The following is a 72,089-nucleotide window of genomic DNA, read 5'->3' as shown; positions in this document are numbered from 1 at the left end:
TTTTGCCCTCTCTGAAAAAAAATACAAGATCTACCTGTGAAGTTGTGGGGTGGTAGAGACTAGGATTGTACTTGGAGACACTCGCCCAACAAGCCAAGCCTCCAGTAGTAGTACTATCAGCATTTCAGGGATTTCCTTTGATCTCACTACTAGCTATGTAGATCTGTAAGGCAATAGAGGGCATAAGCTCTGGCTACTGCCTTCTCCCACTCCACTGCAGTGCTGCCCATGCCTTGGTTGCTTGGGTAGAGATCTAGTCCTGGGCACCAAGGTCTGGGGTGGCGCTATCAGTATGTATGCCAAGGTTCTGTGTGAAGCGCCATCAAGTTGCAGCCTACTTAAGGCAATCCCATAAAGTTTTTCAAGGCAAAACATGAGCAGAGGTGATTTGGCATTACTTGCCTCTGCATAGCAACCCTGGACTTCCTTGGTGGTCTCCCATCCAAGTACTAACCAGGGTAGAAGATCTGATGAGGTCAGGGCATGCCAAGATTATGAGCAGGGGTCATTTCGTAGAAAAAAAGCTAGAGGGACTCATTAGTATAATCAATTAACATAACTCATTAGCATATGCCACTCCTCTTGACATCACCAGAAGCGTGTCATTAGTATAGCTGATTTGCATATGTCACACCCCCTGACATCACCTATCCTGGCTGTTTTGGACCCAATCCTTGCCATTCAGGGCCAAAATTGGGCCCAAAATGGCAAAAAGGGGCTGAAAATGGCCGAAAAGGGGCCCAAAATGGTCAGGATTGGACCGCTACTGAGTGGGAGAGTGATCCACCACCCGTCAGAGGCCTGATCTGGGCTGTTTCAGCCCCAATCCAGGCTGAAACGGGCCCAAAATGGCCGAGAGTCAGGTGGGCGGGGCCACCTGACATGTGACCTCTAAGGAACTGCCAGAACTGCATTCCTGCATGTTCCCCCTCGAAATGAGCCCCGGTTACGAGGTTACCAAAGCCCGATATTTAGCAAAATTATATGGGACTGTGAGGTTATTATGCTTTCTTACAATCTATTCATGTGTTTATGTAAATTATACAGTGTTAATTGCTTGCAAGTTGCAACCCATCGACTATGAAATGCAAAATCCTATTAATAGTCTGGTAGCTTCAGGATTGTTTCCATTTATAACATAATAGAGATTGTTGATGTTGAAACTAATTGTCTTACCGTCTTGTTTAGTACCATCTGTGGAATATTTTTGCTATTGAACTATGCATAAAGGACTGATATTTAATTAGAGGCAGTGGGAGGAGAGAGAACAATTTTGACTATGACAGCAAGTCTAATTTCATGTTTACACCAAAGTTCTCTGAATGTGCAATTGATGAATCTCCGTGGAATGAAACAAGAGCTCGAAACACAAGTCTTTTATGGACTTAGAAGATCTCCTAATGGTGAAAAGAACTGTTAACTGGAAAAGGTTACATTGCCTTCATTTAAAATGAGATCTATTTTTAAAAGCTTAATTAATTTTCAAGTAGGGCTTATTGCTGTTGAAGTGAGCTACCCAGAAATTAAAATTAAACCAAATATAAATTGGGGCAGGGGGAGACTTGGACACCAACACAATACTGGCACACAATATAATAATAAAGATAATTTGTGACATAAATCCAGCATATGCAGTGTATTCTCATTCTATACTACCGAAGATTTCCAGAATATGCTGGAGCAGATGAAGAATATTTCCATCTCACAGAAAAGGAGTTTGCAATTTGTATTCCCCTTCCATGTTCATTTCCTGATTTTCACCAAGCATAACGTGCTGTCCAAAGTGGTAAATGGATGTCAGTGTCTTGCTTCCAAACTACAGTTTGAATGAATGATTTGAAATAGGTTTGAAAACCACAGTTTGGAAGGAAGCACTGACGTACGGTTTGCATTTTGGATATCACAGTAAGGTCAGCAGAACCCAGGAAGCAGAGGACAGAACCCTCACACAAGGGGAGAAAGGAGAGTATGCAAATCCACAGAAGCATTCCAAATCAATGTGAAAGACTTCTACATGAGACCCTAGAGAGCCACTGCCAGTCACATTAGACAATATTGATCTTGATAGACTAAGAGCCAAGCTACAAGAGACGCCTGACACAGGTTGGACACTTATCAGCTTCCCTCAAGTTTTGATGGGAAATGTAGGCATCCTGGTCTTGCAGCTGTAATGGAGAGCCAAGCTGCAAAACCAGGATGCCTACATTTCCCATCAAAACTTGAGGGAAGCTGACAAGTGTCCAACCTGTGTCAGGCGTCACTTGTAGCTTGGCTCTAAGGCCCTGACTAAGTAGAAGGCAGCTTCATCTATTGGAAGACACATCTATGAATGGCCACTAACCAAGAGAATCATGTCTAGAGGTAGTAAAAACCTCATATTACCAGTAATAAGAGGGCAACAGCAAGGGAAGGCTTTGGCCTCTATGTTCCATTTGATGGTCCTTCAGGGCAAATGAATGCTGGACTTATGTTCTTATCCCCCGTGTGATAGCAATTTCCTTTGTATTCCTCTTCATGGGACGGAAGGCTCTGAGGTAAATTAACTTTTTAAAAATCCTTTGCGTCCATTTAATTCCTCAACATGTTTATGAATACAGCAATCATTCTTACTTGAGCATGTTTTCTTATCCGCATTCAGCGTGTATCCTTCATAGCAGGCACAATAATGGGAGCTGCCACTAGGTACACAGATTTGCTGGCAGTCGTGGGTTCCAGATGCACAGACATCCTCAGATGAAGACCGGACTGTAAAAGGGAATCACATTACACACAGAAAACAAGTGGGAACATGGACATATTCACAAGGAAGAGATCTCATTTGTTGCCCCTACTGGACCTCCACTCCTCTGCTGTTTGCACTTTTTCCTGCTGTCCCTCTACTGCTGCTGGCTCCATGTCCCCCTTCAGTTCCCCTCTTGCTCTGTCCAAGTACCGCACCATAGCTATTCCTGCCCTTCCCATCATTTCCTCTTCCTCATGGTATTGGTGACTGGCACAATGTCGTGTGCTTCCTGAATTTCTTCCCCCCCCCCCCCGCCAACATTTGTACACATGGCTCATAACACTTTTTAAAAAAAAAAAACCTTCCCCCTCCCTTTAAACAAACCTAGAGGTTCTTCTGGGCCCATTGTGTGATTTTATTTTTCAATCCACTCGGCAGCCAGCCTTTGGCTACGAAATGCAAGGGTAAGCTTTTCTTTTCATGCCCCAAATAGTACTGAATTAGCTGCCACATTTTTAAGCCAAAGTAGCACTGAATTAACTGATAAGGCCGAAGGAAGAAGTTATTCGTGGAGAAAGTTTTAATTTATGAAGGGTTTTTAACTGGCATTAGAATTTCATCTGTGTTAAACAGAATTGCATTGAATTTGTATTGTATTGTATTGTATTGTATTGTATTGTATTGTATTGTATTGTATTGTGGAAGAGCTGAGTAGAAATAGTTAAAACAAAACAAAAATTAAATTTACTGGAACAGGTCTTCTTATCTGGATTTAAGGTGTATCCTTCGTAGCAATCACAGCTCCAAGAGCCATCACCGGCCACGCAGATCTGCTCGCAGTCGTGGCTTCCATCTGTACAGATGTCCCTAACTAGGAGAAGCGTTTTAAGCAATAATACTGTTATACGAATGTTTTAATCTTCCTGATGACATTTATTGAGGTAATACATGAATCTATCAGCTACTGAGGCATTACTTAGCAAGGGCTTGTGTGGGATAAGGATTCAGCTGTGACGTGACAAGTCCCTGCTGATCCAAAACACACTTCAGCCAGCAATTCACCGAGCAGTCAGAGAAAACAACTACCACAGCCCCTTATCTTCAATATGGGGATAATGATACCAACATTTACAATATTTTCTTAAGGATTTCAAGTGCATGAAGCTTTGAAATGTCCTATATAAATGCTAAGGAATTGTATTATTTTGTAGCTACCAGCTTCTTACTTGAACAGGTCTTCTTATCTGGATTCAGGGTGTACCCTTCATAGCAGTCACAGCGCCAGGAGTCATCGGTACTCACACAAATGTGCTCACAATCGTGAGTTCCAGAGGCACAGGTCTCCCTAACTAAGAGAGAAGTTGAGGAATTATACTAACACCACCATTCCCCCCTTAAAAACGTTATCCTCACAAAATGGGTTGAGTGGCCCACATTCTTACTTGAGCAAGTCCTCATATCTGGATTCAGAGTGTATCCTTCATGGCAGTCACAGTGCCAGGAACTATCACTGCTCACACAGATGTGCTCACAGTTGTGTGTGCCAAGGGCACAGGCGTCCACAGCTAGAGGATAAGCAAACAGAATCCTGTTTAATGGTCCCATAAAAGAACTTTTTATTTTTCCATGCTCTTAAGATGGAACATTTATTTGATTAGCTGGGTGGTACAATCCTCTTATAGAATTATACCGCTCAGTTTCCACATAATTAGTTGCTTGTTTGAAAGTACTTCCATAAGGAAATCGTGCCTCACACCAAGACTTGCCACTTCAGAGAGGAGGCTGGTTTTCAAGATCTCTGCCACAGATGGTAAGTTTTGGTGGAAGTCTCCATTTTAATACAAGGCCCTTGTGAAAAAGTGAATTCAAATAGTACAGTGATACAAACAAATTCATTTTAACCAGTGAATATTTGAATAATTGCTAAGGCTAGCAATGACATTTAGCTGAGCTCACATATGGTATGGCTTGTGCTGTGAATAACACTGACAGAAAACAATGTAGGATTTAATGGAGGCCCATATCTCTGTAAAATTTGAATTTAAGATCCCAAATTATATAACTTACAAAATCCTGTAACTAGGAAGAAAAGCAGGGCTTGCTGTACTTTCTATAAAAGGTACTAGTCACACATCACAAACACACCTTTATGATTTCTGAGATCTCCCCCCACATGGGTTACCAGTGCTTTTTTTCTGGGGGAACGCAGGGGACGCATACCCGTAAACATTTTGTGAATCTAATGGGAGAAAGTAAAAAAAATTAACTGTTGGAATTCCCGCTAAACCAACTCCAACTGAGAGTGCCCCTAAACATTTTTTTAGAAAAAAAGCACTGGGTTAATCTACCACAAATCTACCACAATAGTGTGACATATAGTTACCATGCAGTCCTAAGCAGACTTCAGCAGGCTTAGAAAGGTGTAACGCTGCTTAGGATGGCACTGTTAGTAAACCAGACATTGTTTCTCACAGCAGCACAAAGAAAGATAAAATGATGACCTTACCACAAAAAGTCTCTCTAAATTTTGAAGCCAACTTTTCAATCACACCGTAAGTCTCCACATAAGAAACATGGTCATCCACTGGCTCGCTAGCCATTAGCCGTAAAGACTGTATGTCTGCTCGGTCAACCCCAACAGCATAGATCTCAATCCCAGAAGCCCGAGCTCTGGATGCCACCTCCTGCGCCTGATCCTGAGGCCGCCCGTCGGTCACTATTATTGCCACCTTGGGAATATTGAGGGAAGACGGCCTAGCTCCTGATTCTTCTGTAAAAGCCTCATCCACGGCTGTCTGAATAGCCAGACCAGTCATGGTACCTGCAGTTAAGGGACTGATACGGGATACTGCTTGCTTCATGGAAGCTTTGTCGAAATACGTTCGAAGATTAAACTCAACCTTTACTGTGCTGGCATAGTTCACTACTGCCACACGAGTGGCTGCCTCTCCCACATCTAAGGAGTCAATCATTTTGTCCAAGAAGGTTTTCACTTTTTCAAATTCCTCAAGTCGGACACTGCGGGAGCTGTCTATGATAAACACAAGATCCAGGGGCCTGCTCCGGCAAACTTCATCTGCAAGAAAAACAAGCACAGAATTCCATATTTATTGAAGTTGGGCTTGGAAAAACTGATCCTGAAAATTAAAATTCCTGGAGTTTCCTGGGCTATGTAATGGGATCTAGGCGCTTGTTTTGCTGAGATAGTAAAGTATAATGCAAGAGTTCGCTTTCTAGAACAGAACTTGATGATGGGATTGCTATGAGTGTTGAGAATTTCAGAGAGAGCTCTCGATCAAAAGACTTGAAACCATTTTAGCAGTTTTTAGTAACAGGCTCCAAAATATCAAATCAGGTGGGGGGGGGGGAAGGGAGGGAGGTGAAATAGAATAGCAATGCTTTATCAGAGAGCAGGAGAATATATCTACCTTTTATCAGAGGTCAGCATACTAGAGGTTAAGGTACCAACAAAGAGTCAGTGTAGGAAAGCCGTTTGTATAACTGAAAATATACAACTTGACATGTTGATCTGCAAAGTTTCTGCAACCCAAACACTGGTTGTTGGGAGCCCTTTATTAGGAAGTGACACACATGAGTTCTCACTATAAATCCTAAATATACACAGCCCCCCCCCCCCATGTGACTGTTTAGGACACTGAGATTAAGCTGCGCATGGTTCACATTTGACTACTGGAAACTGCTCACCTTTTTCATTCCCCTTTCTATGAGCCAAACTACAAGTTATGCCTAACACAGGTTGGACACTTGTCAGCTTCCCTCAAGTTTTGATGGGAAATGTAGGCAGCTTGGCAGAATGTTGGACAAGTGACAGTTGAAAAGTCCATTGGACAGCAGTCGGAGAGCCAAGCTGCAAGACCAGGACGCCTACATTTCCCATCAAACTTGAGGGAAGGTGACAAGTGTCCAACCTGTGTCAAGCATCACTTGTAGCTTGGCTCTGTTAAGTGCTCTAAGAAGCCCTTTAGTTCCATAAAAATCCTTGCCAGTCATTCTCTTCCCATACTGGTGATTCTAGCATCCTACCCACTCCTCCATTATACCTTAATTTAAAGATTTTTTTCAACATCCATACTTGGGTTCCCTACTGATTGGGCAACATTTCTCTCTAGAACACAGGTTGCTTACCCCCTACCTTATATATTCATTTCTTTCCTCTCTATTTGAAGCCCCCATTTCATTTCTGTATTTCATTATTTATGAATGCCACACATTTCTATTGTGTTTTAAACAGACTTATCTTTACCTATCTACCATTACTAATGCTGTATTTAAAAAAAGAAGAAAGCACAATCACCAAATTGAGGAAGACTGTAAGGAGAGGTGCCCATTAAGCACAAAATACACCTTAGATTGGCAACAGCTGTGTTGAACTGTTATCATTTAGTCCCAAGGGTAAGGATGCCCTGTGCATATCGCGACAGTAGACATTTGTTCAAATTTGTGCTTGAGGTATCAAAGAGACAAGCAAAAGATGAGCCATAGGGTCAAGCTACAAGTGACGCCTGACACAGGTTGGACACTTGTCAGCTTCCCTCAAGTTTTGATGGGAAATGTAGGCATCCTGGTCTTGCAGCTTGGCTCTCCGACTGCTGTCCAATGGACTTTTCAACTCTCATGTCCAACATTCCTCCAAGCTGCCTACATTTCCCATGTTTCTATGTTTCTAAATGCAACCTAAGATTTTTAGATCACTTTTGCATGCCTCTTGGATTTAAAGTATGGTGAGGGGAAACATTTTCAAATTTAAAACAGTCTTTAGTTTTTAAAAATATTTGAATTCAGACTCCATCACTCTACTGTGATTGATAATCTGTGGCTACTCAGAAAGCGACATGGTTTTTCTGGTTCAGTAACTGACAGGATTGCAAGATAAATTCTTAAAGAGATGGCCACGATCCTTTGTCGCTCTGGAGTCCTTGCTGCTTGTTAACTCACAACTGGACATCTGAAGGGTCTTTTTTAAAATACCACAATTTTGGATGTATGTTCTGCAATAGATACTGTGTCACAAATCCAAGACTGCTGCAGACTTCAAGATGTAAGGATTTACAAAGTATACCTGAACTTGCTTTTACTTATGTACACATTTATTTGGTAGCACCAGCTCCCATAGGTACTAGGAAGGTACATGTTAACTGGTATGTATATTTGGAGCATGCCTCTGTCTTTCTTGCCAAATAATCTAGTTTAGGAGCTTAACTGATTGTGTGTGTGAGAGAGAGAGAGAGAAAGAGAGAGGGGGGGAGTGAGAGGGGGAGAGGGGGAGAGAGTTATGTGCTGTCAAGTCGCCACCAACCTATGGTGACCCTATGAAAGAAAGACCTCCAAAATGTCCTATCATTAACAGACTTGCTCAGATCCTGCAAACTGGAGGATGTGGGTTCTTTTACTGAGGAAAGCCATCTCATTTTAGGTCTCCCTCTTTTCCTACTGCCTTCCACTTTTCTTAGCATTATTGATTTTCAAGAGAATCTTGTCTTCTCATGATGTGACCAAAGTACGATAGCCTTAGTTTTGTCATTTTAGCTTCTAGGGAGAATTCAGGCTTGATTTGATCTCGCGCCCACTTATTTGTCTTTTCGGCTGACTCTCCTCCAGCACCGCATTTCAAATGCATCAATTTTTTTTCCTGTCAGCTTTCTTCACTGTCCAACTTTCACATCCATACACAGTAATGGGGAATATCATAGTTTGGATTATCTTGATCTTGGTCCCCAGAGAGAAATCTTTATCTTTAAGGATCTTATCTAGTTGATTTACTTGGGTTATTTTTTTTAAAAAAATTAAAAACACTTTCATGCTGAAAAGCATAAAAAGAATGCTACAGGCACAGGTGTCTAGGGATCCTTGCAGACCTTTATTTACGCACTACAGCCACCAGCGATCTCTTTTATGAGATCTTTGGTTGCCTCTGGTTTAAGGACATGGGTTTTTCCACACACAAACAGGTTTGTAACCAGTACTCATCTCTAACTAGGTTATGCAGCAGACTGTTGGCAAGAGTGTTACTTCCTATACCTCTCCCACTGACTTTCTGAGCTTATGAATACTTCTTTAAAAAGGCTCAGCAATTGGAACTGTTCTGCTCAGTAATTCTCACAACAACTGTATTAGATATCTGCTGTCACATCTACAAGAAGAGAAAAAATGCACCAGCTGAAATTGTGCATCTTCCAGAATAAAAACTATACTATTGTCATGCAACGAGTGACCTGTCAGGCTAAGGCAGGGGATACCTTGGTTGCAATTCCCACGAAGCTATGAAGCAAAAGGGGGTCTCTTTGAGTTAGGTGCTCTTTCTCAGCCAAACCTGCCTCATAGGGGTGTTGTGAGAGAAAAACAAGAGAAATATGTAAGCTGTTTTGAGTCCCCTTGGAGTGAAAGGCAGGGTGTAGATAAAGTAAATAATTTACTTTATCTACTAGTTTGGTGTAGAGGTTAAGAGTGGTGGGACTCTAATCTGGAGAGAACCGGGTTTGATTCCCCACTCTTCTGTTTGAAGCCAGCTAGGTGACCTTTGGTCAGTCACAGCTCTCTGGAGCTCTCTCAGCCCCACCCACCTCACAGGGTGTTTATTGTGGGGATAATAACGACATACTTTGTAAACTGTTGTGAGTGGGCATTAAGCTGTCCTGAAGGGCGGTATATAAATCGAATATTATTGTTATTAATTTGGGGACAGAATGAAATACACTAACCAGAACTCTTCGGAAGAGAAAGTAGAATACAAAGAAAATATATAGTGATTGTAGAGGCAAGACAGAAAACTAGAGCATAAAATGAAACACTGTGCATGTGTGTGTGTGGAAACGCAGGCTCAGGCTACCCCACACAATTTTAAAATAAATAAGTCCATCTTCCCCCCTCCTCCTTAAAGGCTAGCCCTCCTTCAGACTGGAGTATAATTACCTGTAGGGGAGACTGCTGAAGAATAGCTGCCAGTTCCGCGGGAGTAGGGCTCGTCAGCCAGAGGTGTGGAAGCTCTACCCAAAGTTTTGACCTGGTGTGGAACAGAGTCCGCTCTTCGGATTGGGAAGTTAGCAAAAGTGTACCGAGTCCCATAAGCTACTGGCAGCAGCACGCAAAGACAGTAGCTGAGGGTCTTCACCAGCCGGAACATTTTAGCTGCTTTGGTTTGAGCACCAAATGATCCACCTCACTCAGCCCTCTCCGTTTTCCCCCCTTTCCCTTGAAACAGCAGATTAAGATCCTGGCCGAAGAACTAATCTGGGAGGGGTGGGAAAAAAGCAGTCACCACCTTTCCCTGACAGCAAAGGTTCGCCTCTATCAAAGAATCCTTTGAACACATTCTTTGAGTGGCCTTCTCAGTAGGCACACGCTTAAAAAGACAGGCTCCCTCAAAAAGGAAATACAAAACTAGCACATCATTCAAATCTACTTCGGCCAGTAATCAAGTTAATTGGATTTTAATTATCAACAGCTGCAAGAGCCAATCAGGCCAGAAACTTGGGTGTACCACCAGACTTCCCAGCACTCCCCAGTTGTGAAACCCTCAGACAGCCACCTCCAAGTTAACTTACTATAATGATAACTTATATCCAAGATAAATAGAATGAGAAAAATATTCGTACACACATGAAGAGGCCTGACACTGAATCAGATCATGGGTTCACCAAGGTCAGTATTGTCTGCTCAGATTGGCAGCAGCTCTCCGGGGTTCATAGCGACGTCTTTCACGTCACCTACTTCCACATCACCTGTTTCCTGATTCTTTTTACTGCAGATACTGAGGACTGAACCTGGGACCTTTTGCATGCCAAACATATACTGTATTCACTAATAACTGCACTTATAGGGAGCTGGGGCTAAGAGTGACTTACTCAAGGCCCCCTACTGAGCTCATGGCAATAGTGGGATTCAGTGCTGATTCGTAACCCAACAACTTAGTCTCTCTACAAGAGATGCCTGGGTGTGAGTTCATCAAGTGTAGAGGGAGACACGTTAGCCGGGAAGCATAGTTCAAAAAGGCAGAGCTGGTGATCACTCCTCAGCAGGTTTGTTAATTTCATGTTTCCCTCCCCCAAAGGCTTTGTCAATTTTACCTCTCCGGTTTAAAACGGTGAGGGATTATAACCAGAGGGCAGTGAGGAATGGAAATGGGCTGGAGCTGCCTTCCCGATCTGGGCTTGGACCTGGAGAGGTTATAATGGGCTGAAGTTTCCCATCTGGCATTTCACAGCCCCTTCACACAGCTCCTTTGCCCCGCTGCCGGCTCCGTCTTTTTAAACTACCCTTCCCTGCTAACGTTACATCTCCCGACATATGTTCTTTATGTGTCAGACGTCTCACATAGAGACTCTTCGCCACTACGCTAATATGAAGTAGGGTTGGAGGTTTCTGAGTACCAAGCATGCAATACAAGAACACACCTGAAATCAATCAATCAATCAATTTAGTGTATTTAGGATATTTCTATGCTGCCTGCCTGCCCTATCCTGCTCGAGGCAGCTGACAAATCAGATCACTAGTCCATCAAGGTCAGTATAGTCTACTCAGGCTCCCACATATAAGGACCATAATCAAATTAAAACTCACAGGAAACCAGGCAGCTGGGAAAGATTATCCAGCCTTGTTTAAACATCTCTGTAGACATCTTACCTGCATCTAAAAATCTAGTTGAGGATGGTTTAAAGGATGGACCTCTTTAGCCATTGGGAAACTAATAGGTGAACTGGGATTTCTGTGTACATCCAAGTACATGTATCCACTGAATTCAACGTGATAGATTTAGACTGTTCAGATCCAAGCAAATCAGTGTTTAGATAATGGTGGTAAAGTTGTACTTTCTGTTCTCAGCATGGTGCCAAAAAACCAAGGACCAGATGTCCGCACAAGGAACATCCTTATATAAACTCACCTTAATTCTCCCGCTGTTCTGTGCTCAGTTCTGAAAACACACGTTGATACGCACAGTGAAGCTGGTACCTTCCAGCCTTCTAAAAACACAATCCTTGTTTTATTTCCATTAGCATGAAAACAAAAAAGGTACCCCAACAAGTAAAAACATCACGAAAAACCAAATTAATGGCACGCTCTTGACCATGCAATTTTTAAAAATAATTCAACCAGACGCATCAAGGCTGCACTCTTGTGGCGGAGTGTTTCGTGAATGAGTGGGTGCATGGAGCAAGCTGGATCTCAAAGGAAGAGCTCAGAAAGTCTGACCTGAGCATTTACATCAATTTTCATTTGTGTTCAATGTTCAGTACAGTTCCCACATTATGTACTTGCAAACAAATGGAGGGTTAAGTGGGAGTGTTAAGTAAAAGATCTCACTTCTGGCAGCTAACATGCACTCCATCCTAAAGCCAAACTCTTTCAATATGGTCCAGCTTCTCAGCCCTGGGCACACTGACTGGCAAGTGAGCCCAGCTGAGACGTGCTTCTCAAACATGTACAAGATCATGCAGTTAGTCAAGTTTGTTATAGTGGCCACTTAGTGCACAGATTGCAATCAAGTTTCCTCCAGTTAGCCAGAAGGGCAGCCCAAGCCCTTCCCAGTGGGTCCAAGGAGCCAGTTTCTTAGACTTCACACTTAGATTTCTTGGACTGTTCAATTAGGGCTCAATCATGATTACAGGCACTTCTCAAGACATGGGCATTACTTCAGCAGGTCTAGCCAGGATTATAGCCCTGTACACAAGTTATAGTGAACACATGTACAACCACGTACTGTGTATACTCAATTGTGACCAAAACCCCACATTTATCCAGGCACTGATACCCATTTCATTTGCAAAGTGAATGTATTCTGGCTCTTCCTTACAAACAGTGTACACATGTACAGTCAGGTTGTATAAGCATCCAGTGTTACCTGTAAACAGGGTTGTGTATCACCCACTGCTGCTTTGATGAACGGGCACTGTGCTTAACTTGAATGCATTTGACGTTTGCATAGAAGCCCAGTACTTCTTGCACTTCTGTATAGTGTATGTATATATGTAGAGATGTGCACCAAGACAACCCTGGTATTTTTCAGAATCTGGTATTCCTGATATTCAGGTCCCCCCATACCACTTTTCTATGCAGGTCAGTTTTTTAAAAAAAATTCTAAAATTAACTGTACCCATTATTCCCAATGGTGAAATCTTTCCAGAGGGGGCTGGGGAGGGGTGTTCATGCAAACTACACCAAAATTGCAGCAGAACAAGGACTGCCTGTTCTCTAAAGGCCTCACAATTTTCAAGTAGATTGGGTCAATGGGTCCAATTCTACAAGCCCCTGAACAAGGTGCCTTCAGCTTCTCTCCATTGTTTTGTATGGAGAAAAGCAATCTGCTTTCTCCAGGACAAAGAAGCCTTAGCCAACCACACGAGAGCAACCACTGACCAAATGCCTCCCAATACAAAACAGAACCAACAAAGCCCAACAGAACAATGCCAAAGCAGAGAATCCCAGAACCAACCTGGTAGCAGAAGTAAGGCAGAGCAGCCAAAAGCATGCACTCCAAAACGTATTGTCCTGAAACTGCAGCCAGGATGCCAGCTTGAAGGCTATGGGTCAAAACTAGAGATGGGCACGAACAGCAATACGAACAAAAAAAAGCCATGAACCGCCCAATCTGCTGTTCGTGAGCAAGCTGTTCGTGAGGCCCCATTCCCGGTGAACATGTGTTCGTTCCAAGCCCTCTTTGTGGCATTCATCAACCATTCGTAGAGCCAGACAGTCTGGTGCCTTTCAATCAATTCCCCAGGCAACACAGGCATGGACTGTCTGAACTCTGTCTGAACTCCTTCTGGCTCGTGACCCCTCAAAGTAGCTTCCAGCAGATAGTCCTGTTTTTTCCACTGTGAAAATGACAGGAAAGAGGGACCCATGGATCAAGGCTTTCCTAGGGTCCAATCTCTCTGAAACTTGGGGGGTCTTCAGAGGACAGTGAGGACTCTGTCCCCTGCAAATTTGGTGGGTATTGGACACTGGGAAGGTCAGTTTGTAACTCCTCAATTAGCTTCCAGCAGACAGTCCAGGTTTTGCCACTGTGAAGAGAAAATGACATGAAAGGGGGAGGAGACCCATGGACTCTCCTTTCCCCGACTCAAGTTCAGCTAAGTCCCAAGAGGGCCATTCCGGCTCCCACGAACCTCCAACCATAAACATGTCCGTGAACATGTCGTGTCCATCGATGTTCATGAATCCCTGTTTGTGGATGGCAATGAACAACGAACCGTGTTGTTGTTTTTTCCTGTTAGTGCCCATCCCTAGTCAAAACGCACGAGATGCACGGGGGAGTGTTGGATCCTGCAAGGATCCCTGGGCATTGTAGTTAAAAAAAAAAACAGCTGCTCAATGTGAACCTCAGCTCACTTGGGGGGAATTGCAACTGGAAGGACTCTCTCTCTCTCTCTCACACACACACACACACACTTTCTCTCTCTTTCAAAAGTCCTCCAGGAGCTAAGGATGGGGGTGGGGGGACGTTGGGAACAACATAACAAGAGGCAGGAAAAAAGCGGAGGTGTTTTGCAAGTGAAAGAGAAACCCAGTCCCTCCCATTCTTCTTCTCCTGGCAGGGTCCCGTTACATCCCCACCTCCACCTCCTCTCTGAGCTCCTGAAGGAAAACCCGCTGATTTTTGTATTTTGGTATTAGCCATGCAGCCTGCCAGTTGATGTCTGCATCTCAAGCCTCGGTCTCTCTGCCCCCCTTTGGAGGTCAAGTGGGTGGCAATCAGAGATGGGGCTTTTTCAGTAGTGAAATGCCCTTCCCCTTGAAGCTCAGCTGATTGTCTAACATTGCTTTCTTTTAAGAACCAGACCAAAATGGTTTTGCTCTCCCAGGCTTTTAATTAAGGGGTTGGTTTTTACACAGCCCAGAAACTGGTTTAAGCTGTCTATGGTTTGTTTTTATGATGAATGCATTGCATTCTGCTGCAGTATTTTAATGCTGGGTTTTAATTAAGATCTTAATGGCTGCGATTTTTTATTTTGTAAGCCATCACAGGCAGGTTCCTGGAGAGGCTGCCTAAAAGGTTCGAAATAAAGCAAATACAGTTTCTGCAAACTTGGAGAAGCGGCAGCCAGTTTGGCTGTTTCTGTAGAGTGCTCAAGGCACATTCATTGTAACTGTATTCCTAACAACCTCAACCTAATTAACGTGAAAGCAAAACATGTGTTTCACAGAGCCTCAGACCGTATAGTTTGGACTGGCCAATATGGTCAAGACAATCACAGAGACTATGGAACCAGAAAATGATGGGCTAGATCCTGTTTAGATTTCCAAGGGCACAAGGGTTTTTGTCAATTTTCACGGCAGCCCAAAACACCCCACAAAAGTCTCCTGGGGGACCAACCCCCCCCCCAAGAATAACTGAGGACTCCCATGGAAGCGGAAGATCAGTGAAAATTGCCCCACCAGCCACAACCCATTGAAATCTAGGCAAGATCCAAGCCATTGTTACACCAAAGTGCTGTGAATGTTTAGGCACAAGTTTGACTAGCAGGGCTTACAGCACATAAAAACACTTGTGTGTTTGAAGATAATGAGAACTTGCATCCCCCCCCCCTTTTTAAAATAAACAATATGCCATGATTTTGCACTGGATTCATCTTCAACTGGTAATGACTTTATGAATCACAATGAGAAAACTTTGCAAGATGACAAAATATAAGTTGGGGGTGGTGGTGGTGGTGAAAATGCAGTCAGTCATTAGAACACAAGACTTTTTAAAAATAACGTGTTTCCTGCCCATAATAGTTTTTGATTGGAGACACATTATCAGATCAGTAATAACCTGAAGAGGCTCTTGAGATTTTATTTCAAGAAAGAATGATACCAGAAAACTATTTTTACACCACTCAAGACTGATAAAATCGATGTATTGTCGAAGGCTTTCACGGCCGGAGAACGATGGTTGTTGTGGGTTTTCTCAGTGTCTCAGTGCGACACTGAGAGATCTCTGTCTTTTGGTGCTACACCTCTGAAGATGCCAGCCACAGCTGCTGGCGAAACGTCAGGAACTACAATGCCAAGACCATGGCAATACAGCCCGGAAAACCCACAACAACCACTGATAAAATCGTGCATCAAAGCTGCTGGCAATTTTTTTTAAAACAAGATTTATTAAAGCATCATTTATAACAAAGATGAAAATACATACAGATTAGAAGCATGCACTGACATCTGACACAAATGTAATTTTGTGTGAATTTTCCCTGCATTCACAGCATGTAGTAAAAACTTCAAACTGTAGTGCCAACTTCAGGCTTCCTGAAAATATGGGTTCAAGGCATTGGATAACACAGTAAGGTACGATAAAGGGAAAAAGTGCAAAAAAGTATATATTTATAATTGTATACCACATTTGAACACCTTTCTCTCCTTCTATCAAGTGAGGAATGAAAAAACCCAACCTGACTTATTGCCGTCTGACCAGATTGTCCTTGCGAACAAATCCATAGCATAATCTTTCTGAAGAGCCTAATCTTGCAAACATTCATCTCCTAAACTATTCCTAGTTATCCATACTAATGCAAAAAAAAAAATCAACAGAAACATGAACCAGTTATATACAAATACAGAGGTACTTGCAGAATTAAACTGTAAGGCAGTAACTGTGTAAGAGGCTTAGGGAGACCAATAAAATTAAAAGCTATCAAGATGGGAGGGGGGGGGAAATCATACCATTACGAATCTTTTTGTTTAGTAGGGTTATATCAAATGCCTCTCAACTCAACCACGCAGTTTCACTCCTAAAGCCCTGAATATTTATTTAAGCAGTTTTGCAGTATATAAAAAGAGAAGCTGGTACAGATGTTTCCATTATCGGCTGCGTTGCTTCAAGCGGGTATGTAAGGAGGCGGAGGTTCCTTCTCAGGCATTTTCACTGCCATCTCGTAGGTTGGCAGAACACACTGTAAGAGGGGGAAAGAAAGAGCACAAGGGGGAAGAATTATAAGACTGTGCATGCAAAGACAATCCACTTCTGGCTTGCTGGGTGAAAACCTTATTCCAGAATTACTACCTGCACACGTCACAATCGTTCAGGGCTCAATTGCGGAATTTTTTTTAACACCGTATGAAAGCTATTCTAGCTGAAAGCCCCTAAGCAAGTGCAGTCAACTCATGAGCAGCACTGGGTGTTAGAACCTGTGCAGCTGCCGAGTCGATGCGTTTCCATACCATTATGGATGATTTTAACTTAAAAATGATAGTTCAAGTCACCAACGGAGCCATCCTAAACAGAGTTGTAACTTTATAAGCCCATTGACATCAGTGGAATTAGAAGGGTGTAACTCCGCTTAACATGGCATTGCCAGTCACTTGGGGAGTCTTTCCTCTTAAGGGAGTGTAAGTCTTACAAAAAACTCCCTCCTCTGGTGTTGCAGAAGTTACCACCAACTTGATCTTCGAGTTGCGTAACTATTTTATCAGCGAAACTTTGAGAAGGTCACTGTAAGGTGACCGCTTTATCTCAAAAAGTGGCAGCCTGAATCATCACTTTTATATCTCATTCAAAAAGAATGCATTGATCACAGCGAGAATCCTGAAACCATCCCTTTGGAAACTTTTAACTTTGCACAGGCTCTTAGAAATCCACACCCAAAAGAGATGACGCTGAACTAAAAATACTGAACAAATAAAGGTCTCTTCATTACACCTCATTGCTTTTAGGTACCCTACAATAATGCAGCAGCTATTTATATAATTATAATTCAAATGGTTTCTCTATTGCAAGATCAAATTCGAAAGAGGGACACCTACTAAGTATAAAAGCTACCAGATCACCAGAGGTATGTGTTCAGATCGTCACTGGATGAACGGAATTTTCCAGCTCCCATGAAACTTCAGAGAATTGCCTTGCTTTAAATATATTATGCTGTTCTTTCGCTACACAGCTTCTGAGGTCTTTGCCACCGTTGTTCTCACAAAATTGGGGGAACCTGAACACATAAAAGCTTGCTTACACTGAATCAGACCCTTGGTCCATCAAAATCAGTATTATCTGCTCAGAATGGCAGTGGCTCTCCGGGGTCTCAGGCTGAGGTCTTGCCCGCCACCTTCTGACCTAACCCTTACTGGAGATGGTGGGGTTTGAACCTGGGACCTTCTGCATGACAAGAGATGCAGCATGACATGAGATGCTTTACCGTTCAGCCATGGGCCACTTCCCAGTTGTTAGATTTTGCCTCTAGAAAACCTATGCTTGATGAACATGAAAATGCGAAAGCATGCATACATTTTGTTTGACCCAAACAAGAGACACTGTTCCACCAATTCTCTTTCAGAATACAAACTGACAGCTTAATTCGTTAGGCTTTATGGAGATTTTACCTGTGGAGGTGCTTCAAATGCAGGGTACACTGCTATCTCGGGCAAGTTTCTGTTGATAATGTATTTATAGCAGTTCCATACACAGTTAATTAAGTAGGCCTGTAAAAAGTTAGGGGTGGGGAGAAAGGAGACATCTGAGTGTAGCAAACAGCAACAGATTTGTGAACTACACAGACTCCAAGTCTAACACCTATATACACCAGCAACCATGTTAGGGAAGCTAATTAAATTACTTGTTCTAACAGTCTGACAATACACTGCTGTGTAACGGACTACAGGCAACTACAGCTACAACTTTTGCTGTACTGTCCATTATGAACACCACTACAACTATAGCATCAACACACATCTCCAGTACACCAGAAGCTAGCTTAATACCTTCGGCTTCACTGAACAGCACGCCAACAGAAGCAGAGCAGTGACAGAGGAAGACCAAAGCAAAGCACAGAAGAAAGTTTTACAACTGGTGCCCTGTCGTTCCTTCTCCTGGTTTAAGGGTTGTCCCTAAATCCCCCATTCTCGCAAACGGAATTGTGAGAGAATATAATCCTTAATAGATTAACAGCAACTGTGTAAGTGTTGGGCCAGTACATCAAGCAGAAATCTAAATTTGAGAATACAAATGCCCGTTAGCACACCATGAGAGTGGTTAACGTCTCGTTTGGAAAAGACAAGCCATCATGATGGGTGCATTTACCATCTCTAGCACAGGGGTAAGACCTTTGGCAATACTGAACATAAATCCAGAGGAGTTAGCCGCGTTAGTCTGTAGTAGTAGCAAAATCGAAAAGAGTCCAGTAGCACCTTTAAGACTAACCAACTTTACTGTAGCATAAGCTTTCGCGAATCACAGTTCTGATTCTCAAAAGCTTATGCTACAGTAAAGTTGGTTACTCTTAAAGTGCTACTGGACTCTTCGATTTTACTGAACATAAACACTTTGAAAGGGACACTTGACATCTTCCCCAGGGAAGGATGCACCAGCCCCCTCCCCTCCAATAGCTTCAAATGCAGAATACAGTGTGGAAGTGCTGAATTAGAATTCATTGAGAAGTTTAATACTGTCTTCCCCCGAGGCTGAACAAAGATGTGTGATTTCTTACTCACCGTATTTATTATCTTTGTAAAACCTGGGACTCTCTACCCATTACTAGTCTTAACTACTTTAGAAAAAACTAATCAATGGTATCTGTACTTTTCTTGATTAGATGTTAATTTTACATAGTTATATGTCACCCCAGACTTCCTGCTTTTCAGGACCTTTTGACCCTATAGCTCACTTTTTTCCCCCATACCTCCTACATCAAGTCTGCCTGCAATCTGCAACAATGCATCTGAAGAAATGGTCTCAATAACCTTTTACTGGCATTCAAACAGAAAACAATTTACATCAGGAGAGACAGAGCCGAAGTACAAGATCAGCCAGCAGTAGAATTAACCATGCACTCCCTAATCCACATGGCAATTGAGAAGTACAATGCAACCGTATATGTGATATGGGAGCACTGGTCTGATAGTAACAAAAAAACTAACCTTCTGTCAGATTGACCCTGTCAGTTAGACAATAAAGGGCTAATCAAGGAATCCCACACGTAAACATAAAAGTCACAATAAAATAAAACATGAATTACTGCTTCAGGTTGCCTCCTTCCGCAAGGACAGAGTCTTTTAAGACAGGGTGTATTTGTAAATCTCCCAAACAGAATTTCAGAAGGTAAAACATTAAAACATGTGAACATAAAAGCTCAGCATAATCAAAGGGAAGTCCATAATGAGAGGTAAGCAGCAGGGGTTCTGTACTTAGGAGTGATTCTGAACTCCAGTGGGGAGCAGGTCTTCTGTGCAGGAGAACAGAGGGTTTGCCTATTGATATCTACCAGTCTTTGATTTAGGAATCTATATGCTTGCCTTTCAGTTAACATTAGGAGGGAATCAAAAGAGATCCCTATAGACTGTAATTTCTTCAGAATCCGAGAGGCTCAGCTAGATATAAAGACATCCGTGAGCATCAGATAAATATAACTCGTGGGTTCAGCCCTAAAGTGAATGCGTAGCCAGAATCTAGTTATATGTCACCCCCGACTCCCTGCTTTTCAGGACCTTTTGACCCTATAGCTCAATTTTTTTTCATACTTCCTACAATAAAAGTCTGCCTTCGACCTGCTACAATGCATCTGAAGAAACAGGCTCTAGGTCCATGCGCGAGTAAAAAGTCTTCTTGCTGCCACTAGATTCCTGCTGACAGGCATCGATACTATGCAAAAGTATCACCCTTAATAGACTAGATAGGCAAGTAGCTTGCATGCAGGTTAGCCCAGTTAATACTGTCTTCCCTTTCACATTGTTCTGGGAAATACACATGTGTGCACACACACACACACAAACACAGAGTGAAGTATGATAGCTGTTTTAGTCTGGAGAAACAGTGTGCCCAAGAAACTCAACACAGTTCAGGAAAGCATTGTTCTAGAACAAGAAAAGCTAAATTAATGGAGCAAATATACACAAGTCAATGTCCTGGGCCGACAACAATATGCAATTCCACATTTGAGTTTCAAGGCTCACCTAGGATCACCTCCTCATTCTAATCAAGCAAGCTCTCCTGGTTTATGCAAATTAGGAAGAGGCAACCCCCTCTGCCCGCAAAGAGCCTGTTTTTAAGGGTCACTAATAGATTTCAACCTGTTAGCAACGTTTTTGTTACTGGCCGCAAGTATTTTTGTTCAAATCTCTAGTTCCTATGAAAAAGACCAGCACTTTCATTTTGTACACTGGGCATTAGTATTTAGCATGGATGTGTATAGCCATTGCTAGAGATGGTTTTGAAGTTCACACCCCTTTGGCCTCATGTATTGGCTTCATTAGCTCAGGAAGTCCACCTTCAAAGTGTGGATCAGAGCCAATGAATTATTCTCTGGCTTGGATGATAAATCTGAGCCAAAAAGTTTCCTTCTTGACTTCTACAGCAGCAGGCAGCCAAAGAACAAAATTCTTGCTGCCTCCCCAAAAGTAGTTTGGGTATCCATGATGCCCAATGCAGTTTGGGCAATACAGTTCACAGGATATACCTGGTAACTGCAATCGATGTGTAGGGTCCTCGTCTCTCAGGCACAAATGATGCTTTTGAGATTTAAAAAAAATGAAAATAGATGTTTTGCCACTAAATATGCTTACAGCTAACACTAGTACACACTCAAATTATCAAGTTAAGTGGCACAAAGGAGCCATAGTTAAGCGATACAGCAGATGCTGTGCATATGTAAAGTCTAGATGCCCTAGTAACTCCAGTAAAAAGATCTCAGGCAGTAAGGCTGGTACAGGTGCCTGCTGGGGCTCAAGGACTGCTATTGAGAGCAGGCACGCTGGAAAGATCAGTCAGAATGTTCAAGCCAACAGCTCCGTCCTAAATATACAGAAACTGACAAGAGTACATAAGGAGGACACTTGCACCTCAGTGAAAGACACAGTAGTTCACAGGATCTGAAAAACTTACCTTTAAGATGATGACGAAGGTAAAGAACGCCAGGACAATGAACAGAAGACAGCTTGAATCAAAGGAAAGGAGTTTATCTTTGTACGGGAAATCTGGCTAAAGAAAACAGTCACACAGTAAATGCCAGAATCGTGCTAGGTTCAAAGGAGACCTGATGGCAGGCACTTCTTCCAAGGCAATTATGCAATGCTGCTTTTTGACTTCATTCTCTAGTCTCCATCCTGCTGCAAAGAAAACAGCAAACCAGCTGCCCAGGGAACCCATACGGTTTGTGATTGCCACGATTACTACCACCACCACTACCACTGCAGACAGACCTATACAAGTCTCATGACTTACTCCAATACTACTTTGCTGAGAAAAAGAACAGGTACTATACTGGAATCAAAAGCAGAGACTAATTCTCAAAGACACTTTCCCAAGTTTAAGAGAGAAATATACCAACAATGATATGGAAGTCATATTAACTACAGGGGTAGCATTAAAAGAAAAACTTTATAAAACCTCTTGTATTGTCATCTCATCAGATGTACAAATACAAGCAACCCACCCATGCATAAGAGATAAAGCAGATATGTAGACTGTATAATTCCATAATCACTCTCGCCAAGTAAAGTACATTTAAAAAATTAAATATTGAGTTTAGATAATCCCCAGACAGTATGTGTGAGCAGAGCCAATGTTGTGTTGCAGCTACAAGGCTGGACCAGGACCTGGGTTCAAATCCCTGTTCTTCCAGGAAGCTCAGCAGGTGACTTAAGGCTTATTCTGAATAGCCCAAACTACCTTGAAGGTCTGTTGCACAGACAAAACAGAAGGAAAGAGGATGGGCTAACAACATGAAGATAAACAGCACCACTCAGATACTTACGAGCTGGTCCAGGTAATCTTTTATTCTTGGTAAGTACGTCAGAGAACTTATGGCCACCAGACAACTGAGGACAAAGTCAAAAAGCTGGTAACAGAAGAATGGAATCAGCCAGCCGACTCGATGCTAGAAACCCAAAACAAAAAGAGAGCTGGTCAGCGTTAAAATTCAACCAGCACTGGTTAGATCTGAAAAGCATTCACGTATACTCACCGCAATGGCTCCATACACCATCATAGCACTGATTGTGAACATGAGGAGAGAGATGGCGAAGACAACACATGCATTTTCTGGTGGGGGAGGGGAAAAACAAAAATAAAAGTGCCCATCAAGACTCAAATGCTGTTAATACAACACGAAATTGGTGCTCTCACTAAAACTATTTGTTGAATGTGTAGTTTGGTGACTGAAATGGCACTGCAGACTAAGTTAACAGTGTGCATTAAAACACAGCACAGGGGGTTAAATGTGGTAGAAAGGAAGGCAGCTTAGCGAGTGACCACGAGTTGCATACATCTCTTTTTTCTGTAAGATTTCTAACCACTGCTTTGGACTGGGAGGAATTTCCCTAAGGCCAAAAGGGATATTCCAGCACACTGCAGTTCTATCTGGATGAATGTTTATGCTACGAACAGAAGTACACTTAGAAGCCTAATGGAGCCCTCTTATGTTACCAGACACACTCTTTACAAAGATAATGGTCAGAACTGCATCTCTGATTCTGGCTAAAGGTCTGTCTAAAGACCCTCACGTCCAAAGCATATTTACTGTGAATATTATCCCAGCCATCCTCTTTTATCTCAACTTGTTCAAGAGAGGAGTCAAAAAATGGAGGAAGACCCAAGCGAGATTATGGCTGTAGTCCCAAATCCACAATGCATTATCAGTACTTTCCTCGTTGGCAGCGACCCAAAGTAATAAAATCAATTTTCCACACAGAGGAAGGCAACACAACTTAAACTCCCCCAAATAATAAGATAATACCTGACTCAAGAAAAGAAATTTGAAACAACGAAGGGAGCGGCTGCAAACGGCATTTCTAACAGAGATGATCTCTGGTTAATAAAAGTTGCCCCCAAACTGACAATTTACAGGAAGTGTACTTCCAACTGAACTGTCTCATTTAGATTTTTTGGTGAATATTTTATTATTGAAAAAGGAAAGGTCATTTTATGGCCTCTACAAATCCACCCAGCTTTGCTGGACAAGGGTCCTGATCTCTACATGAGAAAACCTTTCCTCCTTCTTGGGGGGCGGGGTGGGTGGGGCTGAATCTCAGTTTGGGAGCTGGCAGAAGCACCAAGTCTCTCCTGATGTTTCAGCCACCTCCAAGGCTCAGTAATACGATTTATAAGACATCTTCTTTCCTTCCCCTATGTTCTTGGAGCACATGAAGGACGGGGGGGGGGGGGGAATAAGCAGCAATGATGCTATGGCTCCACTTAGTAACACAGTCTCAAGAGCGTACTCCACAAATCAATCTACTTTTGCGAAAGGCTTTCTGAGAGACACAAATTTGCACTTATTTGGGCTTTTCTGTGTATGGGGAAAGAGAGCAAGAGTTTTTGAATATATAACTATATATACTTACCAGCCACCGTCTCAGAGGCATAGTAGTTACCAATGACTTCATACTGGATGTCAACTGTTGGCACAGTATTGGGGTGAGTCACTTCAACAGTCAACAATATACCCATCAATAGATTCATCACCTGAAAGAGAACACAGTTGAAAGAAACTGAGCAGCCAGAAGACAAAACACTTCACTGAGCTAAAGGTTTACTAATTCACAACTTTCCAGCATGGCTACAAGCGCGTTTACTCAAGAGCCAATCCCACTGAGTCTTGCTTCCTCCCCAATGAGCACGTTTATCATGGCAGCCGTCGGGCTTTTTCCTTCATTCCCACATTCTCCAGCTCAAGCTGTACCAATCTGGTAATCATGAAAAGGATTTTTAAAATGCACATAGAAACCTACTCTCATAATTCATTTCAAGATATGTGACAGAAACCCTAGATTCAATGTGGCTATCTGGGTTCCTGGACCCCTGGGGTTTACATGAGAATAACGCTTTGCTTTCCATTCCACACCAGGTCTACTTGGTCAACTTAATCCTTTTTTGAGAAAGGACGTCCAGCTTAAGTCAGATTTCCTTTTTGTCATGGAACTGCAGAGCCATTAATAATTCTCTGATTACAAGCCATAGCCTTGGACATCAAAGATGGAACTTTGCCTAGGATTGGCTAGATACCCTAACCAATCTCACCGAGGAGGCGGGCTGAGGTCAGATTCCAACTCCCATAAAGATCTGGGAGCTCTGGGCCTTTCCTTTGTCCCCACTTGGGAACATCTGGAGACCCCAAGACCAGTGGGCCAGAGGTTATTTATTTTATTTATTTATTTTTTCAATTTATATACCGCCCATCCCCAGGGGCTCTGGGCGGTGAACAGTTAAAATCGATAAAAACAAAAACTAAAATCAATATACAAATAATAAAAACAAATTAACAAATTAACAAGGTGCAGTGGTGGGGAGAACCTTCCCCACCCCAAAGGTGGGAGGTTAAGGACTTTCACTATCTTGGTACTGCAAGGAATTCTGTACAGGCTCTGAGGAACTTGCTACAATCTAGGTAGAGGGTACTTATCTACGTTAGACCAACTTTTTTTTTATTTAAGAGACTGTGTGTGAGTTAGTGTGCTCTCTCCCTGTTTTGTATTCTGTCCCCTTGCCTGCCCCCTTTGAAATCCAACCAATCCCCCTACCCTGCCCAATTTTTTCCTACAATAAACCATCTTTCATAAACACTTGTTTTGGTTTGAGTAGTACAATATATTTCTGTTGGATGTTTCTCCAAATCATTTACCTACAGGCCAGATCACACAGGTGCTACACAATTACTCTATTTTCCACAGCTCTACCCTGTTCCTTTTGCTGAAAGGGTCTCTTCTCAGTGGATGAGTCTAGATGTTCTCCGGAGTACCCGAGTGGCAGGAGCCATTTACCTGGGTGGTTTACAGGGAACCCTTGGACTAAAAGATTCTCAGCAAGGTTACGCTACCTTTCCAGCCCTCCCCACCATAACAGCATATGATTGGGAGTTTTTCAAGAACAGCTGTGACACAAAACGCAGTTAGCCACTGATCTATGTCTCTCTTAAGCAGCTGAAGCATCTCTAGGCCACAGCAATAATCCTCCCCAAGGATGAGGAAGAGTCCCCCCGGGGCAAAAGCTACAATGGGACCATTCCTGTAGCCATTCTTCCCAAGCCTGGCTGCAAGGGAGAGCAGAAACAACACGCTGACACTCCATACTTCATGCTGCTATTGTCATTTCACTGTCTTTAAGGACCAGGAGGGATAGCTTAATAGTGCTCCAATGCATTTTTCCCTCAAAAGCTTTTATGAAAGTGGACAGAAAGAAGGAGTAACAAGTGACTGTAGGATCAATGGTGTGCTGATTTAATAACTTCCTGAAGATGGGCAATAAAGCAGTTCTACAAGTGAAAATGTTATCTTGATTTTGCTGTGGCCCTGGATGTTGGATTAACTCCCACTAAAATAATTACACTTGGAAAAAGTTACTGTACATTTGTATATAAATGTAAGATGACTCCCAACAACCTTCCCTTTGGGTAAATCAGTAACTTGAGGGTAATGTAATTTGAAATGAAATCATGTCCTCAAGTCGTAGTTGGCCTAGGGACCCCTGGTGGGATTTTCATGGAAGGAGACTAACAGAGGTGGTTTGCCACTGCCTACCTCTGCAACCCTGGTCTTCGTTGGAGATCTCCCATCCAATTACTGACCAAGGCCGACCCTGCTTAGCTTAGAAACAACAACAGAAATCAACTCACTGGGCAGTGACCAATTAAAACTCACTGCATTCAGTCAAGAATGTATAAAAAGGCTCCTAGAACATTAAGACTATTGATCACATGCTGCAGAGGCACTCTAAGTAGAGGAAACACCCTACTTGTTCCAAGAGGACAGACTGCCTGGACTGCCTAAAGGAGACTCTAGTGGTCCCCATGGCTGGTGCAGAAATAGGAACTGCATGGACAGGAGACCATTTCCAAATGCAATTGGTTAGGACAGCTGCAATACTGCACTTGATTCTTCCTGAAAAGACGGAACAAGGATTAAGCTTAACAATAGGTGTAGATACCTTTTGTTCATTAAGTGTCATATGAGTTGCATCCACATAACAGGAAAGGTGTCCATACTGACTTCAGTGAACCTCCCCTCCCCGCCTCAATAAAACTTCTAGGCTCCAGCATATTTGTTTGAATTGGCATAATTCAAGCATGACAAGGGATGAAGCAGAGGTCATGTTATACTACTTCCTCTTGTTTTTAGCCTTGGATGATAACCTGCAGCTTTAAAAAAAAACACACATTTTCTTTAACAAACCCCACAGAATGTCAATTAACTATGTGTGTTTAAACGGTGTGTGAAAGGATTAGGGTGGAAGAGGGAACAGAGAGACACAGAAAAGAGATAAAGGCCATATTCTATGGGATTGCTGTCAATTATTTCTTCTACAATGGGAATACGGGAGGAAGGTACTCTTCCTTTTTCCATACACTGCTCCTGATCAAAAGAATTAGAGACCTAGGGGGAGAGGGTGGGTTGTGGGGGGGGGGGGAGAAGAAGGGTTGTGGGGGGGGAGAAGGAAATTTAGTTGAAATACACAGAATTTTCTTCTCAATTTACAGTGCAATGTTGGCATAGTTACTCTAAACTGAAAACCACTGCACTATTATTCTACTGCTCTATCAAAAATACATAATTTATTATTAAGCTTCACTATTTGGCACATTTTTGAAATTATGAAGAATAGCGAAGTTGCAAATATGCCCTGCGCCAATGAGGGAGTATGGCACATTGCTGTATCTTATCTTGTCTTAGCACATGTATCTTTGTTTATGCCATCTGAGGGGGCAGGGGGGAAATAAAAGTTGAAAATAGAAAACGCTAAGAAATGAAGAAGTGTTGCACAGACAGAACCAGAGTCAAAGTCACAAGATGAGAGATGGCCTGATAACACTGAAATATCCAGTGTTCATCATCACAATACACATTTAATTGTGGACTAAATTGGCTCCATTTAAAACATGATCTCCTTGAAAATACTTTATATCTACAGAGGAGTCACCATGATCGAATGCAATAGACTGTCTTGCATAAAAATCTTCATACTAACCACTGAGTAAAATTTCCATCTTAAAAGAATTTTACTCATTCCAAGAAAAAAAATGCATGCAGTATATTTTCTATACTCTGTAAAATTTCTCATTTTTCTGCATGAAAAACTGCAAAGTCCTCAAAAAAACAGGGAAAACCCTTTAATCCCATTTGTTTTTACATCTCCCCCCCCTGGATTTTCACATCTGTAGTGACCTTCATTTTACACAGGACACCATTTCTGTTCAGCTGTGGCTAAAGCTTAAGAGATTTCTAGGGGACTTGGCATGTTTGATAAGGTTTTCTAGAAAACAGAAGGGATTTGGCATAGCACAGCTAGACGATCCAGAGAATATTCTGTTCCAGAGCATATCCTGTTGCTGGCAAGGCAAAATGCGGAGCCAGCGCTTATCAACCAGGAAGTCCCAAGTCTCCTAGCAACCAAACAAAAGTCATGATGTGTCGGATGTTCCCCACGAGACCTTAAGTTGACTTTGAAGGGAGTGATTTAATTCCCCTGGACTACTCTGTCCATTCAGATAACTGACACCATAGAAGCAGGAGCAGGGGCCCCAGAGCAGCTTCAGTCAACGAATAGCCTAAATGGAAAAGGATGTGGCAATTCTACAGAGGAAGATCTTATACAAGCCGTTCGCTAAGGACAACTATCAAGGTTATTAACAAGGCAGATGACCATCACTGTACAAGTGAGGGGCAAACAAACACGCTAAGATTTTTCTTGTGGTCCCCTCCTAGCCCATTTAGATTAGGCAGATCAATTTAATACATTTTTATCCTGACACAAGATGCTCTGGGGACCCTATGTGGTTCTCTCATCTCACCCTCATTTCATCCTTTCAACCACCTTCTAAGATGAGTATGAGTGAATGACTGGTCCAAGGTCATGGAAAACAGAGATTTGATTCCAGGTCTTAAAACTTAAAACATTTTGACCACTGTACTAGATGGGTTCTTCAGAATTATACACAATTTATACCCTGCCTTTCTGCCCTCATAAGTGCCAATGCAGCTAACAGTCACTATCAAGTTATTTATTTTTGGAGTTTACATGCCGCCTCTCCAGAGCCCTGCTCGAGGCAGGTTACACAAGCAATACCATCAAAAAATATAAAAATACCACAAGATATTAAAAACAAGCCAGGCCATAAAAACAGCAGAGAGCCACCACTGAACACCCTAAAAAACATTCGGAAAACAGACATCAGACCAGAAGTAGACCATAAAACAGCTAAAAAGATAAAAACTCCTTAGCTAGAAAGGTTTTGGTTAGTGCCTAAAAGACAGTATGTTAGGCATCAGGGGGAGGACGTTCCAAAGGCAAGGTGCCACCACAGAAAATGCTCTGTCTCTAGCTGCCATTGGAAGATGGGGAGACGGAAAGCACAGTTTGGGAATCAACTTGCAGACTGAAAAGCAAAGGAAGAGATGATCCTTCAGGCAGAAAGTTGTCAGGCAGCAGAATAACCATTTAATAAAACAGAAGCCGCTCTTGTTACACTTAGCTGATCTATTAATATCCCTTGAAACAGTCATCATTCCCAGTAGTTCAACAAACATTATGACAACAGCAGGTATCAAAACTCAAAGGTAAAATGATATTGTGTGGCATCGTTTTCTGAATATAATGAAGCATGTGACTGGTTAGTATACATTCAAATCTCTGCAGCGGTCCCACAGAAACAACTCCGTTTCACTCAGACCAGCTCTCTCACAGGGTCTAGCCACAGTTTGTGCATTGAAAGAACCAATAAAGCCCAGACAACTTAAAAGATAATATTTGGATCAAGAAATTCAAGGCTACGGCCTGGTTACAGAACTGAAAGTGTCTATACCACAGAATATTAAAAATGCTCGATTTGGCGAAACATCTTCTATTTATTTTCAACCTCCTAAATCTTTAATAAGTATATATCATAAATGTGACAGAAAACCGTATCAGCGTAACGTCTTGTTTTCCAGGAGTTGATATTGTTTGCAACATCTCACACAAACTTCACTAAGGCTTCAGGTTACCAGTTGCGGCACCTGGAAATAGGTGGCGGTGAAGCGATCAATTCACAAGTGTTGGCCATTAACCAGCCTGCTAGAGGAGGCCAAAACAGAGCTTTCTGAAAGGAGCCATGTCATGAAAAGGCCGTATCTTCTCAGAAATGAAACTATGCCTGAATAGCCTGTGCCCAGCTATCTAGCGAAGATAACAGTCGAGGTTCCCATAACAGTCGAAGGTCCAGTATCACTGTCTGCAGAAGATGAACAACCCTCCTTATAAGCTTACTGCATTCCCATAACACAGTCAGCATTTTCTCAAAACATCACCAACCAGATCTTGCCACGAGTTGGGAAACAAGCTGTGAAATCTTTGCATACGATTTTGTAACTGTGCTGTATGGGTGAGGGGACAACAGCTGAAGAAGCTATAACTCCTACTCAATAAAGCAGAGGGCTAGAATTTAATATACATTCACCATCATAAAACCCCCCACAAAAGTCAAAGAGTGTCTCGAGTGTCCCAGTGTGCCCCCCTACAAGGAAATCTACGGAAGACTAAACAAGCCGCTGAGTTTGAACTGTAAGCTATTTTGCCAAACTACCTTCATTGTTTATCCTTATGCCCTGCCTTTGTGTTGGTAACTACAGCTCTCTTTGCCTTTGTTCCCACTGACAGCGCAGGGGACCAAGTATTGCTATAAAACCCAAACATTTTTCAGTTTGAAGCGTGGTACCAGGTTTGAAGCAGCATAGTAAATTATTTTTAATTTTAATATCAAATAGCGAAACATGTTGGTTTACACTGCGAAAACGCATGTCAAGCTAGAATTGAACACATTTGTACTGTATAGCACTGAGGAAAATTCTGTACGTGACTGCAACACTTTGCAGCCATAAAATTCACTCAGAGATCCTAGAAAGTTTTTGGGGAAACAAGATTTTTTTTATCTCTTAGGTTATGTAACCTGAAAGAAAGCATTTTCTTAACAGTTTCCCAAACAATGACTATGTTCAACAAACTGTTTGCAAGAACTGTTTTCTATAGACAAGTTGATGTTTTACACTATTACCTTACCTGGATTCAGCCCCTTTTCCCTGCCCGCCCCCAACCACTGAGAATTAAGAAACTTCTTCACATTTTGGTACATTCTTCCCTGTATCCCAAATCTAACATGCCCTTGATTTCTGTAGCAGTTCCATGAGAGCTGCTTCAAAGTAAAAGCAGTAAAATTTTTACCTTTCTTCAGCTTACTTTATAGTCCTCCTTTCTCACTGAGACTCAAGGTGGATTACACAGTGTGAGATTAGTACAATCAATATCAAGGACAAGAAAACTTAAAGATCTTGATCCAGAACAATTTAATGCAGATTGGGAGAAATTGAAACAATATCTAGAAAAAAAATGGGACGTGAAAGGGGAACTGTGGCAGTTCAAGAATTACTGAAATGTAACAGAAGAATAGAGAAGTGACTTTACCGGGAAAAAGGGAATTTAATTATAAAAATCTAAGCTACCATTGGGGCTATGATAAAATTAAAAATTATAGAGTATTAAATAATAGATGTTTTACTATGGATATATAAGATTAAGCTAGTTAGATATTATTTACAATATATAGCTTAAGTAAAGAGCATATAATGGATATTTGAGTATAGCAGTTACCTTATAGACTTAAAATAAGCTTAGAATAAGAAATAGTAAAAGATGGGTGTGTAATAGAATATTAGAGTCTAAGCTAATATTAGAATCAGGATGATTGTGGAAAGTAAAGAATTTAAGTAAATGGAAAGTAAAATGGATATAATGTTATATTTTTAATATCTTGATTGCTAATATATATTATTATGCTAGCATTATCTTATATAGAATATATGGTTTAACTGAGGTATTTAAAGGAAAACTTGTATTACAGAGATATTCTTAGTAGAGATTTAACAAGCTTAGAGAAAAGAGTATTAAGTGTGTGTTTAATAGAATATATGAGATATTAAGTAATTAAGTAATAAGATAGACTAAGGGTTGGAAAACTGTTGGAAGTCAATTAGAAAGGGGGGAGGAAAGGGAGGGGGTTAGAAATAGACTTACAAGGGGGTAATGTATGTGTTGAATGATATTATAATCTAATCCAATAAAAAATGTATAAAAAAAATAAAAGATAAAAGACAACCTATCCTTGTATTGACTATAGAAGACCTTTTTGTTACTATTTATTTGCGAATAGATTGTTAACCCCCCCCCCAAAATATCAAGGACATTTCAATAAGTAATGCCATAGGGAATATAAATACAAATACAAACCTACAAAATCATAACATCAGCAAAAAAAACCCCCAAACCCACAGCATAAAACAATTCTAAGACTGACATTAAACAACACAGAACTACCCAATAAGATCATACTTAAAGCAGCAGATAAGTACATAGAAGCAAATACTTAAAGCAACAGATGACGTAAGGCAACAGATAGCACATAGTAGCAAAGTCTATGTTTAGTGAAGCATCTCTTTGAGACCACCCCCTACAGTACAGCCATCCTTGAATAATTCCGTTTTGCATCATTTGTGGAGAGCCAGGAGAGTTGAACTTTCCTGACCTCCTCAGGCAGGCTGTTCCATAGGTCAGGAGCCACCACAGAGAATGCATGTGTACAGGCAGCTGTTGATTTGGCCCATGTGCAGGGTGGTATCTGCAGGAGACCCTGTTTAGATGAGTAAAACTGCTGTGGGGGAACATAGGGAGAGAAGTGGTCCCGTAGGTATGCTGGATGAAGGCCATGAAGAGCTTTGTATGTAATAGCAAATACCGCGAATTGAGCCCAGTAACTGATAGGTAGCTAATGGAGTGCCTGCAGAATGCGAGTAATATCCGTGCTCTGCTTGCTTCCGGTAACAGCTGAGCTCCAGCACTCTCCACCAACTGGAGTATTCTAGATGGGAGACCTATGTATTACAACAGTGAAGTCTTGATGTTATCACAGCATGGATCCAGGTGGCCAGGTCAGTCATGCAGAGGTAGGAAGCCATCTTCTGAGCTGGAGTGAGGTTGTAGAAAGCATTTTTTCCAGCTGTCTTGCTTTTCTAGCAGTAGTACTATATTGAGTATAATCCCTAGGCTCGTAACTGAGTCTACAAAGGTCAGAGGAAGTCCATCAAAAGCAAGGAGCACAAGATCTCTGCCTTCCCAACAAGCATCACTTCCATCTTGTCTGGGTTGAGTTTCAATTTGTTCGTTTTCAGCCATTTGACCGTAGCTGTCAGGCAGAGACCCAGGATTTCTACTGCATCCTGTGGTGATTTCGATAGTGAGATATAGAGTTGGATGTCATCTGTATACTGACGGCATCCCAGTCCAAAGCTATGAGTGAGTTCTCCTAAAGGCTTTACATAGAGGTTGAATAACATGGGAAATAAGATTGCACCCTATGGAACCCCACAAGATAACTTCCATTCTGGAGATAGGGAAGGGACTCAAAGGAGATCAACTAAGAAATTATTTAAACCAGTCCAAGGCACATCCTTTGATGCCCACTTCTGTCTCCAAACACCTCAACAGGATGACGTGGTCTACTCTGTCAAAGGCTGCAGACAGATCCATGAGGAGCAATAATGAGGCATGACCTTTGTCTATATTCAGATGCAGACCATCCACTAGAGCTACTAGTCATTCTGTCCCACGCCCTGGTCGGAATTCGGTCTAAAACGGATCAAGAGCACTAGAGTAATCCAAGAAGACCTGGAGTTGGTCAGCTACTGCTCTCTCAGTCACTTTGCCCAAAAAGTGCAGATTAGAAACTGGGTGATAACTGGCCGCATCCTTATTGTCTAGGGATGGTTTTTTAATTAGAAGATGAATAACCGCCTGTTTGAGCGGCCAGAGAAAGGTGCCCTGAGTTAGCGATTGATTTACAATAGACCTCAGTGGTTCATTTATGTGGTCTTTGCTTGATTTTAACAGCCAAGATAGGATCCAGTGCACAAGTAATAGAATTCACAGGTGTCAGGATCCTATTAAGATCTCTCATTGTAACTGGTTCAGAGCAGTCCATGCATGAGCCAGATGGTGTATTAAGTATATCTTTCATCTCATCTATATTACAGCCAGCAGCCAGATCTGAATATATTTGTACTATTCTATCGGCAAAATCTTTGCAAAGGCCTCTCAGTTAATTTCTGTTCTTGAGATTTAGTTCAGAGATGATGAGATACCTTGAACAACTAGGATGGTCGTAAACTAGCTGATGCAATGGTTGCCAAGAAATAACATTTCTTTGCTGCTTTCATTTCCATTTCATAGGTCATCCAACAGGTTCTGTAGCATGCTCTATCAGTTTCAGCACGAATTTTCTGCCAATGTCTTTCAGCTCTGCGGTAAACCACAGGGCTTGCTTCCATCCCAAGGGCCGGAGGGGTCCACAAGGTGCAATGGTGTCAATAGCTTCAAGGAGCTTCCCATACCAAGCTCCTACAGCAGCCTCCACAGAACATGTATCTGGAATTCTAAAATTCCCCAAGGCATTTTGGAATCTAGAAGAATCCATGAGCCTTTGCGGGCAAATCATATTAACCGGTCCTTTTTTGTAGAGTGTTGGGGCTATATTCACTTTTGCCTTCAGCAAATGATGGTCTGACCATGGTTCAAGCTGAATCTCCAATGCTGAAAGACTTTCCCTCAAAAGCTCAGTGCAAAATATTAAGTCTAAGGTGTTGCCTCTTTCACGCGTAGAGCCTGTCACTATATGAGAGGCTCCCGGGGTGTCCAGTGAAGCTTCAATTTCCTGAGCCGACCGTAACTTGGAACAAGCCAAGTCCCCCAGAACAATCAGAAAGAGTGGTTAGCGGAGAGCTGGGTGGTGTATAAACAAGCAGAATACCTAATCTATCTTTAGTTCCCAAAGGCAGGAGCATACAGTCAACACCAGCTATATAGCCTGTACTGGCAGCCTGCGGAAGTTGAAGGACTCATGAAGAAGAACAGCAACTCCTTCTTCCTGGCTATGCTGCAAGGACAGGGTAGGTCGGCATAGCCAGGTGGAGTCCGTTGGGAAAGGCACACCATATCATTTTCCTGAAGCCACGTCTCTGTTATGCAAGCCACATCTATTTCCTCTTCTTAAAACATTCCAGTAATGCATGCAACCTTGTTCCTAACAGGTCCGGCATTGCATAGTATTAGTGTAGCGGCGGGGGAGGGGGGAGTGGCCCCTGCGTCGTCAGCACTTGGGATACTAGAGAGGTTTAGATAAACAATGAGCATTTTTACCTAATACTGGCTGCCTTTGATAAACCCATAGAAATCCTTTATCTACCAGCTCCCATCCACACTGGAAAAGCAATTTCACCCTACATACCAGCAGCAACTGCAGTTCTATTACTTCCTGCATGCACTAAGTGCACAATGTTGAGATACAATATTAACAGTAATTATTACTTGACCAAAAAGGAAGTTGCCAAGCGAATCTTCCAACAGGAGTTTACATTCACTGAAGAAGCTGCTATAAGAACAATAAGGGAAATACCACCCCCCCCCTTCACGTGCCAGTGATAAGTGGCAACTTTGGGTTCAATTCTTCCTACCAGCCCAAAGCAGTAGTAAGATGATTTTATTTGGTATTTCAAGTATTTGAGGATTTGATATTTTGTTCTCCTTGGGCAATTTCACAAACTTGATTTTTAGTATAACCAAAGATGAAGCTGCAAGTCTTTGGGGTTTTCATTCTTGATGTTTGTTCAAAGATAGGCAATTCTCTCAAAAACTGTGAGGAAGCATTGAGTTTATACCGTAAGTTATACGACTCTGTTTTCAAGTGCTCTAGTTAACTATTGTTCAAAACTGACCAAACATGTAATCCAGTGATTGAATCTAAACAGCAACAGAGACAGATATATAATAGAGACCTATAATAGGGACCAATGGAATGTCCTTACAGTTTACAAGAGGATTTAGTTCAGCAGAATACATTATATAACTTGTGACAGAAAATAAAAAAGTAACACATAAAAAGAGAAACATTATACAATTTGTGTTCCCAACTTCTCTTTTTAATCTACCAGAGCAGAGACCATCTTGCATTTCATAGCACAAGATTATTCTCGGTCATAAGAGATTCGATACACCAAAAGGCTTTCATAGGATGCTAATCAGATGGCAGCCCAAAGAGGACCAAACAATGGTGAAATGTTTGAAGCAGTAATTTAGGAGAAATGGAACCAGAGACACCAGCTAGTTACCAAAACATAAGGCGTGGCTCAGTCCTACGTACATCTATACCAAAGTTCAAGTGTGTTCAGTGGGACTCTTAGGCAAATGTGGGCAAGACTGCCATCTTGCATAATCATCATAGAACAATGAATGACATTCGACATGACTACAAATTATTTCTTACAGTTGGCAAGGTTATATAAGGGAAATGCTTGTAAACAACCACCAAGAGACTAAAAAAGTTTACAGAGCTTTTATTCTGGAACCCCACAGTCAGCCTGCATTCCTTTGTGCAACCCAAAACAAACATCTAAAGTGTGGTCACGGCAACAGTACTATGACTGGCGGGGGGGGGGGGGTACCCTGTCATATACTCTCTCATTCAGTCTGGATGGCAAAGATCCTTCGCTATCAGACGACACTCATTTTAAAAGAGTTGGCTGCTACCTACACAGGGTACTTGTGGATTCATGGACTGCAGTAATATAGCTAATAAGAAGTTAACTGGTGGGGCATCCCAACCATGATAGGAAGTAGATGCAGTTAATTTCAATAGGGAAAAAAGGGAATGGGGGGGCTTATGCAATTGCAAACATCTTTGCTATCATTCATTTTCATGTCAAATCATGTTCAAGTTAAGGTCAGAAGACCAAATATTGGGGGGGGGGGGGTGGCTGAAAAACTGTATTATGATACACTATACTGTCACCAGCAACAGCTTACCATACAATGAACACACACACACAGCCCTCAGATTACAGCAGTGTTAAGACTACGGTTTTTGCAAGATTTAATGAGCAGCTGACCTGGGACACGCAGGGGGGAGATGAAGCGCTGAGTTTAGAGATAAGAGTCCACAGTTCAAACCTCTGCTTGGCCCCGACGATCCATGGGTGACCTTAAAAGAAGCCACTATCTCACAGCCTGACATGTAGAGATTGTTGCCAAGGTAATTTTCGATAAGGACAGAGCTCATCCTGCAGATAAGCAACTGGATGGAAATGAGGCCCGAAGGTCCAATACAAAACAAAGCGGCCTGTAATACCTATAATTCTCTCCCCTCCACATCCCCAACTGAGTACAGAGCTGTTTTAACCACAGGATGACTCAAGCTGCAGCTATTCTAAAATATGTGACTTGATTGCTCCAAAAACAAACTAGGAAAAAGTGCAAAAAAAATGCCAAGAGGACACGGTGGCTGGATCCCACCTAGAACTTCCATGGGTGACGGGGGGGGGGGCAGTTTTCACCAACTTCCACTGCCAAGCAATTCCTGGGGAGTCCCAGGAGAAGCATCTGAGGGCCACTGCTGAGGGAGGAATGGATGGGACTGGTAAACCATCACTCCGCTTGCACTGACAGAAATTTTAAGTAGGATCAATGTCTGTATTTTTAGTAGTAGAAAAGAGCATGTGTCTAAGTAGATTAGCAAAATTTCTGGTAAGCTATGAGCTTTCGCGAACCACAGCTCACTTCTTCAGATATAGTTAGAATGTATCTGAAGAAGTGAGCTGAGGCTCATGAAAGCTCATACCCTGCCACAAACGTTGTTACTCTTATAGATGCGACCGGACTCTTGCTCTTTCCTACTGCTACAGACAGACTAACACGGCTACCCATCTTGATCCTTATTTTTAGTTGTTGCAATGCCATTAGTGAATACTGGGCATATTACAACCATCTTGAGAACAAGTTCTCAAAAATGACATCAACGGTAAGACTCTCACTGGCAAGCATTTAACATTGTACTCCTTTCAATTTCATTTCTTTAATCGTGTGCATCAGCAATACTACAAGGAATCCTCAGCTTGCAACAGCAGCACATAACAGCATGATGCTAAGCCCTTCAAGTGCTCTCTACCCATCCCGTGAGATCGCAAACAAGCATTAATTGCATGGGCACATTTGGCTCGGAGGGCCTGATCGGACACTCTTGAGGCAAGCACAAAGAGCTCCTTCCCTCTCTTAGGGAGGAGACATGACAGCCAGTTTCTTTGGCTGTAATTCTAGAACGTCTGGGAATGTCTTTCTATGCTGGCACAACAACCGTAAGTGGGACTGCACAAGGATCATGATAGATCAAGTAGCCAGAATCACTTCCATTGTTGCAGTGCTAATCACCAAACCAGAGGGCTGGCTGCAAATGTGATCTCAATCCTTCTACATTTCCTCCAACCCAAGGACTCCGAATGAGCCAACATCTCCAATTTCTCTGACACAAGAGATCACTACCACGTAAAACTAAATCCCTTAAACAACTTTTGTTAAATATTCTAATTTCACTAAGACCCAGACTCTAAACAGGAAATGATATAGATCAGTTTGCACAGAATATGAACTCCACATACACATTCAGTGAAGTTACAGCCTAAAACACTACTTTTCATTATTTTTATTGTGTGCGATTTACACGGGTGAGCTTCAGATACTCTAATTGGGAAGATGGCAATGGAGCTTCTAATGAAGAAGAAACAGATCCCTGAAGCATCGATCTCCTGCCCCATGACCAGAAAGCTTTTTATTTACATTCAACAATTTTCACCCACTTGTACGATGGAGCAACACCAACTTTAGGATGTCGAAATCCCAACTTCTCTACATTTAAATATGGCATCATTCGTGAGTAACACCAGCAGTAATCAGCTGATATAGGAAGCTAGAAGTTTTGGTCAGGCCTGGCAGCCAAACAAACGTCATACTTGCCACTAAGCCTGCACAAGAGGGAAAGGAAGAGTCATGCTTGCGGATATCATGTTTCTACTGGTTCCAGGACCCAATATGGGGGCGGGGGGGGGGGGGAGAAAGCTCCTTCCAACACCATGCCTGCTCTTGTCTGCCCTGAACCTTGGAGAGGCTTAGGAAGCAGCAGTACTTTCTGAGCGTCTCTAAAGCATAATGCAATGTCTTGGATATCCCCTGCCTTTCTCCAAAACCCTAGGAAGGCCAGGAGAGGTTGCCAGATTAGGGGGGAATTCATGGTTAATTTAGGTACCCTTCGTGGCTCTAAATGTGGCCACTTCTTGTAGGCTTTCAATTATGTAAATGCCCACAACTAACTTCTATAATTACTACTGTGTGGGATGAGCTTTATTGATCAGAGTCCCTCCCATCTAATATCACTTCCTGATGAAAGGAAGGAAACAGTCACAAGAGAAACGCCAGGCTGAAATGGCTTCCTCATCATGAACAGCTATGAATTTGCAAAGCAACATCATTCGCTGAAAGATGAGCTGTTGAGAAGATAAACAATACTTGACAAGTCTTGGGAAGTAATATGTTGACTCACCTCATGGCACCTCAACTTTCCTTTACAAGCAAACACAAGCTACAAGAAACAAGCATGACTGCCTCCATCTCAGCTTCCATGAACAAAAAAGAATTGCTATAATTGTTCCATTTTATGAATTTTCACAATAAGAAGCATCTTTTAGCTCACTTCTGCTGTCTCCAGAACTCTATTCCTATCATTTTGCTACTTCAATATCACACATTACATTTCCACACGCTATTTCCTCCTCACATCCAAGTGTCAGTCATTTCCTCTCTATGCTACACTTACGGTTTCTAAACAGAGATAAGCACCACAGACCTTACGCTAAGGCCACAAGGTTCTAAAAAGTGTTTCACACCAAGCTGCTGATCAGAGGCGTCTTCAAATTTGTGGTGCAGATAAGCCCAAATCAAATTAATAGTTCTGTGAGCTGCAGTTCACAGAAGTACTATAGGCCTCTAAACGAACTCTCACCAAACTACTGTTCCCATGATTCTTTGGCGAAAGCTGTAACGGTAAGACAGATACAAAATCAACATGTGTATGTCAAATAAATTGCTTAGTAAATGCCCTGGGGAATTGGCCCCACTGAATTTACTGGGGCTTATTTCCGAATAAACAAAAGCACAGCACTGCACTGCAGGAAATTCAGTGTGGCACACAGATCTAAGCAGGCTTCAGCTCTGACTCAAGGACCGGCCCTGCTTAGAGAAAAAAACAACTTATGATGTTCTTATTAGTAACTCCTGCGGTATTCATTATCTTTTAATCTTAGGTCATCAAAAAGGCTTATAAAACTCACCCAGTGGCTTTATCTTTGTCGTCGCTTGTTAGTAACATTAACACAAAGAGAGTCAAGTCAGATAAAACATCTTACTTGACTTACCAGTCTATAATGTGCAGCATATGTAAACTAGAAAAGGCAACACAGGTTTTCTAGTGTGGTGTAGTGGTTGAGTACTGGACTAGATCTAAAAGAACCAGGTTCAAATCCCCACCCTGCCATAGAACTTTACTGGGTGACCATGGGCCAGTCAGTGAGGTGGATCCAACCATTCTCTGAGCAGCCTTCCTCCAACTTCAGTGGCTTTTCCATTGAAGGAAGAACCTGCTAAGTTAGAGGAAGACTCCTTAGCTTGGAGGAAGGCTTCCAATGTGAGCCGAAAGGAAAGGAGGGGTATAAATATTTTAGTTAATAAATACATAAATAAGCTTCGCTCAGCAGAGTGGTAGGATGGGAGTAGGATCCTCCCTATTCTCTCTTGGCCAATCTTCCTGACTGGGCTATTGCTGTGGGGAGAAAATGAATGTGAGAGAACAATATATGGGCCCACGCTGGGGAGAAAGCCAAAGGCACCGATACAGCTAATTTTCAGCATGGCCAAATCTGCGGATACATAACCAGAGATTGGAGCCATGAACAGACAAGATAGATCTTTCTACAAACCTGGGCAAAGTCTGTTTGCTGACAAATCTGAAATCTAAACGAAACAAAACAGTAAGGGGACTAAAATCTCCCGAAATAATAGCAGCAGCACCTGTAGCTTTAACAAATGCCTTCTGTGGCTACTGCTATGTAACCTCAACAATACTGCCAGTTGAAGACTTGGTCTCTGTCAGTAAGAGGGGGAGGGGAGAAGGCCCTTTGGGGGCTGTTCTGGCCACTGAGGAAGGACTCACGGGAGTCAGGCCCAGCAACAGCCATCCCACAAAACCCACTGTAACAGAGTGATTACAGTTTCAGACTAGAATCTGGATGACACAAGTTCAAATCACCACTCTACCAAGGGAAGTTGCTGGGTGGACCTTGGGCCAGTCATATAACCTCAGCCTAACCTACCAACTAGCAGAGTTATTGTGAAGATTTAAAAAAAACTGAAAATAATTATGTAAGCTACTTTGGGTGCACAGATTGGAGAAAGACCAAGTATAAATGTAGTAAGTAAGTAAGTAAATAATAACGACAACAACATTCAATTTCTATATCACCCTTCAGGCCAACTCAACGCCCACTCAGAGTGGTTTACAAAGTGTGTTATTATTATCAGCTATAATAAATACAGCTGAAAATGGAGGCGGGGCAGGTAAAAATGTGGGTTCGTGGATGGGAAGGGGGAAAGGATGCAGGGAAAGATGAGGGTATGGGGGCCACCAAAAGAAGGGAAGTAAGAAATAGCATAGGGAAAGGGATACAGGGGGAAGTGATGTGCCCCTCACAACTTGTCCAACTGGGCCACATCCAGCAACCAGAACCGTGCAGCTCTGCCAGATTTTTCCCAGGGAGAGGCTGCTAAGGGTAGTGAAGTAGGGAAAACTGGAGGCAAAAGGGGTAGATAAAGATAGGCTTTACTGTTGAGTGGGGAGAAAGGTGAGGGGCTGGGGGCTGCCAGGGAAGGGAAAGAGGAAATAGTGGGGGAAGGGGAAAATGACATGCCACCCCACAAGTGTGTGCAGATCCTCCACTGGTAAATACCTAAATAAGTAAAACCCTCTCCTCCCTCATTCTGTGGCATCAAGGTACAGAGTAAGAGAGACTCTTGTATACAACAGAACAAAGAAGCAATACTAGAATCATGAGTCCATTGTATGGGGGGGGTATGTGAAAAAGGTATCAGAAAGCAATTCAGGATCTCTTTTGCGAAAGCAAAATAAATTAGTTTACCTAAACCCTACAGGATTCCTTGGGAGTAAGATTACATGTTTACTTTTTTCTTTGCATTTCCAGCCTATAATTTTTTTTTTGGCACTTAGAAAAGCCCATGTTGAACCTGCGTGCAAGCAAGCACATTACAGAACCTACACCAGAGGCCCAATGCCTACCGACGTCCTTCTATACCCTACGTACACCCGTGTGGATTAGGAGAGGCACTGCGCACGCGCAACATTCCATAACGTTCGCTAGATCCAAAGGCGCGTCCCTCTCCCGCAGGCGCAGCACTCCAGCGCTCCCCTGGACCAACTACGCGCATGCGCCACGAAGACCAAGAGCCGGCACCTCTCCCTCTTCTGAACATGCGCATTACACAGAAGGGAAAGAAAACGTACCCCCCCCCCCCTTGTTCCCACCTTTAAAATACCGGCCGCTTACCATACACCAGGTGCCCAGGATGATGGTGCCCGTCCGGACATGACAGCAGCCGCAACAGCGAGTACTATAGAAGCGGTCTCGGCTCCGCTTGAACGTCATCGCGGTGCCGATAATGGCGGCCACACCAACACCCCCTTCTGCCGCCTAGCGCTAGACGTTCCACTCAGTCTGGATCGCGCTCTGAGAACAACGCGAGGGCGGCCGCACTACCGCACGCGCCCCTCCCCTCCCCGCCACTCCAACGAATCACGAAAAGGCTCCCTTGCAACGTCATTGGGGGGCGGAGCGAAGAATCCTTGGGTATGACTTGACTGACGGGGAAGAAAGGAAGCGGAGGAGTGAGCGGAGGAGGCGTGGCCGCGGCGAGGCTTGGGGAGTAGCTCAACTCTCAACGCTTGTGTATTGTTGGATGCCGTTGTGGTTGGTCTTTTTGCGTGTTTAGGTTTTTGCTTTGGGTTCCAAACTTGCACGATCAATAAATATGGGCAAAAGGTTCCTTGTTTTCCTGGGAGCGAGACTTTAATCATTAAAAATGGGGACTTACTTCTGAGTAGACCGGCTCAGGATTTCTCCCTGTATCAACCGTGCCTTCCCATTTTCTTTTTCCTTTTTATTTCAGCGGCACCATATCAAAGTCTTATGTTACGCCATCGGGTTGACAACTTCCAGGTGGTGGCTGGAGAGAGCCTGGAATTACAACTCCGCTCTAGGCCACAGAGATCAGATCCATGGAGGAAATTGCATCATCTGGAGGGTGGCATTTATGGCATTCTACTCCTCTAAGGTCCCTCCTCTCTGCAAACACCGCCCTCCCCAGCTTCCAGGATTTCCCAACCTGGAACAAGCACTCTAGGCGCCAAATTAATAACTGTTTGGAATTCTTTCATACAGCTCAAATGGACAGATCCTAATCCAAATGTATGGGGAAGTAAACTCTGGCATCCAGTTTAATTTATTTCCAAGTAAAAAAGCTGTACTTGGGTAGCAAATGGCCTTTTCCAAGGAACTGTGATAGGTTCAAACAAAAACCAGAACTCTCAGGGCCATCAATCAGCGTCACAGCAAGAGGATGAAGGGCACAGTAAAGAATCTGGCAGATCGCATTGCTTGCAGGCCTTGATCAAACTCCGCACGCCCTGACCCAGATAACATACTTGAGAAATGGAACATAAAAGGAGGACAAATTCTGGCTTCTGTTAGCACAGTGCTCTTCAGATTTTAAGATTTGGGACTGGCCTTTAAGCCTCCCTCTGCAACAGTGAATCCATTTTTGATTTTTATTTCCAGTTCTCTCTCTTCTGTTCAGTTGGATCAAACTTTGGCTAGCATGTCTTCTATGCAGGCTAGGAAACCTGCATGTACCAAAATTTCATTCTGCTGCAGTATTCTTCAAAGGAAAGGAGCCTCGCTTTTTCATACGGCAGTCTTTTCTTCCCCCCTTAAAAATAATCCCCAACTAAACAAACGAAGGTGGTAGTGCGATTGGATCCAAGTTCCAGCCAACATCAGCATCCAAACTATTTTCTTTTAAACAAGATCTATGAGTTTAAGAGCTGTCTGAACCTCAGAAAGCTCCGTTCCTTCATCATTTTCTCTCTTATACTAAGAGAAACTTCTGCAGGTTCGTTTCTGTGGGGCAAGCTAGCATTAAGGCATAGCAGCAGAATCAAAAAGAAAAGCTGGTGCCTACCTGCACTGTAGAGAGGCCTTCTTTGCTGCTCTCCCCATCCCACCCTGGTGGGTAGGGTAGCAGTAACTCTGTGCCTTTAACTGCTGGGTTGATGGGTAAAAATTCAGCAAGGGCAGCTTTTCCTACTACCATGTCATGAAAATTGCTCTCGTGTCTTATATTAATCGCATCTTATCCCTGCAGGAGGCTACATACATTTCTTGCATAAGAAAAATAATTTGGAAGTCCACTTGTGTTTTAAACTGGTTTACAATGTTGTGAGGAGACCTTGCTGAAGGGCTGGATGGATGCCTGCAGGACATCCCTTTGATCTGCAGCTGAGGGCCATTTGGCTGCAGACCCCAGCTCCACCCTGCTTTCCCTTCTCTTCACAGGTGCTGCTTGCTAGGCTGGCTATTTAACAGGGGCACTGGGCAGGGACCAACGTGCGAGAGCACAAGGGCTCTTAGCTTGGGGCGCGTGCATCATTTGCACAAGGTGGAGAACACAAGAGGATCGAAGAGCTCCTCCAACTATGTACTGATGGATACAACACCTGCTGGCTATTGCCTGCTTAAATACACCATGGACGTAGTCCTGCAATTTGTCTAAGTAATGGCCACCAGTATGTTTGATATCTGAATATGTGCTTGTGAGGTGCAAAATGGCTGGTGAATTTACTATTCAAGTGCAGGTGGGTGCTGGTAAATATGGGGGCAGGATTGGCCAAAAGCAACCAGCATCAAGCAACAATGCTCGCTGTTTGTCTAATCACCCTAGCATCCCACCTGCCAACAATGGGGCCATTTCTGCCTCCTCTGCTGTACTAATACTATACAATACTAGATCTGTTAGGAATAAGGTTACGTGCATTGCTGGAATATTGCAGGAAAAGGAAATGGATGTGGCTTGCCTAACAGACTTGGCTACAGGAAAATGACATGGCGTGTGTGTCCCAACTAACTCCCCCTGGCTATGCTGTCCTACACCAACCTCGCTATGGTAGGCGGGGAGGAGAGGTTGCTATTATTCTCTGCGAGTCCTTCAGCTTCCGTAGACTCCCAGTATGAACTATAGCTGGTATTAACTGCATGTTCCTGTCTCTGGGAATTAAAGGCAGATTGGGTATCCTGATTGTTTACAGACTGCCCAGCTCGCCATTAAACACCTTTTCTGAGTTGGCAGAGCTGCTAGCGGATAAGGTGCTGGAGATACCATATCCACTAGCAGCTGGGGGACTTCAACATCCATGCTGAGTGTTCAAAGTCAGGCCCAGCTCAGAAACTGATAGCTTCCCAAGCAATCCTGGGTCTCTCTCAAATAGTGACAGGCCCTACACATGAAACAGGCCATACTTTGGACTTAATATTTTGCACTGAGCCTTTGAGGGAAAGTCTTGCTTCAACGTTGGAGATGCAGTCTTAGAATTCCAGACACATGCTCTATGGAAGTTGCTGTAGGAACATGGAACGCAAAGCTCCTTGAACCTATAGGCACCATTGCTCCTTGTTGACGCCTCCGGCCCCTGGGACGGAAGCCAACCCCATGGTTTACCATGGAGCTGGCTGACCTAAAGAGGGTTGGAAGATGTCTAGAAAGACGCTGGGGAAAAAACTCATATGGAAGCTGATTGAGCATGCTATAAAGGCCACTGGAGGGCCGATGAAGTGGAAATGAAGACGGCAAAGAAATGATATTTCTCAGTAATCATTGCATCGGCTAGTTCATGATCATCCCAATTGTTTAAGATATCCAGACACCTTATAATTCCTAAATCTGAACCCAGGAACAGACAATTAGCAGCGAGACCTTTGCTAAGTTTTTTGCTGATAAAATAGCACAAATACGCTCTGATCTAGATGCTAGCTGCAATGCAGACAAGAGAGAAGAAATGCTTAATGCACCAGCTGGCTTATTTTTAGACTGCCTTGAACTAATTACAATGACAGACCTTAACAGGATTCTGACATCTATGAAAGCCACTACTTGTGTGCTCAACCTTTGCCCATCTTGGCTGTTAAAATCAAGTAAGAACCACGTAAGTGAACCACATAAGTGAGGTCTAGTGTAATTCCATCGCTAACTCATGGCACCTTCCCCTGGCCGCTCAAACAGATGGTTATCCATCCGCTAATTAAAAAGCCTTCCCTAGGCAAAAATAATGTGGCCAATTATCGCCTAGTCTCTAATCTGCTCTTTCTGGTCAAAGTGACCGAGAGAGCAGTAGCTGACCAACTTCCTTGGATAACTCTAACGCTCTGGACCCTCTCCAGTCTGGATTCAGACCAGGGCATGGGACAGAGACGGCACTAGTAGCATTAGCAGATGATCTCCATTTGAACATAGACAAAGGTCATGCCTCTTTATTGCTCTTCCTGGATCTATCTGCAGCCTTTGACACAGTAGACCACACTATCCTGTTACGGCATTTGGAGACAGAAGTGGGCATCAAAGGATGTGCCTTGGATTGGTTTAAATCGTTTCTCATGGAACGGACTCAAAGAGTTGCTGTCAGAGATCAGATGTCTTCAGAATGGGAGCTATCTTGCAGGCTTCTGCAGGGCGCAGTTTTATCTCTTATGTTATTCAGCCTCTACGTAAAGCCTTTAGGAGAACTCAGCTGTGGAGTTGGATGTCATCAATATACAGATGACAGCCAACTCTATAGCTCGGTATCCAGGCTGCCACAAGATTCAGTAGAAATCTTAGATCACTGCCTGACAGCTGTATTGAAATGGCTGAAAAATTTTAAAAAAATTGAAATTAAACCCAGACAAGATAGAAGTGATGCTTGTTGGGAAGGCAGAGATCCTGAAGGATATTGTACTCCCCACGTTCAATGGAGTTCGTCTGACCCTTGCAGACTCGGTTAAGAGCCTAGGGATTATACTGGATCTAGCGCTATTACTAGAAAAACAAGTTAAGGCAGCTGCAAAAAACACTTTCTACAACCTCTCCCTAGCCTAAAAAATGTCTTCTTGACATGGCCAACCTGGCCACCTGGATCCATGCTATGATAACTTGACTATTGTAATGCACTACACATAGGTCTCCCATCTAAACTAACTGAGAGACTCAAGTTGGTGCAAAACTCAGCGGCTCGACTGTTATCAGGAGGGAATAGGAGCATGAACATCACTCCCTGCAGTCACTCCATTGGCTACCCATCAGTTACTGTGCTCAGTACAAGGTATTGGTTATCACAAAGTTCTTCACAGCCTTGGTCCAGTGTACCTACAGGACCACCTCCCTCCCTATGCTTCTCAGCAGCTTTGCTCTTCCGAACAGGGTCTCCTGCAGGTGTCTCCCTGCACATTGGTGAAATCAGCAGCAGCCCATACACGGGCTTTCTCTGTGGTGTCCCCCACCCTGTGCAATGGCCTGCCCGAGGTGGTCACAAGAACTTCCACTCTCCTGGCTTTCTACAAATGATGCAAAACCGAATTATTCAAAAAGGCTTTTTACTTAGATAGGAGGGCTGCAGGGCTTTCTTTCAGCTGGAACGCAGTGGAATGGAGTTCCGGAACCTCTTAAAAATGGTCACATGGCTGGTGGTCCCGCCCCCTGATCTCCAGACAGAGGGGAGTTTAGATTGCCCTCTGTGCCGCTCGGCACAAATAAAATAAACAAATAAAACTTCAGCTCCCCATTTCTACCCATTAAGCCTCTATTAAAAGGGCAGGGCATTTTTCTCTAGATCGGGGTTTATTTTTTAAGGGGGATATTTTTCTCCAGGCCAGATGGTGGATATGTCAAGTATTCTATACAAATCCTTGTTTCATCCCACTCATTGCCGAGACCCAGTTTGGTATAGTGGTTAAGACCACGGGACTCTAATCTGGAGAGCCGGGTTTGATTCCCCACTCCTCCACTTGAAGCCAGCTGGGTGACCTTGGGCTAGTCACAGTTCTCTGGAACGCTATCAGGCCCACCCACCTCACAAAGTGTTTTGTTGTGGGGATAATAATGGCATACTTCGTAAGCCACCCTGAGTGGGCATTAAGTTGTCCTGAAGGGCGGTATATAAATCGAATGTTGTTGTTATATTAAAACATATCACCACCACCACCCCCAGTTCCTAAATCCGAAGCATGTCTTCTGTACCCCTTCCCAGTCCCAGTCAGCAAAAAGGGGGATATTGCAAGGAAAATGCAGTGTATTATACTGGTTAGAATGATTGACTAGCACAGAGAAAAGTTGGATTCAAATCCCCCTCATTGGGGGATGAAACTCTCTAGGTGACCTTGACCAGCCATTCTTTCTCAGGCTAAGCCACTTTACTGGGTTGTGATAAGATTAAAATGGGGAAGGGAGAACCGTTTATGGTGCCCTAAACTCCTTGGAGGAAGGATGGATTAAATAGACCAAAAACAAACAAATCCTCCTAATTCCAAGAGAGCAAACTAATAAAAAATATCTTCCAGGAAATCACACCCAAATGGGTTCCATTTCCTCAGAACTAAAGTAGATTAGGACTTTCACATCTGTATTACTTTGTCATCCATGAGTCAGTATTTGGTGTAGTGGTTAAGAGTGCAAGCATTCTAATCTGGAGAACTGGTTCCCCAGTCCTCCTCTTGAAGTCAGCTGGGTGACCTTGGGTCCATCTCAGCTTCTTAGAGCTCTCTCGGCCCCACCCATCTCACGGGGTGATTGCTGTGAAGATAATACTAACACATTTTGCAAACCACTCTGAGTGGATGTTAAGTTGTCCTGAAGGGTGATATAAATGGAATGTTGTTGTTGAGTGTTGTTGTTATAAAACTTTGGAAGTTGAAACCCCGTTCCTTTCATGTTTTTAAACAGCTGTATATCACAATGTACAAGTGCTACATATTAATCCATTTTTATTTCTTTACCATTCTGCCATCATCATCTTTCAGGCCCCAAGGGATCAGATGGCCCTCCAGAAAATCATGAATTTTGCGAAAAGTCTCGATAAAGATCTGTCTCTAAACCTCCAAGACACTGTAATATTTCATAGTCATCTGTGACCTTCCTTCATGATGTGCACAGAGCTTACAAGTTTCTTAAAAGGTTGCTCATTGTTAATATTTTCTTGCCAGCACACATGAGTTTACTCAGTTTACTGAGATTCTCTCTACACAAGATGCCTCAGTGCGTGTTCGTCGAGTGTAGGGAGACGCAATGTTAGCCAGGAAGGGTAGTTTAAAAAGACAGAGTGGGCAGAGATTGCTCCTCAGAGGATTTGTTAATTTCATCTTCACATCCGCAAAGGCTCTGTCAATTTCACCTTTCTCGTCTAAAAATATGTGGGATCACAACTAGAGCACAGTGAGGAATGGAAATGGGCTGGAGCCTCCCTCTAGAGTCGGGCTTGGACCTGGAGAGGTTATAATAGGCTGAAGTTTCCCTTCTGGCATTTCACAGCCCCTTCTCACATCTCCAGTGTATAGCAAAGTCTTTGCCCTGCCACTGGCTCTGTCTTTTAAAACTACCCTTCCCAACTAACATTGCATCTACAGACGTGTTCTTCATGTGTCAGATGCCTTGTGTAGAGAAACTCTGAGTCACTGACAGTATTTCATATGGGATACTGACAGCAAAAGCTGTTGAAACTATGCTATGTCCTTTACAAAATAATAAGTAATTGTCAGATTAATTCACTATACTCAAAGTATAGTGAATTGAAATCTGTTGATTTCAATATCTTTTTCATAAAACACCATCGCTTTTTAGCACTTTATTTTTACATTGGGGTTAGATGATTAGAGTCAGCCAGCTTTTTCACTCCGTCTCACTCAATTCCCCTGCACACTACAACCCCCATTCTACATGGCTTTTGTCTCTGCAGGTCCCTTGACAGTGCTGGTTCCAGGGTTTGGAGGGGGGGGGGGAGGCAGAGATTGCTGAGGCCTCAATTCCCTGACCACTTGCATGTCCCTACCAGTGTGTCCTTCCCCTTGCCAACACCTGCATGCTGGGCTCACAGATCTTAAGCATGCTTGTGAGCAAGTGGGTGGCAGGGTAGTTGGGGAGTAGGGCTGCCAGGCCTGGCTTGACAACCAACAGGAGTCCAGGATGGGGAGGTGAGAGGGGGCCATTTGCATGACATTACTTCTGAAAACCTGGAAGTGATGTGATGCCTCTCTAGAATTTGCCAGGAACTCTATGATAGAACCATAGAGTTTTCAGTGATTCATAGAAAGGAGAGCCTGATGGAACTGGTATCCCCAGTAGGAAGGCACATTGAGGGAAAGACATCAATGGGGCCCCACTGGAAACCCTGGACCTCAGCAGCTACCCAATCTTGAGGTATGTGGACACCAGCCATGTCCCTTCACCCAGATTTTTGGAAGTTAAAGGGGTTCCCTGCTCTATTTTTCAGCAGCGGAAAAGCTGGTTGGATCCAACCCATTACAGATGGTAGTTTTTTTCTTCTGAAATGCAGCTACAGCCATAGTATTCAAGTGTTAAGAATTCAGCCACATGTTTTGTCTTCAATAACATCTGGAGGAAGTCAGGACGCTGCCTAAGAAAAATTTAGAACTTCACAAGACTGTTGGTGAATTTTGGAGTTAGTGGGGTTACTGGAAGTACATGCATGATAGTTGTACGCACCTCTTTGGGGCGTGTCACACAGAACTACATCAGTACGTTTTCCTTGTGTGTATCTACACTTTGAGATATACCGGCTCTCTTCTTCTTCTTGGAGAGTAATCATAAACACCTGTACCCCCCAGCTTACCAATTTGGAAGCTGCAGTAATGTTCTCTGTAACATTGCAAGCAGGAAAGTGCCTCTGAGCTTATGCGGGGCTCATTTTCCTCCTCACTACTGATTAACCTCAGACCGATCTGTGGGCTGCTTCTTGTGAGTGGCTTCTTCTTCCCTACGGGCATGTTTGGGGCCTTGCCTCTTTGTGAGGGCAGGGCAGGCAGCCGTAGTCAGGCTGCCCATGTACCAACCACCCCACTCAGCACCTGGGATGGAGGGGAAAGAAAAGAGCAGGAATAAAAGCCAATACAGATAAAGGACCAAAGAGATGCACACAAGAAATGGCGGCTGGGGGGGGGAACTAATAAAAGAAAAGAAATGTGAGGAGGAAAAGAAAAAAGGGAACAACTAAGAGTTTATATAGACTAAACCTATTTTTCTCCACATCCCAAATCTACCTCAGAACCCTCAAATCCACTCTAATATACTCCAAACCTAACCCACACTCCCTAAGCCCACCACAAACACATTTCATACTTACTCTAAACACCTTCTTAACCCATTGCAAATGCACCTCAAATTACCCCCATCTAGGGTAGCCAGCAGGCCTGGAGAAAAATGTTGTGTCCTTTTAATAGGGATTAAATATATGGAAATAGGAAGAGTCACTTTTAATGATATGGAGGTAAATGACATCACCTGGCAAATAACATCCTATTAAGCCTCTCTTAAAGAGACAGGACGTTTTCTTCCCTCTGGTCAGTTGGTAATCCTACCCAAAACCTCTGTAAAAGCAAGCTACACATGACTAGTAACAATGGGGCTTCTGGAACTTTCCTAAAATCCCTTCAGTGTTGCTACCCTGTCGACAGCAGGAAATCTTTATTGAACATAGGTAGCTTCCAGCTGCATGCTGTTTTGAAAGAAGCAGGGCTTTTTTCTGGGAAAAGACGTGGTGGAAATCAGGACCGCACAATGACGTCACTTTGAGTCAGCTGGAACAAGGGGAGGTTAAAGCTTAAATCGCCTTCTGCGAAAATGGTCACATGGCCGGTGGCCCCGCCCCCTGATCTCCAGTGGCGCGGAGGGCAATCTAAACTCCCCTCTGTCTGGAGATCAGGGGGTGGGGCCACCGGTCATGTGACCATTTTCAAGAGGTGCCGGAACTCCGTTCCGCCGCGTTCCAGCTGGAAAAAAGCCCTGGAAAGAAGCCTAGAGAGGACAAGGAGGAAAGACCCGCTCAGGAAAACTTCCTCAAACAAAATGAAAACCTTCTGCAAGCTGGTGAAGAAAACTGGTCTGCCTGGTTAATTTCAAGCCAGGTGGCAACTATGATGTACTTCATCCAGACCAACCCCCTGATAAACGCTCACTGAGAGACTTTCAAGCTCTACGAAACTGAGAAGACATAGCTTTCTGCCAGTACACAACGTGAAAATGGGGGGGGGGGAATATAATGATAAATAACATTATGTGCCTTAATTTTTTTTTAAAGTTGGAATTCACTTCATAAATATTTACAACGACTAGATATCTTAGCAAAATAAATGTAATGCTTTTAAAGTGTGCCTTTATTTAATAATTTGTGAGCCTCATTTAAAAAATGAGAGGTTGTCGTAGAACTGATTATAGAGGGTCATAAACGACCAAGGCTGTTGAAGATAGGGGCTGACTTGTATTCACTTCACTGTTTTTTGATATTCCAGTCCTCAGCTTCGAACTACAGACTTCCTGGAAAGTCCACCGTTCTTTGAAAAGCACTGTTGCACTTAGGACTTTGTAAACAAGAACATTCCTAGGATTATACTTACCAAGAAAACGCCACCTCCTGGTGTCAGACTCAGACAGTTCAACATCTTTTGGGTACGTAGTTAACAGAGTGCTTCCATAGCAGAAAGAAAGCTTCAAGGGCACATGCCCAATCCAAGATTATATACAGACTGTTACTATAAAAGCCTTACTTATTGTTAAAAGCTCACTGCCTGCCATTTTCCTCCTCTCTTGTCCTGTAGCCCAGCAGAGAATAAACTAAATTCATGGAAGAGTGCTGGCCTGTTGATGTTTTCCCATTCATGCACTTCAGCTAGTTTGAAGCTTACGGTTGACAACTCCAGCTTTGGAAATTCCTGGAGATTTGGGGCTGGTCCCTGAGGAGGGACTTCTGCAGCTATTTCCTCCAGGGGAACTGCTTCTGTAATCTGGGGATCAGTCGCTGCCAGAAGTGATGTCATCGCACACTGGCTGGGAGTGCACTCACCGCCCAGTTGCCCAGGTTGCCTGCCAGGGACAGATGACCACTGGGTGGCTTGCCACTTCTTGCCGATTACCTGCGAGGGGCAAGGGGACAGAGGAGCAAACAGCCAGGAGTTCGCTCACCACTGGCGGGTACCTGGCAAGCTGAATCCACAACAATGCCAGTTAAAATGTTGATCCTGCTTCTGTAAAGTTCTCTGCAGCCCTGGATATGGACGGACAGACAAAAATGGGAATGTGTTGCATGGCATTAGGTGAGGATAAGGCAAAGCAGAGGATGCAAGGAATATGCATTGTCCACAAAGTAAACCAAAACCTTACAGTGCAGAGGCCATTTCCACACTGGTTACTTGTATCTGCTACAATGCTGTTGGAAAATGGTTTCCTTCCACCTCTGAGGTGCATTCATGCACTTCCCAGAGTTTTCCTAGCCTTTTGCGGATCTTTCCCAAACAGATATCTGCAGTCTGGAGAGCAGTTATAATTCCAGGCGAACTCCAGGCCCCACCTAGAGGTTGGCACCCTACTAGCTTGCTGTTCTTGCATGCCTGATTGCTCAGATGTCATTGTGGGATGTCTCTTTTGAAAGCAGGTAAGTCAAGTTGTATAGCTGCTTTTGTTTCTGTGCAGTTGGTGTCGTTCGACAATAGTGGCATTTCTCCCTTTCCTTCTCTTTCCTTGCTCCCCATCACTAGAAAACTTTTCCTTTTAAAAACTAGTTCTATGTTTCCAGACAATGTGTGCCTCCATGACTACAAAAGTGTTTTGTCAATTTCATTCAATTAGCAAAAGTCATCAGGAGATTCAGTCTTCTTGCGTGATAAAAAGTATGTGAGCAAATGTTCATTATGAAATCACTGGGAATTTTAAGAGGGAAGAGCAAGACTTTTATTTTTAAAATCCAATTCAGCACTTAAGAGTTTGGAGGTGAGGACATGTGGGGTTGTTAGTGGCACATGCATGAGATATCACTTCCGGTAAAAATCGGAAGTGATGTCATACTGCTCTAGGAATTGCCAAAAACTCTATGGCAAAACTGGTAAAAAGTAGCACACTGAAACCTAACTACAAGATGTAGGACCAAACCCACCACAAAATGGTTCCTCCTGTCAGGTTCTGGCAGTTAGATCCCCATAGTACTCCACTGCACACACTCCAATGTATGAGTTAAAGTTACTTTATTAGAGATCCGTCAGCATCAGCAAACACAGTCAAGGGTATTGGCAGAAGTGATGCGTGTAAGGTTGGAGGGGTTATTTATAGGGAAAGTTCCCGCCTTTAGGATATGGATGATTAGGATTCTGGCGCAACGGAGCCAGAATAACCACCAACACCTTATCTGTAAAGGAAAGCAGAAGAATATTTATCATTGATATTTATTAACTTTATTGACATTTACCTGTTGAACTTCTTCCTGCTCCAATTGGTGTATCAGTGGTTATTGTGGACTTTCACAATTGTATTCGCCATCAATACTTAATAGTACTAATCAATTCTTGTACCATTGTTGTCCATTTACTTTATTGATACTTACCTGTTGAATATCTTCCTAGAAGATATTCAACAGGTATCTTCCTAGTGGTTGTATTGTTCCCCATGTGGACAGTTTTCACTGCACTTAATTAGTTTGGGGTGCATGACATTTTGACATTTTGATATTGACATCTTTGATTGGATTGAAGAGTTTTCACCTGATTATATTGCTGTGATAACTTTCACTGTTTGAACCTTATTTCCTACTCGTGTGTTGTTCACCCATTCTATTTCTCCTTTCAAGTAGGTTCCTCTTGTTTTGTTGGACACCTGTAAGATAAGCAACTCTCAGCTAAACAGGCCCCAATATGCCACTTCACATACACTCAGAGGATCAGCACATGATTCAGAGCACAGAGAATACTCATGGCAGATATGTAGACAGACATATATGACACCTCCAAGTCCTAAACCTGAAAGGCAGACCAGAAGAATACCATGATCAATAGTATCAAAAGGCATTCATTCAATCACCTTTCTTGGAAATGGTACATTTGAGACTGGAAAATAGTTATTAGACTGTCCTGATTAAACAGAAAAGTTCCCCTGAAGAAAATGGCAGTTTCAGAGGACAGACTCTACGGTATACCACAGATTCTAGGTAAAATCCCTCAGCAGATTCCCCTCTCCTCAGGCACCATCTCCAAATCTCCAGGAATTCCCCTGACAACAGTTGGCAACGCTATTCTTGTTACTGAAGAGATAAACCACTTTGACCATTGAAATGTGGCCTGCCTTTTCAGCAGTGTCCACTACTTCATCAAAAACAGACACTCAGGTTCTGGCTACCTGCACGTGTGGAGGTTTTCCTTCTTTAGATCACCACTTGTACTGTTTAAAAAGACACAAGAAGCGTATAGTGCAGTGCAGCACTTTGTTCGTTCTAATCTCACTACTTCTAGGCACTCATCGGGCAGGCCTTGGGCAACCCACTGTTCTCAGCCCCAGCTGTATCGTAGGAATAACAGCATGGGCTTGGTTCACCGCTCTGAGAGGGCACTAATCTGTGCAGAATAGTGATATACAAATAAAATGTTGTTGTTGTATCCTATCACTCTGTTCAGTAAAATTTGAGGCCTTCCTCCTGTTAGGATAGGTGACTCAGTATTCCTTGGACATTGGGGGGCACTGCATGTGTCTCTCTGTGTGTGATCTTCCCAATAAGCAAGTGACTTCCCTTTGTTTAAGGTGGCAATGCCTCCAGACGTTTCCTATCTCCCTGTCTTCGTTGAGAGAGATTCTTTCTCTTGCTTTGTAGTCTTCAGGTGGAGAGGTTGTATCTACCTCTTACCCCCCTGCAATGGGAATTTTCCCTCTCACACTCAAGCAGCCACGATGCTGAACTAGTTGGCCATGGTATAGGGAAAGTAATATTTAAGGACTGGAATTCTTTCTTTCTTCTACAAGAAATTGCTGTGAATGGAACCTGCATCAATAAACTGTAAGTTCTATCTTTTTTCTACTATTTAATTACCTGAGGATTAATTACTGCATGTTGGGGAAAATGCGTCTAACTGGGTAACTTTGCTGCCAAACAAAATATTACTATTTTTAATACCTCCAGCCTAAAAAACTTTTAAGTTTTTTAGGCTGGAGAAAAGTTTTTTAGACTTGGAGAAAAGTTCAAACACTGCTGAGTGGAATGGAAGAATGCAGATATAAAGTCTAAATGGATTATTATACATTTTAATAGATTAAAAATGTAAACTTTTATTCACTTACCCGGGAATACTGTTTCTCAGCTCTTTCCTTTGCATCTTAGCCTGTAAGGTATTGTGATTTTCCTGTGAATTTGTTTGTTTTACTGCAGGGAGTTGCATTTCCTAACCTTATTTCACAGTGCCACACTTAGTATAAATTCATGTAAAACAGTTTGAGGGTACGCCCCTTTCTTCCTGGTAGCAAAAAACATAAACTGCTTGGATTTAACAACTCTTAATTAACAAAGCGTTTGTAATATAGGCAATTATGCAAATTCTATAAATCAACTGTAGCCTTTTGTGGCACAGAAATTACTCTACAGGATGGCCTGAATTACTGCAGACAAATGCTTATCTTTAAAGTCTTTAAGTATGCCTTATCTACATGTAACGTTGTTTGCTTTTGGTGTCCTCATGAGAACCCAAATTTCAAACCCTTAAGTAAAAGTCTGCTTACCTACAGTGCCAAGTCTGCAAACTCCATAACCCACATATAGAATAATTTGTGTAGGTAAATGGCACCAACAATAAGAGAGCAAAAAAAAAGGAAGATAGAATGAATTGTAATATGCGCTATCTAATGCAGGTTTACAGCAGCCAAGTTATAATTTAAGGTTGGGCCAATGATTCGGGTTCCCCCATCCCTCACCAGGCAAAAAACACACAATTTATACCTTAGGAATGTGACCAGACAGACAATGAATGGAAGACGTGTTGCCAAGCTCAGCAGAAGCTGTTCTTTCCTGTTGAAAGCTGTTCCTTGCCTCCTTTACACAGCCATTGTTTTTCAGAGGTTGCCTGGAAAATAAAAGTGTTCTTTCCAAGTTGGTGGTACAACACGCACATGTCTTTGGCTGTACAACTTGTGACCTACAGAAGAGCCTGCAGCCCACCATCCACGTATGGTTTTATCGAAGATCCTTAATAACTCTCTTTTTTAAAATTCCAGGCAGGCTGCAATACAGATTTATGATGAGGTATACGTTACCCTCATGCTGGTGGGCCACAAATCAACACATACCTTGCTCTGGTAAAAAAAGCTCAGCTTCTATGGAAAAGGCAACTCTTTTTAACCTGTGAACATAATCAATAATAACTGTCTAGCTTACAGAGCGGTTGTATCTCATATTGATTGAGTTGTGAGGACAGCACAGCTAATAGATGATCCTGAGCTTAACTATGGGATATGTTTTTGTTTACAAAAACAACACTGATCTACAAGATCCAGGGCAAAAGTTGGCATGCGTAAAACAACAAGAAAACATATTCCTATTTCCAGCTTTCTCTTTGGGCCTAGCTGGGTTGCAACTTGCCATCCTCCAGATGGGTGAGAGCAAAAGAGGGGCACCGCGGAGTATAGAACCAAGAAAAGGACAAAGACCTGTCACGGTGACAATCCACAGACCTTAAGTTCTTAAAGTGTACTATGCGAAAATGTTATAATTTTAGGAAGTTATATTTCATGTATATAAAGTGCAAAGTGCTCAATCAGTAATAAATAACAGCAAATTGACAAGAATAAACACAAAGTTGACATCCAATACTAATAAATATACCAATTCACTTCTCAAATCCTGTCACCAGGAAGTATACTTCTACTCCCAGACTGTAAGTACTTATTTCGTCAAAGTGGAGACTTGGAGTCAACAGGGAAGTCTATCATTAATATTGTCCATAAGAAAATCTTCTAAGAGTATGAAAGTCTTTTTTATTCCTTTTTGGGGCCAATCCAGCCAAGGGGTGGGCACTAACATGGCAGACCCCTCCCAGGCAGAAGAATCCACAAGAGGACATCCAAGTCTCACAGGGAAGAGAATCCACAGCCACCAGGAAACGCTCAACAGGGTGCAAGCTATACTCCTGTTTCGGATGGGCTTTTTCAAGTGTTCAAAAACAGCAGTTGCCTTCAGCTCCAGTTGGTCAATGTTGTTTCTCACTTCTCCAACCCCAAATGGGAACCCAGATACAGAGCCCAGATGGGGCCTGGAATTCTTGCGGAATTTGAACTAATCCCCAGGCCACTCAGTTTCCCTGGAAGAAATGGCAGCTTCAGGGGGCAAACTATATGAATTCACATCCCTGCTCAGCTCCTTCTCCCAAACTCCGCCCTCCCCAGGATCCGCCCCCAAACACAGAGTTGCCAACTCTGGGTTGGGAAATTACTGGAGATTTGGGGGGTCGGGTAGAGCCTGGGAAGGGACCTCAGCGGGATATGATGCCATACAGTCCACCCTCCAAAGCAGCCATTTTCTCCAGGGGATCTGACCTCAGTAGTCTGGAGTTGTAATTCCTGGAGATCTCCAGGTCCTACCTGGAGGTTGGCAACTGTATTCTAAATCTCTAGGCATTTCCTAAGTTGAGGTACTTAGTTAAAAATCGTCCCCAAATGGGGTACTTAGTGGGGTACTTAGTTAAAAGTTGCCTCCAAACACCTGTTTGGAGTTGATTTTTAGTTAACTGTGCTTTGCCGTGATCCTTAGCTCCCTCATTGTGCCAGAAAATAACCTCATTTTCCAACATGGTGCAGTGGACATCTGTTTCTTAAAGGTATAGGTTCTGCTTCTATTATTTGGGGTTTTTTTAAAAAAAAAATTCTTTTAGATTTCTGATTTTTCTGCAAACCTGGGCTTTTCTCAAGTTTGTAGAAAGATCTGTTTTGTTTATCTCCAAATTGGTCCAGTCTCCATTAGAACGGTGCTGTAATTTCTAGCTACAGGGCTGTTTCATGCAGTGTTGTTTCCCAGAAGGTACCCCCAGTACCTTCAATTACTGGTATAATTGAAATAATAAACATAACTGGACATAGGCGTCCAAGCATGCAAATATGGTCCCTGGATCTCAGCAAGAAACCTAAGTTCAGGGAATTATACACTGTGTGGAGAGAATAAAGAGACATTCCCCCCCCCCACCTCTCCCTCTCCTATACTACAAGAACTTGAAGCCAATCAAAGTTGATTGGCAGTACACTCAGGCGAGACCAAAGGATGAACTTTTTCACACATCTCAAAATTAACCTGGAATTCACTGCCCCAAGATCTAGCTTAGGGGATGAGACCAATTTATGGAGAATCTATCAATGGCTATAATCTTCGACAGCTAAACGGAACCTCCATGTCACCTCCTTGTTGGAGGAGTAGGATGTGGCAAGCAGTTGCACCCGAAAGCTTTGGGCTTTCCCCCCCGTTTGTGTGTATGCCTGAGTCATCTGGTTGACCACTGCTGAGATGATGGACCAGAGGAACCCTTGGTCTGATCCAGCAAGGATCTCCTTATTTTTATGACATTTTCTTCTTTTATGAATGCGTTTTGAGCACATGATGTTATAGGCATGTCTTGGCACTAATGACAAGAGCGCTTCTTACACAAACATCACTTTTTCTTTCAGTTAAACTTGCCCTACAGTGAAATACTACAAGTTGCTACATCACTTTACACAAAATTGAGGACTTGAACTCCTTCATTTGGGCAGCAAATCAAATCTTAATTGCATACCTATGTTTCTGTGGCCAGAAACCAAAATCCTCAAATTACTGAATTGCTGAGAGATGTGTTGATCTATAGCAATGGATCTTTGCTGTGACACTGTGAAGTAGCTCAGGCTTGGTTATACACATTACATAGCAATCTTAATTTAAGATGGAGACAATGATAGTGTGTTTCTTTTTTTTCCTTCCAGAAAGTAGAAGGCATTTTAAGAGAGGTTTACTGCTTATGGTGTGTTCACGCATCCAACAGATGCTTCAGGCCTCCTGGCAGTTCATCACAGCCCAATTATCCCAACAGGATGTTTACACAGCTGGGCTTGAAAAGCCACAATGCTACTGCCTGCATATGAGCATCAGGGCACCATGGGGAAGAAGTTAAAACCCTTCTCAGTGCCAAAGAAGGGGAGGCTAGAGCAGTGGGCACATACATGGAAGAAGAGATTCCAAAAGAGGAAGTTGTGATGAACAGGACTGGCTCCAGCTCTGCCTCTTCTGAGAAACCAACCAATGAGAGGGGGTGGAATGCTGAACCAGGGACAGTTGGAGTCTGTTGGAGAGTGGTCTGGAGGGGGTGGCATTTTGCAAGCAAAATCCACCAAATTTGGAGGGGACCTACTCCTACCTGTCCTCTAACAATCTCCCCAAGTTTTATGAAGATTGGACCCCAGGGGGAGGCATTTTATGGCCCTCCAAAAGTGTTCCCCGCCACCTCCAATCTCCATTATTCCCTATGGGGAAAACTATGGGGCCTATCCAGGAGGCTGGAGGTAGCATTTGCACAAAAAATCCACCACATTTTCAGAGGACCCTCTGCTAACTTTGCTCGAATGACCCCCCAAGTTTCATGAAGATTGGACCATCGGGAGGGCAATTTATGGCACCCCCAAGAAGGTGCCCCCAGGCACCTTCAAGCTCCATTATTTCCTAAGGGGAAAATCTACAATAAGCCTATCTTTTTAAAAGTTCACACTTCACAACTCTCTTAGGATACCGAAAAAGTACACCCAAACACTACTAAGTTAAGTTAACAAACTGAACCAAGCACCCCAACAAACACTCCCCAAAGAAGAACGAACAACAATTGAACACCTGACCAAACCAAATGTCTATGCCAACAGAAATCAGAACCCGGCAAGAAACATCAACAAAACTTTTTTAAAGAAAGCCCAATAACAGGGAAAACACACACACCCCTCCAAAGTACAAGCAGCAAAATGAACAGTAAATATAATGAACTTCAAAAGCCAGAAATCAAAACCGCCCCTACACAAAAGTCCAACCGAAGGCCCCCCAAACAGCAAAAAAGCAGTTTTTAAAATGCAAACTAAATAAAAAACTAAATAAAAAAACAGACTCCAGGGCAACCCCCTCCCCTCAAAGAGAGAAAAAATCCAGTGAGTCTACGACTCTCAAACCAGGCAGCTGCCAGGAATCCACTCTACTCACTGGGCAGTAGGATCCCATCACAGTACAAAAAAGTCAGAAGAGAAAACCAACAGCAAACAGCAGCAAGCAGGCAGTGTCACTCAATCTCCAGGCCACAGCAAATGAAGACTGGCTGAGGCAAACCTACTAATTCAACTCCTCAAAGCAGTTTTAAAAATGCACTCTCCTTCTTGAGAATCCCATTGGCCAGAGAAGGAGAACTGCTGCAAGGATTGGCCACTCACATTCCCCCTCCCTCCCCCCTTCTCCCTCCCCCTTTCCTCTTCTGCTTCTGACTCATTCCCCCTCCCTTCTCCCCCATCCTATCTGGTAAAAAAAGGCAGGAAGCAGTGTTTCTTTGCTGTTCCTTAGCAAAGGAACAGCACTGCAATGCTTACCGAAGTTTACCAAAATTTACTGAATTTGGTAAATTTAAATTTGTTATTCAGTAATGCATTCTTAAGTTCAGTAATACTAAATTTTACCGAATTAGGTAAAAGTTAGTATTTTTGCCAAAGTTCACCCAGCAAACTTACATAGCACAGTGGGATTTCAAATGTTGGTCTCCCAGACCCCAGTCTACACCACCCTACATGCAGACCCACGGAGAATGAAGTGAGTATCTGTCCTATCTGTCTATCCAATTTTATCCTACCATTCCTCCAAGGAGCTCAAGGCAGCATATATTTTACTCCCACGCAAACAGCTCAATCACCCAGTGAGCTTCACGGCTGAGGGAAGATTTCAACATAAGTCTCCTATGTCTTCATCTGACATTCTTTTCACTCTATGACACCAGCCGTCCAATCAGTTGGGATTACTTGGACAAGTGGTAGCTGAAGGCTAAGCTGTGCCCTCTGAAGCCCTCCATTTCACCGTGCAGGCACACGCTGTCACACTTGCAAGACTTAGCTAACCTGGTGCAGCAAAGAAATAGGTTTTATATATAAAACTACATATATTTAAAAAACTATAAAACAAATTTTATAAACTTTGAATCTAATGTTGTCTAGAATTTAGACTAAATGATTGTTCAGGAATCTTAAGTCCTGTGAGTGGAGGGGGAATGGGGATGCAAGAGTGTTAATGTATTTTAGTCTCTTCCCTTCCATTACTCTTTTCTTAGCTAGTGATTTTATGCTGCCAAATGAATGAAGCATAAAAACAGGTAGCCAGACTTAGCACCATTACCTATGACAAAGCAAATTAATTTCCTAAATGGTATCAACCACCTATGTAGCAAAGAAAAAGTTTTAAAAATTCATCCAATGTAAACGGCAGAATATAGCCTCTGTTATTACATCTTACACACTTCCATTCATTTGCTGAGCAGGAAGCGCTTGCCAGTATACTTTGAATCAAGTTTTAAGTCCCAAACTCAGTGTAGCAGTGAACTTTCACAGCAGAGTGGTGATTCGAACTTTGGCCTCCCACAACCTACTCTGAAACTCTAACCATTACACTACACTGGCTTTGGGGGTAGGGTTGCCAAATCGCTCTATCCTCCCGCTGGGAGGGTTGAGACCTGGTGCTTACCTTCTGCCGGTCCCATTCAAACACTCGCATGCGAGCTTTGTGCACGCGCTCCAGTGTTGATGTGATGATGTCACTTCCAGAAGTGACATCACCACGTCGGTTGCATAGCAATATCACTTCTGTAAGTGACGTTGTTGTGCTGGCTGCACAAGCGCTCCCACGCTCTGCACGGAGCCAATTCTGCTGGTTTGGGGCCCAAATCGGCTACAAACAAGGTGCAGAAACACTCCTGCAGGCAGTGCGATGACATCACTTATGGAAATGACGTTCCTCCTGAGATACCTGCCAGCGGTGGGCAAGCTCCAGGAGCTTGCCCTCTCCCTCAGATCACTGGGTGATCGGCGGACAAGGGGGCAAATCCCCAGGCGTTTGCCCGCCACCGGCAGGCACCTGGGAACCTTATTTGGGAAGGGGGGTTGCTGTTGAATGGTAGCAAGCAGCCAGGCCTGGGTGAATCATACAAATCATGTGGTTTCAAGTTGTCTGGTGGTTGCTTCTAGGTTTGGACCCAATAAGTCCTCCCTCAAAGTCCCAAACAGCCCTGGAAAGTGCCCTGACCTCTCCCCCTGCTTTTACTGACAGAAATCAAGCCTGGAATACTGGACTGAGCCCTGAGTCTATCTGTGGGGAGGGTGGGGTATAAATCGAATAAAATAAATAAATGAATTATGGTTGCCTAGCAACAGTCACTGAGGGCATCTGATTCTTAAAGCTATGGAGACCTCTTTTATCATTTTTGATGTTTTTAAACCCTACCAATATTTTATTTTTAGATTTCAGATTTTTCTGCAAACCTGGAGCATTTTCCCGGTGCGTAGGAAGATCTGTCTTGTCCGTTCATGGTTCCAGTCTCCAGATATAAGCATCCACAGATCAGGGCCACTTGGCTATTAATACAGAACATGCTTTTATGCAGTTCTGGAATTTAGTAAGGTAACAGCCCTAACAAGAAGCATTTTGCTTCATATTCAATGAATATGTCCCAATTATTCATTGGATTTCTGTGGATTAGTACCCCAAAATTTCTCAACTATTATGTATTTCCCAAACATGTGCTTAATATCTACATTTATATCTTCATTCCCCGGAGACCGCTTCGATCAGCAGATAAATGTTTACTGGTGGTCCCCCGCCCTAAGGAAGCCTGCCTCGCTTCAACCAGGGCCAGGGCCTTTTCAGTCCTTGCCCCAGCCTGGTGGAACGCTCTGTCAATGGAGTCCTGGGCCCAGCGGGACATATTATCGTTCTGCCGGGCCTGTAAGACAGAGCTGTTCCACCAGGTGTTCGGTGGTTGAAGGGGGCGGTGCCATGTTGGCCTCCCCCCTTTGGAGTGGGGGGGGGGTTCTCCCCACCATTTCACCTTAATGTATTTGGTTAATTTATTTTACTATTGTTTATTGTATGTTGATTTTAGAATTATTATTTTCTTGTTTTTATTGATTTTAACTGTTGTCCACCGCCAAGAGCCCCTGAGGATGGGCTGTTTATAAATCAAAATCATCATCATCATCATCATCATTATGGCCACATTTTCAGCATATGTATTTGACAGTATGATATAGTCAGTTTAGTTTCTGGAGGATTAAATACCATTGGTATATTACTTTGTAAAAAATTTCCATCATCCTAAACAGCCGAAGTGGCTGCGGATGCCAAAAGTTTTGCCCATTATCTTCAGATATCAGTTCTGTGTCAGAATGTTGCCGTTGTTGTTGTTGTTGTTGTTTTTAAATTGCTGCATTAATGTAAGATTTATATAAAGCTCTGGCAGGCAAATCCTAGGTAAGAGATATTCACCGGGCTTCAGATGGAACAATGCCAAAAAACAATGCCTCAAAAAAAGCAATAAAATACCAGCTGCTTCTTTAAAATTTCAGAAGTAGCCGTGTTAGCCTGTTGCAGGCAGAACAACAAGACCTATAACTCCTTGAAGACAGATAAATGTATGCCATACCAATCTCCTGTTCCCCCTTCCAGATCAATGCCCTAACCAGAAAAAAAATTACTTGGTTACCCACTAATGATAAACCCTCTGAAGGAGCAGTTGCCCTTTGCGTGATATCATTCATGTGCTGGTGGCCATTAGTGGGTGGAATTATGCAGCCCTCAGAATGGGCTGGCCCTGATCTCGGTCAGATCTCAGAAGCTAAACAGCTTGGCCTTGGTTAGTAATTGGATGGGAGACCTTCAACAAAGACCAGGGTTGCTAAGCAGAGGCAGGCAATGGCAAACCACCTTTGTTAGTCTCTTGCCCTGAAAACCCCAGCAGGGGTCTCCGTAAGTCAGCTATGAGTTGAGGGCACTTTCCACTTCCACCAGAATGGGTGGCCTTGTTGAGAGGCTGAGTGAGTCATATGCTCCAGCCTCTCTTCTGACCCCTGTTCAAGTTTACGATATAAGGACCACTTGAATTTGGACTCTTTTGGCACTGAAAGCCATTGTCTGAAACGGTCATTTGGGTGATGAGGGATTTGAAACAAAGTGATACTTACCATTCCTCAAATGCACATTGATAAAAAATTAATTTCCATACTTAGATACATGAAATGGTTCACTTGGAATCAATGGTGGCTCATGAGGTGGGTCATAGGGAGTAGCCCAGCCTCCACTACTGAGCACTGCTGACGAGGAGGAAGATGTGGTGCTCTTACTGGTGGGCATGCGGGGGGGGGGGAGGCAATAATGGAGCTCCTGGGGCCACAACTGCAGCATTTTGCACGTACACCACTATTGATTGGCTAATGGAGCAGATGATGTCATCACTCTGCACTCCCACTCAGCCCCACTAGCCACTCAGCAGCTGCACATCTGCACAGTGCTGCAGCTGCAGCCCAGATAGCTTTGTCACCAATGCCATCCAGTAAGAGTGCTGCTGCCTCCGTTTCCCCCTTCAGCAGCAACTGAGTGGTGAGAGCTGCTGGGATATTTCCTGCGAGCCACACCGCCCCATGAGCCACTTGGAATGCTGTATCCAAAACATATACAAACTAGCTGTTGGAATACCAAGATCTGAGGTTCTTTTCCCCGTTTTAATGTAAACATGATGTTATATACATAATGAAATGTTTGCAGTGCTGACACAGTCAATAAAAAGCAGGATTTGAATCCAGTAGCATGGTAGCACGTTAAACATCAGTAACATTTTCAGGGTATAAGCATTTGAGAGCCAAAGCCCTCTTCTTCAGATACAAAGCTCCTTTTCTCATAGGGCTGCCAGCCCCCGATGGGGGTGGGGGATCACCTACTGCTGCTCATCTGGCCAGTGGGGGTGAAAGGTCCTGGGGAACAGGCTCGGGAGACAAGCAATCTCCCAGGCCAGTGCACAGTGGGCACACTCCCCATGGACACAATAATATCACTCCTGGAAGTGATGTATCATGCCATGCCAGGAGCACGCATGCACTTTGTGCTGCTTGAGAAGTCTAAAAAGGTGAGTGCTGGGTCCCTCCCTCACCCTCCCACCACGAGAGTAAAGGGACCAGGCAACCCTACTTCTTCTCTCCTACTTGTATCTGAAGGGAGCTTTGACTCTGGAAAGCTTATACCCTGAAAATATTGTTTGTCTCTAAGGTGCCCCTGGACTAAAATCCTGCTGTTCTATTGCAAACCAGTATGGCTTTCTACCTGAAACTATCAGTCAATGAAACAAGCCAGGCTGTTTTTTATTTTCTGCCAATTTTGTAAATTGCCTTCCAAATCAGATATATGCAGGAGGGAGATTAAATTGTTACTAATAAGAGTTTATAGGTCAAGGGTCTCTGCAACCTATGACTCCAGCGCAAACTGTCTCTCAGTCTGGAACCAACTATCACTTCTTTAAAAAGAAAATGCAGTCGTTAAAGTATATTAGAGGGGTAGTTGGAATGCTGGAATAAAAAAGTACATGAAGGGATTGGCAGGCTAAGATTTTTACAAGACTCAAGGGTTTCTTAGGGATTCTTTATAGAAAGAGAAATGATAGAGGTGAACAGTTGCCAGTAATCTAAGTATGAACCACGTGCAGATTTATGCCAGTCCACTAAAACAATTGTGTAAGGTGCTCCTGTATATATTTAATAACAACAACATCATCATCATTTGATTTATATACCTTCAGGACAACTTAACACCCACTCAGAGCGGTTTCCAAAGTGTGTTATGATTATCCTCATGACAATCACCCTGTGAGGTGGGTGGGGCTGAGAGAGCTCTGAGAGAGCTGTGACTGACCCAAGGTCACCCAGCTGGCTTTAAGCAGGGGAATGGGGAATGAAACCCAGTTCTCCAGATTAGAGGCCTGCCACTCTTAACCACTACACCAAACGGGACACTGCGATATCTCATGTATGCTGCTTCCTAATAAAGTACTTGCAACTAGACATGGGCACGATCTGAATTACGATTTCAAAAAAACCCCGATTTTGGCATTTGCGCCATTGTGACTCAGCTAATCGGTTCCATCCACGGCAACCGATCCAGCAGTCGGGGGTTTGCTTGTTTGGGACTTGATCGGATATATCGGTTTCTGTTCCGAATTGCAGACACTCTGGAGCCAGTAATTTATTCCCAGGGCAACGGAGCCAGTGGAATGAGCTGTGTTTGCCCGCCTTCTGTCGCCCTCGAAACACGAATGGAAGCCCAGCTTTCCTTGATTAGCAGGCTTCCTTCCAACCACGGAGCAGCAACCCAGGGGAGGGAGGGGGAAGGGGGTGTTCTGAAGCCATGGGCACAAAGGAAAGGCAAAAGGCAGCGCGAGAGGCTGGGAGGCCGCCTGCGCCGTTCGTCTTTCCCCAGGACAAGGGGCGCGTGGGCAAGCCGGCCGCTCCTTGTCCTGGGGAAAGGCAAAAGGCAGTGCAGGAGGCTGGGAGGCCGCCCGCACCATTCGTCTTTCCCCAGGACAAGGGGCGCGCGGGCAAGCCAGCCACCCCTTGTCCTGAGGAAAGGCAAAAGGTAGCGCGGGAGGCTGGGAGGCCGTCTGCGCCGTTCGCCTTTCCCCAGGACAAGGGGCGCGTGGGCAAGCCGGCCACCCCTTGTCTTGTGGGGCAGGTGAACGGCACGGGCAGCTGCCGAGCCACTCGTGCTGCCACCAGCTCCGCAGCGCACCGGGACAGCCGGCTTGCTGTGTGGGCGGGGGGGGGCAACCCAGGAGCGCGCGCACACGCGCGCGCGCAAGAGCCTGACTAGTTGCCCTGGGCGCTGGCAACTGTAGATCTGGCCCTGGGAATGTCCCCACCCTGAGGGGAGGTGGCTCATTGCCAGGTTAAAAACTCCCCCCCTACTCTAAGTGTGTGTGTGTGTGTGAATGTCCCCTTCCTCCCTGAAGGGAGGTGGCTCATCACCGCCTCCCCCTGCTCGCCGGGCCTGGCGGCCGCTGCCACCAACCACCATTCCTATATCGCTGGAAACAGCGGGGTGCCCTCCTGCTTTGCCCTTCCCTATTCCAGATCGGAAATGGAACTTGATTGGTTAGAATCGGTGACCTGGGTTCAGCAGCGGCCCAGATCCACGAACGGCTTAATCGTTTTTTTTTTTTTGGATTGTGCCCATCTCTACTTGCAACAACCAGTGTTTGGGCTGTGGAAACTTTATAGATCAACATGTCGATTATCAGTTGTGTATTTTCAATTATACAAATAGGCTTTCTTACACTGTACCACTGTTCTTAATTTTGAAATAGTTCATCTCTTAATTATAAAAGGATGTTGAGTTTTATGATGGATCTTCAGCAAAACGGTAGTGTTTTGCCAGCTACCATATTGACACAGAGCCAATTTTAACTTGGAACAACTTTGCTTTTGTCTACTACTAAAAAGTTATACGCTAGTCAGGTCAAAACTCAAGTCATTTCTGAAGAATTTATTAGCTTTGTTCATTTACTTACAATTTCATGCTAACAATTCAATAAGCGGTTGTAATGTTAAAAAATAATTCTCTAATCACCAAGGCATGCTCAGCAAAGGAAACGAGGCTTGTTTGTCATGTAACATATCACTGATTATGGCCATTTCCACATATGTTGAATAAAGCACTTTCAATGCACTTTAGCAATCCTTGCACATGGAAAAGCACATGGAAAAGCAGTTCCAAATGTTGGCTGTTTCCACATGCTGTTAAAGAGGTGGGTTATTTACCGAGCGCTGGCTTTTTTTTTTTTACAGATTCCAGATGCCTCCGATTTTAGCGCAGAAGCAGGCAGTTTGCCTTTTGTCTGATCAGCATCTTTTCTGAGATTGGGATTTCCCGCTCTTTTCTGTGCCGGGTCAAGGACGCTGATCAGATGAAAGACAAACTGCCTGCTTCCCCTTTGAAATCGGAGGCATCTGGAATCTGTAAAAAAACCGACAGCGTTCAGTAAGTAGCCCATTGCTTTAACAACATGTGGAAACAGCCATTCACTAAAAAGTATTGAAAGTGGATTATCCAATGTGTGTGGAAGCAGCCAATAGATCCCCAGTTGTGTAGACAGAGAACAAGAAACTGCCAGGTTTTGCCCCCCCCCCACACACACATTCATCTGCAGCTTTAGAATTTATTATTACTATATGTGTATATATAAAATGAAAAAGAGGGGGAATGTTCTAAACTATTAAAATATAACAATCCTAAAATGCATAGTCACTAATAGGAAAATGTATTGGAAAAGGGGGTTGAAACTATGAATCCTGCCCCCCCCCATAAAAGGAAGAAAGGAAAGAAAGAAATCAGAAGTGAGTAGAAGAAAGAGAAAATGTTGGTGAAATGGTACCAAGGGGATACATAGTGGGAAGAGATGAGGTACATGATGACACAAAACGGAATAGTTCATGACTGCAGAAGTACATATGAAAAAAACAAGTAATTACCACAGATGTGATATCTGAAGTGATGACATGGAAACATACTGACATGCATTGTCACTTAAGTTTCCAGTATCATTATCTTTGTTCTCTCCCTGCATCTTATCTTCCTCTGCAGCGATTACATTCCTGGAAGTCACCCTCCCTGAACACCCAGTTCTCTGTCAGCCCAAGAATCTGAAAAACTGACGGCCATTGCAAAGTCTTTGGGTCCTGTCCAAGTTGGCCGTGAGGACTTTTAGTCAGACACAACCTGCAAGTTGAGTTCCCAGGAGGGTTGCCAGGCATATGTCTGTAACTCCCAGGAGACTTTGGGGGTACGGGGTGGGGTGGGGGAGATGTTGCTGACATGTTGACATCACTTCTGGTTAAAACCACGAAGTAGTGGTGCTCTAGGATTCTGATCTCTGGGTGAAACCATATACTGAATCAGACCGTTGGTCCACCAAGATCAGTACTGTCTACTCAGACTGGCTGTAGTTCTCCATGGTATCAGGCAAAGGTCTTTCATATCACCTACAGCCAAATCCTTTAAGTGGAGATACTAAGGATTGAATCTGGGACTTTCTGCATGCAAAGAAGAGGCTCTTCCACGTAGCCACAAGCCCTCCCAAGAGAGTAAAATCCCTTATTATCTTCTGCTATTCACTTCATGACTAGTAACGATGCTTTTGCTTCACGCAATCAACTGAAATGAACTGTGTGCACATGGCAAACAGGTCATATGAATTATCTGGCACAATGCACTGGTGTTCTCATCATGTTCTGTAAGAACTGACTTTTATTGCAGCAATGTTGATATACTACCGATTTGTCCTCAGAGCAAAATTATTTGCATTACGGCTGCTCCATCTAGGCAGAATATGCATTGATATAGTACTTCATGTTCCGTGAGTTTTACATAATTTATCCTGTTCTAATCCTTACAATACTAGGGAGCAGGCCAGTATGTCCGGCGGCGTCATCCTTCTATCCACGCACCCCACCAGCCCTGCAGCAGCAGGCACCATCTTCAGGCCCTGCAGCACCACCTCTGGCAGTACGTCAGCTGCAGGTGCCTGTACAGGGCCCCAGATCTCCTTCACCATTAGGCCAGCAGCAGCCGACACCCAGGCACAACCCTGGGGAACAGCTGCAGCCCCCTAGCTGACTCACTCTTTGGCTGCAGTTTTCCAGGCAGCTCAGCCTCAGCCTGGGCCTCAGAAGATTGCTGGCAGCATGAGCAGGGCAGACACCGGCCCCAAGCTGCCAAGGGAGCCACTGGAGAGGCTTCAGAAGCAGCAGGGCCAAGCCAGGCAGAGTGGGCCAAATGCTCCTCCCTATGCTGGGATAAAGTGGGTGGGACCAAGAGATTGCAGAGTATATCCAGGCTTCCCATCAAATAGGCACGGCAGGGAGAAGGGCCAGTCACAGAGGCTAGGTGGAGATTGGGAGAAGAGCCAGGGAGGCGGGGCAAGGAGAGGCCTTTAAAATCAGGTTCGTGTGAAGGCTGAGGAGGATTTGTAGGGAGGGGTAGCAGGAACATGCTGTCACTTCCAGGGCAGGAGAAGGAACAAGGTGGTGCAACCCCCTTCTCTGCCCATCTGAGGCCAGAGGATGCCTGCCTGGAGCGTTGGTAGGCTGGCAGGTGGGGGCACCAGTGAGGGAGGAGCCTCACACAGAATTAATACCCCCATATTACAGATGAGAGGGGCACAGAGAGAGTGGCTTATATATGGCTACCCAGCGAGCTGGTCACAGAAGTGTGGTTTGAATCAAGAACTCCTGGATCATGTCCCAGTGCCCCTTAGCCACTGTGCCACACTCAATCTGTGATGTTTTCTTTTATTTAAATACGCATAACCTACTTCCCTGGATTTTGAGGGTCCGGTCAAAGGCTGCAGTGTCAGATTTCGTAGACGATCTTCAAAAGCAGCTTGCAGCTTTACATTAGATGGGGGACTATTAAATCCAAGGTCTAAAAATTGCCTAATTGTATTGTATATGTGTTACATGCTGTCAAGCTACTTCTGACTTATGGCAAACTTATGAATTAATCACCTCCCAAACGGATAGCTTTCCTTAGGTCTTGCAAAACAAAGGCCAGGCCTTTCTTTATTAAGTCAATGCATCTCATTTTGGGTCTTCTTTTCCTACTGCCTTCAACTTTTCCTAGCATTATTGTATTTTTCAATGAGTCTTGTCATCTGTTGATGCCACCAAAGTACAATAGCCTCCATTTAGATAACTGTATTACGAGGTTGTAAATTCATTCACTGCCACTTGTGGGAAGGAGGGTGGAATGCTGAGCACCGTGGTGTGGCAGCATATATTTCTTCTATTACAACATTACTCAGGAGATACACAGGGCAACCACAGATGGGCAGAATGCCTCCAAATGCCTACGAACCTTACCTTTTCGAATGGTGATACAACTCACACGAGTTTACCTGGAATTTAGAAGGGCAATTCTAGAACACATTTTGTTCCAAACACCATGATCAAAAGTGCAAACTCACTCTTAGCAACAGTTGTATTATCGACATAAGTCTTTTCTAATTGTATAATAGCATGACTCAGCTTTATAGGTGGAACATAAAACAGTTTACAGTTACCGATGATAAATTATATTACATTTGTGCAGGAACTAGTTCCAAAGCATCTTGGGCAACTCCAGTCAAACACATAAGGCATGAAATACGTTTGAAATTTACAAAGGTTAGTCACTAATTAGCCAATCTCTGGTCCAGATTTTAAGAATCATTTCTTTGCTGCATACTCTTTCCTCAGAATGCTCTTTTGACTGTGATCCTTGAAAGATGGCAGAGATCTCAAGGTTTCCTGGACTTGGCAGAAGTGCAGGTT

At 43.4% G+C, this 72,089-nt stretch overlaps 2 protein-coding genes across 2 annotated transcripts in view; both read right to left on the bottom strand.

The window, feature by feature from the left end:
• Positions 1 to 9,863, bottom strand: part of MATN3 (matrilin 3) — a 10,907-nt gene extending 1,044 nt beyond the window's left edge. Inside the window, exons 1-6 of the mRNA XM_054971079.1 lie at positions 9,653 to 9,863; positions 5,229 to 5,798; positions 4,157 to 4,287; positions 3,949 to 4,063; positions 3,471 to 3,593; positions 2,611 to 2,745 (exon numbers count right to left, since the gene is read on the bottom strand). Of these exons, the coding sequence (XP_054827054.1) occupies positions 2,611 to 2,745; positions 3,471 to 3,593; positions 3,949 to 4,063; positions 4,157 to 4,287; positions 5,229 to 5,798; positions 9,653 to 9,863 (1,285 nt within the window). The remainder of the gene's footprint in view (positions 1 to 2,610; positions 2,746 to 3,470; positions 3,594 to 3,948; positions 4,064 to 4,156; positions 4,288 to 5,228; positions 5,799 to 9,652) is intronic.
• Positions 9,864 to 15,490: 5,627 nt separating this feature from the next.
• Positions 15,491 to 42,356, bottom strand: LAPTM4A (lysosomal protein transmembrane 4 alpha). The gene is made up of 7 exons (XM_054983907.1): positions 42,152 to 42,356; positions 23,987 to 24,107; positions 22,609 to 22,685; positions 22,399 to 22,521; positions 21,528 to 21,623; positions 18,035 to 18,133; positions 15,491 to 16,614 (listed from the first exon to the last, which is right to left on the bottom strand). Exons 1-7 carry the CDS (start codon positions 42,248 to 42,250, stop codon positions 16,540 to 16,542), a joined length of 690 nt encoding a protein of 229 aa, XP_054839882.1. The 5' UTR covers positions 42,251 to 42,356; the 3' UTR covers positions 15,491 to 16,539.
• Positions 42,357 to 72,089: the final 29,733 nt, after the last annotated feature.

The sequence above is a fragment of the Eublepharis macularius genome, chromosome 1 (genome assembly GCF_028583425.1).
Source record: "Eublepharis macularius isolate TG4126 chromosome 1, MPM_Emac_v1.0, whole genome shotgun sequence".
In the NCBI taxonomy this organism is placed as follows: Eukaryota; Metazoa; Chordata; class Lepidosauria; order Squamata; family Eublepharidae; genus Eublepharis; species Eublepharis macularius.
The sequence above is the reverse complement of the archived record's forward strand: the minus strand, read 5'-3'. Positions and strand labels throughout refer to the sequence as shown.

Bases quoted from the DNA above. Each gene is read 5' to 3' on its own strand.
- LAPTM4A (XM_054983907.1), bottom strand. From the start codon at position 42,250: ATGACGTTCAAGCGGAGCCGAGACCGCTTCTATAGTACTCGCTGTTGC. The intron at 24,108-42,151 runs GTAAGCGGCCGG...GTTCTCTTTCAG, and splicing joins TCCTGGGCACCTGGTGTATG to GTGATGAATCTATTGATGGG. The intron at 22,686-23,986 runs GTAAGTATATAT...CTCCCCCACCAG, and splicing joins TGCCTCTGAGACGGTGGCTG to AAAATGCATGTGTTGTCTTC.